We start from the raw sequence: 71,601 nt of genomic DNA, 5'->3' as shown, positions 1-71,601 counted from the left end.
AGGTGACAGTTTCCATTGAAGAGCCTGATTGATTTATTACCAGATCCATTTTCCTCAAGTGATCACAGTTTACATTATTATATCATTTTTATATTCATATTAGGCTATTTAACGAGGCTCGTCTGTGACTTTAGGATCGCAGAAGTGAACTGTAGCCTAACGATCGCGTGCAGCCGCAGCGTTACATGAATCCACCTGACATAAATCTGTTCAGTGACACAGACGTTAAAAAACATACAATACAAATAGGTTTATTAATCTGAACGTAGAGCATGTCACGATGTGTAAGGTGGCCGCCTATATGAACGGACCGAGGGCTGAGAACAAGGCTACTGATCAGATAAATGATTGGTCAAACGTAAAATCATCAGGAAATGATAAAAACATCCCGATGGAGATTTCTATAGAGTGATTTTGCTTCAAACTGTACAGGGACGCGTGTGACAGTGACACTCTTTCTTCAGTCGGAGCTGCAGCGTAAAGTGAAAACAAACTCGGGTAGGTCTAACCACCTACCGAGCAGGTTAGACCCACGGCGTATGTTGCCGCAGTAACTGACTCTCGGTTGCACTGAACCTGCTACCTGAAACGGAAAACCCAGAGTTTCCACCAACTCAGAGCGAACAAACTCCGGGTTGCCTCAAAACCAGCTACCTGAAACAGGCCCCGGGTATGGAAGTAACACGGGTAGAGTTGTAACACCACCAGTTCAACCAATCAGGGATCAGAAATGAGCCATCTGATGTGTCTCCTCAGAATTCCTCTATGATCACACATGGAAATGTTCCAGTCGTTGGTGCCATTTTTCCCAGACCTACGGGAGAGATTCAAATTCTGAGGTAAGAAAGTAACTTAATTTTTTTCTAGTACTTTTACCGTTGTAGATAAAGTTGTCTGAGTTATATCAGGTCAAACTATAGTTTCTCTAGTAAAGAATAGTGTATCTCTCCCTTGCTAAAGTTAAAGCACCATGCTAATACAGCTAGCTAAACATGCATGACAGTGGCGGGGTAGGTTGTAACACATTTTTTCAAAGTGTTGATTTTAATAATTCTACAGAATGCCTAGAACATGGGTGAGGAAAAAATAATCGTGGAGTGGATGCCAAGGTACTAAAAAGAGCAGCAGAGGAGGTTCAAAATGGAACATCTGTCAGGGCAGTGGCAAGAAAGCATGGTATCTGCCATGTTACCCTCCATAGATATTGGCAGAAGTTCAAATAACTTAAAGACCAGCCCAGGGATCGCGGGACCTTCCACAGGGAGGATACATCAGTCCGAACAGAGTCTTCATCAGGGAGCAGGAGGAGTTATTAGCAGAATATATTAGCCAGGCAGCTGATATATATGTAATTGGTCTAACTCCACGTGAAGTAAGCGTGATAGTTGAGAATAGGGATAGGCAAGAGTCAAGACCTCTTAATTCGTATTGGACCTTTCATGCAAACTCAATTTAATGTTTAATAAATACCAACATGTGAATTTAGACAATCAACAAAAATGTGTCTTCTCACTCAGACTCCCTGTTATGCTTTTGCTTAGGTCAGAAAGTTTGCTCATCAACTTGCAGTGAATTTCGAAATAAAGCATCCTAAAACCTGGGAAGAGAAGCTGATGGCGGGGCCTGACTGGTTCAGCACATTTCTGAAGCGGAACCCCGGACTATCCATTCGGAGTCCACAGGCAACAAGCCTTTCAAGGGCCACCTCCTTCAATAGGGCAAATGTCGGGGTCTTCTTCAGTCGCCTGGGGGAGGCAATAGAGAAGAACCACTTTGATGGTGCCGACATTTGGAATATGGATGAGACAGGCGTCACAACTGTGCAGGCACAATCCCGAGTGGTAGAGCGCCGGGGGTCAAGCAGGTTGGAGCCATGACGTCGGGTGAGAGAGGCACATTAAGAAAAATTCAGGCAGGCTTCTAGGTAGCCTGGTTCTACCAGACCATCGTAATACATTTCATTTGTACAGAAGGTCTGGAATCGCTCAATTGACACACGTTAATTCACTTGAAGGCGGGTGTCTGTTGAAGTTTAAAACTATTGTATCTGCCCAGTGCCACCAGTATTGTTACTTTTTCCACCTCTGCCAGTTCACCCCTTATACTGAAAGTCAGCACTTAATCTTTACGGCTTCATTCCACATGTAGATCAAACCTTGAATTAATTCTGAGAGATGTTTCACAAGAAAATGTTAATCGATAAATGTCCTATAACCTGTTTTTATGTGAATATTCAGTTTGAGTGGACACAATGAAAGGATTATACTTGTTCCAAATACAATCTGAGAATTTGGACAACAATTAAGCCACATTAGGATGGGAGCCCGGCTACTGTACAAAAACAGAGCAAATAGTATATCACTTACAAACACTCCCACTCACAATGTTCTGTTCCTACGGTTTGAACTATTAAAGAGATATCTGGAACCTTGTTGTATTGATGCTCTCTTTGTTCTCTTTGATCAACACCCCACATCCATTCAGCGGATTCCCTGGAGAAACATCTTCACTTTGAATCTATATGGAAAAAATAATTCGATATGTTTTCGTTTTTCTCTGTGTATGGTGGTTTAATAATGTATCTTCATGACCATCATAACCACCGTCATTCACATGCACTCACCAGTCAATTTTGTGGGGTTTTCAAAATTTGGTTTTCTCTGAAGAGATACAAAGAAGTGATAATTTGTTTATTTCAGTCATGCACCTACATGCCTCCCACCATCTGTTATTTCATGTCTGCCTCTCATTGTGAATATTGAAACATTTCCATGGCAACGCCACCAACATACAGGCAGGTAGCAGCGACTGGAGGGGGAGGACACTGCTTCATGATATTTCTGTAAGCACTCAGTTTACACAAATTATTGTATTTCATAAACCTACTTTCCTACTTTGTTGTGTCTGTGGTTTTCTTTCTATGCAGCTGTTGATGTGAGAGTGAAATTTGTAAGAGGGAAATGATTATTGTTTATTTGTTTGAGCTCTCCCCTCCAGTTCTTATTTCACCCACTCTAACTCTAGACATTCCATCCCATACACACTCATTATTAAAGCAGAAAAGTTGAATTTCACAACGCTTCACAACGTTAAATATTTTTGAAAAGTTGCAATGTGATTTTATAGTTGGACGATATATAGCATGAGATTTGCAACATTTGAAAGTTTGAAAGTCTATATTCTGGATATTTCTCCATTCATGTTGCATGCTGAAGATGTGTACGTTTACCACAACCTATCCTGTCTGGTGCATATGTCCGGAATTGAAACCACAAGTTATAGCTCATTGTAACAATTGCTTCACATTTTAACCATTGAGATCATGGTGTTAATATGCTTGTCTGTTAGCCAACAAAACAATTATCCTGTCGCCATCTTCAGATCAAAGCAAACCACCAAGACTTCCTGTTAGGTTTATTCCAGCTGAAGTTCACCATCGTCACGTAATTGCTAATTACTAAGAACAGTAAAATACACTAAACAATTCGCCTTCATTGCAGTTCCCTGTTTTAGAGAGACACAATGAGTCTCTCTCAGTGAGTTGTACTGTAATGTTTGGCTACTAATTAAAGAGCCAAGATGGTGACCGTCACTTTGCTCCAACAAACCATCCTTTGTAATTGTTTAGTTTGAGGTAAATGCAAAGAAACAGTCTGGTGGATAAACTTCATGCATCAGCCTACAAGTCCTCATATGAATGATAGGCTATAGCGCTATAACTGATTATCAAAGCAGGGTTACCTTTATAAGTTGTGATACAGCTATCTTTTTATCTTTCTTTCTTGTTTTTGTGTTTTTCTGAGCTTGTTTTGTCTCTGCTGTCACTGTCTATGTTATATGGAGGATCCATAAAATGGTACAATGGTGCCATATTGCAGAGCTTACACTCCAGTATGTCAAATACTATACATTTTTGTCAGATTTCTATATCATTTTTATTTAAAAAAAATGTAAGAACATAATAGTCAATTATACAAAAATATGAATTATTATTATTATTTTATTTTATTATTATTATTATTATTATTATTATTATTATTATTATTATTATTATTATTATGCCTACAATAAGTATATGTTTTTTGTTTTCAACTCTTTTATACAATTATATTTTTAAGTGGTCTTTTGATCGACTTATGATCAAGTAGAATAAGTAATAAAATAATAAGTAGCCTATGATCAAAGGCTTCATGTTGATTCACTGTAGGCCTACAAATCTTCAATCGTGTTAACCTTTTCACATCTATCGCGCATTACATTTGAAACATTTACTGGCATTAGGCTTTTTAAATCCCATGGAACTTTGACTTCGGCACATGCCGGCTGGGATAACTTTTGAATAATACATGGCGGTTGACCGAAGTTGCTGTGGAACTAGTTAGGTGCCTAAACAATTATAACATAATTCGTTTTCGTTAGAATAAGTGTGAATTCTCCCAGCGTTCGCATAATTTACAATGCAGGCTAATAGCCTAACAATAATAATACACACAATTTCCATTTATGTTTTACTAAAACAATAGGCCTATATTAAAGAGGTAGGCCTACGTAGCCAAAACATAATCTTCTAATTTTCTTATAATTTATTAGAGATTTGTATTCTTCATTATATTTATCCACGCCAATGATATGGAGAAAAGCAATTCGCTTTGCACTGCAGACACACTAATAATCAAAAGTCGGCGATATTTCCACTCCGATCATCAGGAGAGAGAGAGAGAGAAGTTGGGCCTACCTCAGCAAATAGGCTGTAGGATACTTCACTGTCCGTTAATTTAAACAACCGTCATTTTCCTCCGGTGCCTGAAATTTAGACAGAGGGAAAATATTTGGAAAATACATACATATCTCTGTTACTGAGCCAAGAACTCAGAGAAGAGAGAGAGAAAGAGAGAGAGAGAGAGAGAGAGAGAGAGAAAGACACAGAGAGAGAGAGACAGAGAGAGAGACATAGAGGGACAGAGAGAGAGAGAGAGAGAGCGAGCAGCGGTTAGAGGCCGCAGTCAGCAGCGGCAGGAACAGAACGGGACACCGGGGCGAGGAGCAGCTTCAACCCGCGGTGGATTTACAGCTCTGCGACCTTTTTATTGTGTAACAAACACGCTCCACACACACTGCTCCTCCTTACCCCAATCGAATATGTTTGTGTTTAATTGTAATACAATTATTATTTAAATTAATAAATTATTTATTTAGATAAATACAATTAATAAATATTAATTAACAATTTATAAAATAAATACAATTATTGTATTTAAAAAATACTGCGGTGCAGTTTGTTTGGCTTTGTCCAACTGTCTGAATTTGGTAATTAGGCCTTTAATGTAGAAAAACAGTTCAGTGAATTCAAAATGACGAAAGCATATATTTTCGGAAAGTGTCCCAAGATGCCTGTATTCACCCTATACAACAAACTGAATTAGACTACAAGAAGAATTATTTCAAATTTAAAAATAGCAATGTATCAGTCTTAGGGACACTGCTGTTTTGTTTGTTTGTTTAAAAATAAAATTGGTGACAAAGCAGGAACATATTTATTAATGGAAAGTTATGAACTGTTGTAACATATACTCTGTTGTCCTGTCAAAATATCAATGAGAAAAAAGCAATAAAAACATTTACATTTAATTATATTGAAATAAGGCAGCAATTATATCTCACCAAACAATGTTTTGTTTACAAACGTCCACATCAATAATCTGTTTCGAAAGTCATGTAAATTCAAAATCACAACACCTTTATCTTTGGATGTGATTTACAGTAAATGTTCCAACTTTTCGACAGATGAAGAGGAAAGGCGCAGCAGAGGGATCCCTCCTGCTCTTTCTTTTCTAACTCAACATCAGCAAATTTCCAACACAAAAAAACAAAACGTTAGATTTAATTTCATTTTATTTCATATTTTTTTCCAAATCCAAACAAAGGAAGTACAAAGCTTCTGTATTTTTTTCCCCTTTCTGAGAGGAAACAAGTTTTACAGTTAGTGCATTCGATCCTAAAACGATGAAAAAATAGATTTGACTAAGAAGAAGAAGAAGAAGAAGTGCTACATAAGGAGATGATGAGGTAAATCTTTCCAGGAAGAAGAAACAAACGGATGAACGGATGAGAGAAAAACAAAGAAACACACAAGGACATTCCACACATTATTATCAGTATCATTATATACACATAAGATGCATAGAATACTTTTTTCAAATCCATTTTTACATAAATACCTACTTTTCTTTTTTCGTTTCCAAAAAGACAACAAAAAAAAACTACTAGCATAATGCAAAGTGAAACTGCTCCAAACTGTTCCGGGGATTAGCTCATGTTGTGAATTCTCAGCTCTGCCGCAGTGCCTGTGAGCAGGGCACACACTACTAACCCCCCCCCCTCCCCCAGAGAAAACCAACTACAATATTATGAAAGTTTTTATTGTTGGGTTTTGTTGCAGTGTAATATAAAGAGAGATTCACTGTGGTGACTGCTAACTCTGTTCTAAAATGTTCTAACAGGAGAAAGTGTAGTTGTTTTTCATCCAGGGGGGGTTTCTAGCAAGCAGACATGTTGTTCAGACGAGCAGATTTCATGTGAGCCGGCGGCCGTCTGTTGCACACAGACGCTTAGGAACCTTCAAGCGTTCAGGAGCAGCTTCTCACCTTATTTCTCTCTTTTTTTTCAGGACGCTTGCTTTTTCGTTTGGCACCAAAATCCACCATCAAGTGTTCAGTCAACAGCTGTGATTACGTTTGGACTCTTGTCTTGTTTTTTTGTTTAGTTTTTTTGCCTCTATGAAGCATTGAATAGGTCCAACTCCAACAGAAAGTTACAGTTTTTTCAGTCCGCCCTGGAAGGCTGCTCTGAGTTATTTTTTTATTTTTCATTGTCAGGTACAGGAAAGGTTTTCCTGCTGTTTGCGTGATGCCTTCAGGGACTTCCATCAGTTCTTGGAGAAGGTAAGCTGTTGACATGTGTGTAAGTGTTGTGTGTTCAGGAGCGCACATGTTTGTGTGTTAATCTATAAATCCGTGTGGCAACAAAAGAATGTCTAAATGTCTGATCAAATATCAAGCTCCAGCCTTGGCATGTCTTACATAGCCTACATTTTTATTTATTTTTTATAGATTTAGGGGGACAATTTGAGAGAGTATTGCATCTTATAGAAATGTGGTCTGTATACAACAATGTGATCAAAGTGTAAATACATTTGAGAGGGGGGCTGAGGGTTTGAGGGGATGTGAGGGGGAACCTGCTGAATCATTTTAGGCAAACGTGCCTGAACAGGACACACCTCCACCTGACTGGTCTCTGCGGCTGCCGTTCAGACACTGAAGTTACTCAAAGTAACTTTTAGTCCATGAAATTCAAGGCTCTTTTTTACAAAAGAGATACGCAAGCTCTGCTTAAATGGAGGTCTAACTAACTGTTGATGTAAAAACATAACGTGAGAAAGGCACCTGAACGCACCTTAGATGTCTGACTGTGTGAGTGTGTGTGAGTGTGTGTGTGTGTGTGTGTGTGTGTGTGTGTGCGTGTGTGTGTGTGTGTCTGCAGTCTTAGTCGTCGCTGATGACGTCTACATCCTCCCCTCCCGGCTGCTGTGTGGCTGCTCTCCAGCGGTTGATGTGCTGCGTGCCCTTCCTCTTCTGCTGAGCTTCAGGAGACTCTTCCTCCAACTTCTGGCGCTTGTGCTTGGTCCTGCGGTTCTGAAACCACACCTTCACCTGCACACAAACAGACAGCGTGTCAGCATACAGGGAAAACGCACCAATAGGAGATGATAGGAGATAGGGTTTCATGGTTTGTATGCATGAAAGATAAATGCCATTTAGATTTCATTATCCTCACAGTTTTCCATTCTATTATATGGAAACATTTTGTGGCGAGGAACATTTTTTGAGGAGGAAGTTATTTTTTTTTTCACAATGCAATAGTTCAAGTTCAAGACTGTGGTAAACTGGGAAGGTTATTCACTGCTTCTAACTTCCGGGATCTATAACTCGTAATCAAAAGGGGAATACACTTTTTTCTTTGATATCTGTCTATGGCAGACAGTCTAAATCTTTGTCATATTTATAATTATGACATATTAAGAAGAAAATGCATTGTTCCCAGAGGGGAAATTCTTAAGCTGCGAAGCGTTATAGCCTGCATGCACTAATTAAATAAGCTCCACCTTTAACAGTTTCAACATAAGGGTGATGAAAACAATAATGCATAAATTATTATAATCCAGTGATACAACATATCATTCTGAATTGTACCATTCTGCATAATGATGCTCTTACTTTTAGTACTTTAATTATAATTTCATGCTAATGCTGTTGTACTTTTATTCTTCAATAACAATTTAAATGCAGGGCCTTTTCAAACCTAAGGGCCACAGATCCTTAATAATAATAAATCATTTTATTTGAAATGTTCCTTTTTTATGCAACATTTTCTATTATAACCAATTCTACTGCATGTGTTACTCCTGCGATTGCTACAATTGAGTACACTTTACTTGTGTATTTTCATCCTGGAGACGTTGTACTTCTACTACACATGAATACATACACACTCAAATGATTACCTTGTCATGCTGCGGATTAAACTAGATATTAGTATGTATATTTAATAAAAGATTTGTATTTTTCGTCTTGTTTTTTTTCCCACTGAAGTGCTGTTAAATCACTTCATGTGTTTCTTGCTGTTGAATTCAACTTTTAATTTAATAGAGAAAAAGTGTCCAAAGCCGACTGTCTCTAAAGGTGCAGGAGGAGCCACTCTGCATGATGGGTACTTCCCTTTTGATTGTCAAGGACAGACAGGACACTCGGCAAAAATATGTATTTAAGTACTTTTTCCCTTCTTGCAATCATGTATTTTACGACACGTACATGTTTTCCCACTTTTCCTTCTTACTTCTGGCAGTCATAATCATACATTTGAAAGAGCTTTCTCAATGATTTAATATCTGAATGCTGGTAGAACATGAGGCTGACATACAAAACTGTTCAGACACGTCCGGCCTGGGCCCTGCGTACGTGCTGAATGGGAGCTCAGGTTGCACAATCTGTCAGAGTGAACGGCCATTAAATCAGGATGACAGGATCCACACCGGAGCGTCTCCCTCAGGTGACATTTAAATATCAGATCTGCAGTGTGAGACGGGACGCTGTGTAATTATGATACCAACGTCTGACAAATCTGTCTATCATGTCAACGATGACGAGTGGCACTGAGAAATTAAACTCATAACTCTTAGCTGCCTCCTCTGACAATATGCAAATAATACTCATAAAATGATGTCGAATGCAACACTTAAGATGAGAGAGACACGATCTAAACTTGTAAACGAGTGAGACACTGTTACATGGACATTAGTAACAGAAGGGAAAGTATCGATACCACACTGTCAACATACTCCATTACAAGGACTAGTCCTGAATTTAAAACCGCACTGAATTAAAAGTAAAAAATAGGTGTTGCTAAGAAAAAGGACATATAATGCAAAATGGCCCCACTCAGATTCATGTAAATGGAATATTACTTATTGATTTATGTATTAAATACTTTATATACCGTTGACTCATTTGACACTTTTTATTCCATAATTGGATCATCAGTTGTATGTACTGTTTAATATTGTAAGTAACTATAGCTGTCATACATTCACCCACTCATTCAATAATAATTTTCTGGAATACATTGTCATATTTCATTTAGATAATGTCCTCCAACAAACGTGCATTTTATAATTTGTTTATTCAGTCCTTTTTTCAGGAAGAAATCTGAATTTGTATTATTTTTAACTATTCTGGACAGCTTCTGTTCATTTACTCATCATTCACTAAAGTTGGAGTCAGCGATTTTGGCACCAGCTTTTGAGTTCTTTAAAAAAAAAATATTTAGCTTGTTTTGACGAGGGGGCAAATCTGCCCATTATGAATCATTACATTTTTTTATTTTTTTTTGTCATTATTAGTTGTATTTTGAGTTATTTCAGATTATTGGTATATTTTGTCTATTTTTTTATTGCTTCCCAACATTGTAAATTCATGTATCTAATTACTTTCCCACCACTGATGAAACATATTGCAGGCTGCAGTCTTTATCGAAACTGTGGGGAAGGATTTTTGGATGAAAGCCCTGAAAGCAACAGCAGTTCTTTGGATCATTATTGTCTATAGAGGTGCAACGATTGCAAAAGTTCTAATTTATGTCAGATTAATAACCGCTGATGTCAGAGATGCTGCACTGATTGATGGATCGCTCCCCTTCTCTCTCTCTCTCTCTCTCTCTCTCTCTCTCTCTCTCTCTCTCTCTCTCTCTCGCTTCCTGTTCTCTGTTGTGAAAGTAGCTCATAAATAATGATTCACGTCATTTCACTGGCGTCAGGGCTCGTATCGCCGTGCCGACCTGATGACAAACGCTGTCAATCACTCCTGAAAGAAAAAGGAGGAGGGCGCTGACTAACCGTCGACTCATCCCCCCCACCATTCCTCTGATGTGGATCACAGCCAGTAATACAGCCTGACGAAATATAACCGAGAAACACCCATGAGGCCAATAAAAACAACTTAGCTGGAAATGTAGGCTAATAACTGATCTGAGACCAGTCAGGAGAAGTCCCCCAAAGTTGAATATTGAGCAAGGCACTAACTCTGGAGATGTATGTTCAATTCCTGTGTGGGGTCGATGTTTTAAATGAACACAAACTCTAGTAGTGACATTAGGGTGATTTATATGAAGGCTTTTTGTTAGTTTAGTTTTTTCCAAGTGTGAGAAAATAAGCTGTTTTCAGGTTAAATTCCTATGAAATATGTCAGCATCTCGGAATGTATCATTCATTTATTCATATTTATTGTATTGCTTTTACTTTGCCTTTTCTTAGACCTTTTTTAATCTTTGATCGATCAAATATTAATTCATTTCCATACTGTACTTCTGGGATTAAAAAAAATATTAATTAATATAATCTATTCTGGGAGAATTTACTTAACTTTAATTTTTCTAGTAAATAATTTATTCATATTCATTATTTTCCAGGAGATACCTATTGTTATTCAACCTAATAATAACTTGTTGGTCCTTGTCATTATGAAAACAAGTCATTTTAGCTGCATATTAAACTATTTGTATAGCCACAAAGCTGGTAATAAAACATTGCCTGTCCTCTTTTCCCATGATGCTTACCTGCGTCTCGGTCAGACATAGAGTGTTGGCCAGCTGTTTCCTCTCGGCTCCCACCACGTAGTGATTCTTCTCAAAGGCTCGTTCCAGACGCAGCAGCTGAGAGGGAGAGAATGCCGTGCGGATCCTTTTGGGTTTCCTGGAGAAAGGACCATGTAGCAGCAGGTTCTCCGGACTGCTGTCGTCACCTGAACACAAACACACATATACACACACACACACACTGTCAACACGCTGAAGAACACACACAAGCCTGCAGTTAAGCATGGTGTGTGTGGAAATTATGATCCTATCTGAAATCTAAAATTGGCCACCATTTTTGTAGTCAAAATCCATTTTAACATGGTGTTTAAATGTATTGTTAATAGTTGTTTAAAGCAAGTTGATACTGTAAAGAATAAGGGACAAAGTAAAGTGTTCAGAGTGTGTGGCTGTTGTTGTGTAGCTGCCGTCTTGAACATTAGAGCGTCTGCTCAGCCTATGATACAACACTGACATCACTGCTGTTTGCAAGATTTGATTGGCTGTATCCAGAAGAGGTCCTCAGGTTGGCATTCAGTCAAATTAATGCAAGATGTATCTTGTTTGGTTTATGATTTTTTTTTCTCTCAAAGTTGATCATAAGATGTAGATGTGAAAGAACACAAAAAGTCATCACTGTCTAAAAAACTGTCCTGACTGGCATGGTCCTAAACTCATAATGAGCTCACAGAGAGACAGATTAAAGCACACAATCACTGACAGAAATTGATTTGAAGAAGACAAAAAAGGAAGATAAGTGTGTGTAGGTGTGTGTGTGTGTGTGTGTGTGTGTGATTGTGTGTGTGTGTGTGTGTGTGTGTGTGTGTGTGTGTGTGTGTGTGTGTGTGTGTGTGTGTGTGTGTGTGTGTGTGTGTGTCTACTCTATGATTTATGGTTAATCCGATCAATCACCGTGTGTCTGTTGCAGTAGATATTTGCGTTTGGCAGTCATGTGCAGTCAAAACCGCAAACGTAAATCTGACTCAGCGTCCCACTGCTGCTGCTGCTGAAAACCATGACTGTAATTCTCACTGAGAGAAAACAATAGTGTCATTCACAGAAAATATGAATGTTATTTACATCTACGTTCATATTAACACTTTATGAGTCACAACACAATCAACACAACTGGCACTTTGAATGTGTCATTGGATTGATGTCTCTGCAAAGTTAAAGTGTGAAACTATCTATGACTAAACTGTCTTTCATATTATGTGTTATGTCTACATATGAATAGGGAAAAAATAAAAGGAACAAATAACCCAGCTGGTGCAGACTAGGTACAACAGATAATAATATATTAAAACAATGACGTTCACTCGTAATAAAACATTGTGCTGTTGTGTTTCATTTAATAGGAGATCATTGTATTGTATTTTATTAATCAATGTTTATTGTACATCTAGAGTTATTTAGCATAGTTATGTTTAAAATGATAGGCAAAGAAAAATAATACAACTATATATATTGTATATAGCATCGCTGTGGTTCAAACTACTCAAGTCCACTTGAAACAACTCAATATTATTCTACATGAATACATCATTTACATACAATTTCCTGCTAAAAACCAAACGAAAATATTGGCTGCAGATCTTTGTAGAAAGGTGGTGGTACAACTCATTTTACTTAAGTGGTTAAGGGATTGGATTTTTTTGTTATCGCAGAGGTTAGCAAAGCAGAAACTCATTTGTTTGTCTGACACGCTTGGCTTGTGGTCCAGTACATCCATCTGATCTGAGCGAGACAATGGTCGGTTAAAGATGGACGTTGTGTTACTCTTTGTGTCGGGCACTTTCGCTCCAAAACCCACAAGCGAGCGTCGGCTTTTATTTTTCGGAACGTTTATTGAAATAACACGTAAATGTTTCAATATATTTTACATACATACAAATCCATGCACGACATAATGCTAACCGCTGCAGCTCGGCTGAAAGGAGTCGCAGCTGCCCGACACGCCGTACGCAAAGAAGTCGGTTGATTGGCGGCTTTCGAGGGGTGCGAGTGGGACAATGATGGCGTGCAGTATAGGCAGACACGTGCTCCTGCCTTTTAGCCAACGATAGCGTCCATAAAGTGATATTCATATGCAAAACTCAGAGCTAGGAGCCGTGACTGATCAGAGGAGCTCAGTTTGCAAATGTAACGGTCGATTTTTTTCGGTTGATTGTCAAATAATGTGAGAAGGTGCTTTCATGTGACAATGGCAGCTAGTGTTCAGGGAGGTCAAAGGTCAGAGAAGAAGCACTCCTACTTTTTTGCTGCACAAAACCAGTGTAAAGAGATGAAGACCTCACAGATCTGTCAATGACAAAGTTATCAATCTATATTGTTTTAAAGATATGAATTGCAAAATGCTGCAAAAACAAAAAGGTCTGCAGAAAGACAAGAGCATACTTCTTGTCACAGGGCTCTTCACTGGCAAACTGCTTCAGCTGCGGTGATGACAGCAAGAAGAAGAAGAAATAAAGAATGTAAACAGAAGCAAGTGAACCGTCACCTGCCAATCAAACTAGTTGATCTGCACGTTTTTCCTTTTCTTTATCTGCCAAGCCGGAGTGGCTACTGTTGCTAATGCTAACGACCCATTTCTTCTACTGTCTGTTACAAACATTGGAAACGTGAACATGAAACGCATCAGTTCCTGTGCAAGAGGATTGACAGAGCTCCAATACGACACAGAGAATGACTCCAACATGGACGCCTTCACAGGAGAAGTTTCTCTATGAGAGAATCCCCTTTTGTTTGTCTTGATAACACGCAAAGACACAACTATATGTGTGCTCGAAACATGGCCGTGCAACATGGCAGCGCAATGGCTCCTATGTAGATATAATAGAACCCTCATTATAAGGTATTTAAAACACTTAATTTTTTTTAGCAATTATACACAAATGAATATTATATTCTACCAAGTTTACACTCAAAACTGCCAATTGCCTTTACACACTGGACCTCAATTTAGTAAAGGTACCATTATCATCAACATTGGATTATATGTATTGATGCATTCATTTGCTCATCACTTTAATGTTGCAGCTGATCATTGTAGCTCATTGTAATGCAGCTGGGAAGCTTAATGTTAATTATTACATGTATTCATTGATTTATATTTTATAATAATTATTTAAATCTGTGAAGTAAAAAGTACAATATCTCCATCCGAAAATTACCTGAGAAGTGTAAAGTATCAAAGTGGAAATACTGGAGTACAAGTGCCTCAAATTGTTCTTCATTTCCACCACTGGAAAATCCTGAGAAGATTTAACTGTCAGTGAAGAGGGGAAGAGGAGGCAAATAAGCCAAGACTAAATGATTGTGTCAGTGTGACATTAACAAAACAAACCATGAGAACATTTTCACTGTCAGAGGAGGAATTAAAGGGTGGTTGGGCCAGATGGCACATCAGGCTCCCCTGGCACTGACTACAAGTCCGGACTTGTCTGTGTGTGTGTGTGTGTGTGTGTGTGTGTGTGTGTGTGTGTGTGTGTGTGTGTGTGTGTGTGTGTGTGTGTGTGTGTGTGTGTGTGTGTGACATTATACCTAATCGACACACACCTCTCTCCATAGAGTTTAATGAATCACAGCGTAGAGGTTAAATTACAGGGAAGACGAGAAAAAGAGGCAAAGAATCAAACAAAGACATGATGCTGTGAGGTGAAAAAAAAATGAATAAAAACTTTAAAGCATGGGGTTTTTGTCAGGCGGCCATATTTAAATCATCAGTTCACAGTCGCCATTCATGTCTCCCTGATTCTACCAGTAGTTAAAAGTGATCTTTGGTCATTCGACAGGGGGAATTAAATCTTTTTTAATTACTGTTCATTATTGAAGTGATTTTTTTTTCTGAATAAACATTTGATGGTTTGACGGATGAAGCTTCGCCCGTCTGAAGTTTTGCTATATAGGCTACTTTTACTTTGAATGATGTGAAGAAGTTGAATATTTAATATCAACATACTTTCTTCTCCATCTTCTCTTCAGCTAACCTACGCAGTTATAAGTGCACACACTTCTCATTAGCATACAAGCTAACCTTGCTAACTGTGTTGCCAGATTTGATTAACAACAGACAACGTTTATCGGTGCTCAAGGCTGCAGCCAACTAGGCATAACAACACAACACAACATGAAAAATGGAGACACCTCCCTCCCTGAAAGTTGAAAATATTTCACCTGAGAGAAAACAAACAATCAGAGAGACGCAGAGTGAAGGATTTCTGACACAACTTAATTTTCCTTCAGGGTGATACTCCAGCTAAGCACAGGTGCCTTGCACTTAAAGGTGCAGTCAGTGATTCTGGAGAACGCTTGTTGTCTAAATCACTTTTAGTAAAAATCTGTGAATATCTCCTCACGATCCACTGCCTGCCTGTACTGTGTGTGTGCTGAAAAAAAATCTGGTGTTAATAATACACAGCCTATAGGCTCTGTGAACTGGTATGTAAACAAAGGGTATGTTTGCAAAGGGGGCCCACAGTAGCTAACAACATGCCCGTTTACAAAGGCTGTGTATTGTACACTGGATTTTTTTCCAGCGCACACACATTACGGACAGGTAGATCATGAGGAGATATTGACTGATTTTGACAAAAAGTGAATTGACAACACACTTTATCCAGAATCACTGACTCTACCTTCAAAGGAGCTGTTGCCTATGTAGCATGTTGGACGAATATTTGAACCTCAGCTGCTTGGAGAACTCCCTGGTGTCCCATTCAAGGATTCCTAATTGTCCCCCACACCCTTCCTCTGATGCCCCCCCTCCCCCAGTGAGGTGAGTGGAGGCTGTCAGATGCTTCCAGCTAATGAATAAAAATGCGTCTGAGTAAATCAAGGAGCTGCAGGAGAAGGAGTTAATGGGATCACCTGTGTGGGAGCAGCGGCAGGTAACTCGACTCTGTTTACACTGTTTCTGCTTTGACGCACCGCAGAGTCTACCGCAGCAAAGACAATCTTTTATCTTGAGTATCACAGCCTGATACATCTTCTTCCTCTGAGCAATTAAGCTCCATTGTTGTCCAAAAACTATTAAACACATTAATGAGGAAGCATGTTACACTGGGTGACATATTCCCTCATCACCATGAACTCACACATACACACACTGTAGTTTATTATGACTCAGTCCGCCACAACTACTCACTATACGTATACACCAAATGTGGATTCATCCGCCACTTAAAATAGTCCCCAACAAATGACCTATTCTTTGTTTGATTGAAATCTGAAGCAAGCAGCTGTTTTAGTAAATTACTGAGCCTTTTTCAACATGAAACTATAGTTTGGTGATGTGTCTTCAAGGATTAACGTCTTTGGCAGGAACCAGTGGGCTCAGCGCTGAGAGACATTCAAATTGTTGAGAGACGCGTTAATACATTGTGGGTTTATATAAAGGAGTATTGCAGCCAAAAACATACATGTGATTTACATATTGTTCAACTTTTGGAAATCAATAGCTATGTATTCAATCTCTGAGTTTCACACGGGGGAGAAGGATGCGTCAGTTCAAAAGTTAAGTATACAGTTATTGAACACAACGTATTGTTCAGAGCAGATTTTTTTTGTTCCCAGTAGGGACACCTTCTTGCTACCAATAGTATTTTGCACTCTTAGCAGAGAACAGAAAATATATAAGAGTTATGTGCAGTTTAGTCCAAACGTTAGAGTTGGATTTTATCATTTCAGTCAGTTTGTCTCCTGCTGCTGGGATGACATACAGCCATAATTCTTCTTGTATTTTGCTTACAGACTGCATGCTGATCCTGCAGACCATCTAACAAAGAGCCTGTGGCCCTGTTTGGTTTAGGCTTTGACAATAGTATAATAAGGTAATAAAATAATAATTCCGGTAATAAAAAGGCACAATGCAGTAAAGTATTTACAAGCTTTAAGAATATGCATATTAGTATTGATATTATTTCATGACATCACTGTGCTGTGTATACACAAACACACACACCCACCCACACACACACACACACACACACGTACATGGTTTGCATTGTACTGCAGCATGAGAAATATTCTTATTGAATATCCGTATAATTATTTTAATTAATGTATGTTCAATATTCCTAGAACCATGAAACACATAAAAAATAAAAAATAACCCTCACTCAAAAGATTCTAACTTAAAGAATGATCAAAGCTCTTAAAAAGGCTGGAACCCTTAATTCACAATACATTGTTTTCTTATAATTACATTGTAGATACTTTGAACAATTTAATATTGGAATGCAACTAAATATGTCAGATAACTGTAGTGAAGTATAAGATTAGACGCATGGAAAGAAAAAACAAAAGTAAAGTAAAATTGCCTCAAATGTTTAGGCCTACTTAATTATACAATACTTACACCACTGGCTGCAGATGGTGACTTGTGACCTTCGGATCTGATGTAAAAAAGTTTGCCAAATATGGTTCAAATATTTTAATTTAAAATTTAAAAAGTATAGGACGAAGATTAAGATACATTTTTGAATGAGAAAAAAAATAAGATTAAGTTCAAAATCTTATAGAAAAATGATTTTTAAAGAAACTGGATATGAATGCACTCAAATAAAAATTCAAGAGAACTGCATCGAAGTAAAGAAAAATAATTTATTATGCAGGAAAAACACAAAACCTGACCAAAGAAAGAAACTCCTCTCCCTGTTTGACTTCTACTCCTTAACCATCTCAGAGCTCAACTGGTATTTAAATATATTCAAATAATAATAGGCTATATAGTCTTGTTTTCATGAGAATGTAAATGTAAAATAGGTTTAATGACAAGTGAACATCTTAAAGTATATGTATTAAAAAAAAAATTATTTCATTCATTTTTCCCGATTGAATATCCCACTATCCCACGGTAGAAGTGTTTTTTTCATAATTATCATTTTTAAAAGTTTAGGCTATATTTGATCAAACCTTTCCCTGATCGTCTTCTTTTGAGAACACTCTTGATAAATTGTTTAGAACCAGGTTTATTTTCCTATATTATAATTGTGATTTTACTCATCTGTAAAAGTGATGTGACTTTGCCAAATGCTTTTACCGATCTAGCCTACTTTTAAAAGGTATAGTTGGACTGACTTCACAACATTACAACTACCGCTGTTTCGCTTTTCCATGTTGCGTGAAATGATGGAATAATAACAATAATAAGAAGAAGAAGAAGAATGATGGGCTAACAGAAAATAAATATAGCATTTTCTGTACAGCGTCATAAGGCTGAAAAATAAATAAAAGGTTTAATTGATCAAAAAAACGTAGGCTATGAGAAAAAGGAGAGAAAAAGCCTCAATTTGATCCCATTGAAAACCAACTCTCTCAATCCTGTGAGATCATCAGATACATTTTTCACTTCTAACTCTGAACAGCAAATGTGATTTATTCAAAGCTTTGTTTCACGTCATGTAAAAGAGGAAAATCTCACAAAAGAATAATTACGGTGTTTCTCCTAATTCAATTAAAGGTTAAAATTAAGTAAAAATCCCATGTGCGTCTCTTTTACGCTACTCTCAGTATTGAATAGGCCAACAGTAGGCTATTATTAGCTCATTATAAGTGTTAATTAATAATGATTATTATTGTTGTACAAGTTGGCTAGTGGTAGGCCTAGTAGCCTAGTCGTGGGCCTATTTGAATCACGTGTTAATAGGCCTACAATTCATTCCAGGCTGTAGGCTACAATCAAAAGTAATATTTGTCGTTTTGAGTCGTGCTGTTTAGAATGAGATTAAGTAAGGTTTAGGTTGAATAACACGATGGAGCAAACTTCTTGAAAATTATATAGAGATAAAAAAAATAATCAGATGGAAATGTAGCCTATGCTATTTATTTCCCGGCAGCTTCATAAACTATAGGCTACTTTCAATAGCCGATAGCTCCTTTAAACGTCCATTAAACACAGAGCGAACTATACATCAAAAAGAACACTTCACGAGTCACGACGTCTCTGTAAAATATATATATATATTTTTTAGTTTCGTGCATAGGCCTACTTAAGGTAGTTAGATTGTTTTCATAAGTAGGCTACTTTCTAATGGTTTGCGAGATCTGAAGTCAAAATGCAAGAAAGAAAGAAAGAAAGAAATAACATTGCATTGCATTTCCGAAATCGGCTATTATGGGAAATAATTAAATAAAACCTTTATATAACATGATTATTGTTTAAACTGAATCATGTGTTCAATGTGTAGTGGAGGTGTGTGTGTGTGTGTGTGTGTGTGTGTGTGTGTGTGTGTGTGTGTGTGTGTGTGTGTGTGTGTGTGTGTGTGTGTGTGTGTGTGTGTGTGTGTGTGTGTGTGTCATATCTATGGGAATCTCCTTGGAATAGAGGCTTAAATCAGGATGAACCGACTGCTGAGAGAGAAACGAGCCAGCAAACAAAGAGAGAGGAGAAATCACCTTCTAATGTATTGATTATATGATGTCAGAAATATAGGCTAACTGCACTGCACACACACAGGCTAAATAAAAATAAATAAATAAACACCAAGATGAAAACACAATTGTATATCCTTCCATAAATCAAATTAATATGTTTTTGTATCCACAGACACTGCGTGACAACTCTCAATTAACAGACCAATAAATGAATAGCCTACTATCGATTATAAATCATAATTCACTCTGTAAAAACTGCAAAGCTGTCTACTATTTCTACTGTAATTTCTACTGCTACTACTTGCACTCTTCATCACATTATTATTTGTAATAATGATACGAATGTAGGCTATTACCTTTAGTACAATAATAATACAATAATAATAATCTGTGAAGAAAGAAAACAAATACAAGTTTAGATTAATACAAATGTGTTGTTGTAAGATTATTTATGGTTGCTGGTTGTTGATTACTGGTTCTGATAGATTGTATTGGCGCACATAAATACGGTAAGATAAAGAATAGGCTAGAATAAAACACTTTTTAACAGAAAATGCACACATTTACTGGGGGGGGGGGGGGGAACACTAGCCAATACAACAACAAAAAAACACACAACTTGTGATTCTAAGAACTGCGTAACCCCCTTCCTCCCGTCTCACCTTGGAAGCGGTGTCCCAGGTACCGGTTCCGTAGCACCCAGGGGTAGAAGCTGAGCGCGTCCCGGTGCTGCGCGCTGAAGAAGCTTTGCGCGGGGATCTGCAGCGGGTGCAGCGGGAGCCCACCGCCGTGGCTTTGCGTGTGAGTCCCGGGCTCCTGCAGCACCATGTCGGGCCCGGCCGAGTACAAAGTCCTGCCACCGTTTCCCTGGAAGCACGAGCCAAACACTCCAGCAGCTGCGGCGGCGGCGGCGGCGGCTGAGGAGTGAAGGGAGTCCGGGAACCTGAGCGCCGTGGGCCGGATGGGCTCATGATCCCCCGGGCCGCCACCGCTGCTAACTCTGTGATGGTGGATCGCCTCCTTCCCGACTAGAGACTCTATGGTGAAGCATTTCTTGTTATTGCTGTGCTGAAACATTGTAAAGCACCTGGAAGCTGAGCGGGGCTGGGGAAAGATGATGAAGATAGTAACAACTTCGGCGTCCAGTTGGTCCAGATCCTACATGGGACTCGGGGAGCTCAGATTCCAAGCTTCCCCCGGAGATCCATAACTCTCCAAACAAGTCTCCTGTGCGTAAAAGCCGCCGTGCACAAAATCCCGATTTATTGAGTTTTCTTTGCACCTGGAGGTTGGTGAAGTTTCCTCTCACCTGTGTCCGGGGCGGCGTCTCTCTCTCTCTCTCTCTCTCTCTCTCTCTCTCTGCCAGCTCTTCGTTCCACTATACCGCGTGCAGGATAATTAACAATAAAATCACAAACTCCTTTCAAAAGTGTCCGGTCAAAGTGCAGCGCAGATCCTTCGATTAGAAGCTGGGATTTGATCAGACGGTATCTCTCTCCTCACGCCTCCTGCCGCCGCATGCCGGAGTCTGGAGCAGAGCCGGGAGTGTCTGTCAGTCAACAGGCTGCACAGAGAGATACCTGCCCTGCCCTCCCTGACAGAGGTGCGCTGAGCATGCGCAGAGGCAACCTTTGCGACAACCATTTTGTTGTTCGAGTGGATGACGGTGAGGAGAGTGATGATGTTAGAGATGATGATGATGATGATGATGATGATGATGATGATGATGACTGACAGTGATTTAGAGCAGTGATTCCCAAATGAGATACGCCTAATTTGGTCTAGGCTACGTGAGGTTAACAAAGTATATACAGGTATATTTTTACAAGCATGTTTGTAAACGTGTGTGTGTGTGTGTGTGTGTGTGTGTGTGTGTGTGTGTGTGTGTGTGTGTGTGTGTGTGTGTGTGTGTGTGTGTGTGCATTTAAAATGCTTAATCTTTAATATCTTTGTCTGAGATGTGACATAATGAATGATTAAGTGAGTTCAGGCACAACTGAGTGTGTGTGTGTGTGTGTGTGTGTGTGTGTGTGTGTGTGTGTGTGTCACTCTGAGCGACAGGTCAATTGACACAGAACAAGAGAATTGACCTAGGGGGTCATAGGTCAGAGGAAACCTCCCTCCTTTATCTGGTTTTCAGCGTGTTAATCACAGTGACAAGTTTCCAGCTCTCATTACTTGACAGACATCAGACTGAAGTGACTGAACAAGTCACAAAATCAATCTTCCACCTGACAAAATGACCATAATTCACTCTTTTTACCTTTTTACTTATTTCTCAGACACCAGTCGGTTGGTCTTATTCTGTTGCTTGTTCGGATTGATGTGTGATTTCCTGAGAAATATCTTGCTGTCTTATAGGATGGCATCCTAAGATTTGTTGCCTTGCTCAAGGGCAGCTTCTAGTACCAACCTTCAAGTGACTGTCAAAGCCAAGTCCCCATTGACAGAGTACTGCTGCCCAAAGGAGTTCCCTGACAGGGATTTGACTCGCGCCACCAGGGATTGGTGCAATTTTATTGTTAGTGGTATAAAACCATCATGTTGCATTTCTTCACCAGTTAAGCTGGAGCTGGGGGTCCTGAAGACTAGATATTATAACACCAAAAAACAGGTCTCAAAACCAGCGTTTCCAAAAACAGACACAGATTGTTCAATGACCTTGGTGTGATTACAGTCACCTTGCTTTAATCTGAACCGAAAGTGAAGACTCTGTCTAACACACATTTAAAGGTGGAGTCAGCTATTCTACACACTTGTTTTTAAAATCACTTTTTGTCAAAATCAGTGAATATCTCCTCACGATCTGCTACCTGTCCATGCGGTGTGCAAGCTAAAAAAAAGGAAAAAAAATTTGTGTTAATACACAGCCTAGCCTCTATAAACAGGTTTGTATAAAGAAAGGGTATGTTAACAAAAGAGGCCCACCGTAGCAAGCATCATACCAGGTTACAGAGCATATGGCTGGAATTTAACAATGGAATTTTGTACATTTCAGACAGGTAGTGTATTGTAAGGAGATATTTTGACAAAAAGTTATTTTGACAACAAGAGTTTAACAGAATTGCTGATTCCACTTTTAAAATTCAAAAGCCAGAAATGTTACAGATCTCAGACTCTGTTTCAGTGAAGGATTTTTTTTTTTTTTAATCCTTAATCATTTTTGACTGGTGTCCTAGTCACCTCTCAGTCTTGTCTCTCTGCCTTTCAAACACCATTTGGACGTCTGATTCGACCCACCAGCCCCGGACTGGGCCCTTCCTGTGCAGCTTTTGGACCTGGAGGACAAATGCCAGCTCATTCAGGAGCCTCTAATTGTGGCCCTGGAAGCTCCACAAAGGCCCCCTACCACTGCCTTCAATGGACTGCCCCGCGGACGCCCGTGTGAACCAGCGAGCCCCTTTTCCCTTCCCATCCTGCCCCAGTGTGTAGGCTAGGCCCCCCCTCACCCCCCTCCACATGTTAATTAATAGGCCTTACTGGCAGAGTTAGATCCTGCTCGGCTTTGATTGAAGGCGGCCATTAGCATCTATTAATTCTGCCTCTGGCGTTTTATCACCGGCCCTGAAAGGAGGAATTAAGTGGTGTGAGTTATTGTGAGGGCTCAGGGTGTGAGGCTGAGTTAAAATGTGATTATTGTCCCCACGGCCTGGAGCCAGCTAACTGCTGCTAAGCCCTCTTGAAAGTGAAGGGGCGACTCCTCTCATTAGAGCCCAACAAGGGGGAAAGATGTTAACAGGAAATAACTGCAAAATTTCCCTTTTTCCACTTCTAATCTCTCCTCTTTATGTCCCACGTGAAAAGGGCACGAAAAAACACTTTAAAAATGTATAAGGGGGAAAGTGGAGCGTGAGCAATGCAATGGTGATACAGTAGTCCAGCCACTGGACGTCACCTCAGAGATTTAATTTTTTTTTTTCATAAAGATCAGATTGAATTGGGGTGCAGGAGGAGCAGCTGCAGAAAGGAAACATGGCCGCAATTCTTGTTCATGTTGAGCAAGTTGTTTTAGTTGTTGCTTTACGAAATTCAGAACAGCAACAACAGGAACGGTGGAGAAATACAGATAAACCGGCAGTGAACCCTTTGTTTTACTTGTCTTAAATATTCTAAACTAATTTGCATTAAACGTTATTTTAACATGACAACCTTAACAACACTCATGTTGAATATGGAATCTCTCTTTCATTCCCTAACTGCTGCAGCCCCTCCTGCTGGCCATGGTTAAACACAAATATAATTTGAACTTTTTAAATAATTTCTGATAAAAACTGTTGTCTCCCTGTGCCTTATGGAGGCATTATTCAGTTGTGATGAAGCATGTCAAACATGCTAAATCCGAATATCTGAATGTATATGTGGTGTTGTACCTCCTGACATCAAGTGATGTCACCTCAGTTTAGTTGGGCATATGAACCAACCCATGAACATAACTGGACTTAAAAAAATTAATGTTGCAAAGAAAAGGATTATAAAATATCATTGTTAAATAATCCAAAACCAATACAAATGTGAAAGATAAGGAGAAAAAAGTCTGTATAACATTTCCACAGGTGTTTCCAAGTGTCAGATTTGATAGATTTTTTTGTTTTCCATGATCTGTCTGAGACTGTCTCACAACCATCCAAATTCTATTTCAAGTTTTTCCAGCTGTGAGTCGCTCCTCCATTTCCATTGTTCATTGCATTGTGGGAGATCAGCACACTCAAAAATCTGAGATGCGCCCTGACAGTTTTTAGTTTGCTTTGGGTCCATCCCAATATCAACTTGACGTGTGACATATGTATTACCCGTGACTCACACATTATACAAATGCCGGGTAAGAGCCACAGTGGAGCTCAGATGATTTGTTGCAAGAACAAAATCACATCACACATGCAGAATAATAGTTAACAGAGCAAAAACACACACCCAAGAGAGAAATTATACTTATATGATATATATTTTATAATTATTAGAACACGCTGAACAGCAGTATTTTGCAAAGTGTGCCTCAAGTGCGAGTTAAGTGGTGTCCTGTGTATTGGTATTTTTACGTCACACACCTTCTGCCTGGTCAGTTAAGAGTCGCACTCCAGGGAAACTAAAACCCTGGTTGTATCGATTTATCAAGGTTTTTTCTTCTCCCATCAACAATGCAGGACATTTCTATCGATAACCGAGATGTTTTATTTGATTTAATAGTTTTATTTTAAAATGTTTATTTAGCTGAAGAAGGAGGATCCTTTCTCACTTTATTACAAACATGTATAATCACCAAATGTATAGACACATGGTTTTCACTGGACGTTAGTGATATCAAAATGTGTAATCTGAAAAATAACTATTGTCAGACTTATATAGCGTAGTAAAAAGTAGCACATACCCTCTGAGAAAAAAGATGCATAAATGGGAAGAACTTGAGGAAAGCAAGTACCTCAAATGTGTACTTGTACAGTGCTTGACTTAATGTACTTTGCATTCCACCACTGGGCCCCATCCTGGAGGAAGGCGTTGTATAAAGCAGAGTGGTGTACTGTTTAACGTGGTTGTGTTTGGTCACCCGAAAGATCTAACATGAAGTCTCTTCCATGGATCAAGTCTTTGATCGACACTTCTTTATCTGCCGTCTTTCATCTTTTCACTAACTGTCGTCCATTCACCTATTCCTCTTCCTCTCTATTCACACACTCACACTCTCCTCTCTGCTTCAGGTGGTTCCAGGTGGCTGTGAAGTGCCATGGGAACACTGTGACATGACAGCAGAGGCTGTGACCCATGGCTAACACACACACACACACACACACACACACACACACACACACACACACACACACACACACACACAGCAGGAGCTGACCTGCAGGTTTTAGGTATTGTCTCAGCTTGTCAAATAGCCACTGACACACTGATCCCTTTACATCCGCTCAACACTGCACAGACAGACGTCTACACACACACACACACACATTGAGCAGTGCTTCTACACTGCAGGCAGGGCCGCCTTAAGGAGAATAAGGATGATTATAAATGTCATTAAAAAAAAATATATATAGGCCTGTATATTTATTTTTATTTTTTTTATATATGTATTTTTAAAGTATTAACTAATTTCATAGGTTTAGGTATAGGTCTTCTATTATATGGGCGGATGGGCTTCTGGAGGTGTTGTTACAATAGGCTAAATGCAAAGGGTTAGAGTGGGCGACCTGTTGTGGTGGGGCCCAATATGAGATATTTTCATGAGGCCCGAAACTAATCCTTTAGATAGGCTACTAATTACAGTTTAAAGGTGAGAACACACCGGGCGCGTTGGGTGTGGTGGGCGCGTTGAAAAATCCTATTTTTGCATAGGGAACCATTGGTTGGGGCGCGAGGATCCGTTGGCCGCGGCAAAGCGTTGCTTTGGGCACTTTGGGCGCGTTGCCAAAGCGTCACCGCGCCGGCAAAGCGTCAAAAAGCGTCACCGCGCCGGCAAAGCTTCAAAAAAAAGATGAAAATATTGAACTTTCAACGCTCCGGTGCGTGACGTTTAGCCGCGTTGGCCAATCAGCGGTGAGCTTGACCCTACGTCACTGGCAGAGAGCCGGAGGACAGAAAAATCTGAGACACAATGGAGGCGCAAATAATCACCGCTGTGTGTGCGAGACCGTGACAACACAGAGGCAAACACCGAGTAGGAAATGTATTTACGGCTGGCTGCCTGGTGCTGTATGAAGCAGCTCGGGGTTACAAGACGTGGGGAAAGTGAACCAGGAGCAAATAATCACCGCTGTGTGTGCGAGACTGTATAAACACCGTGGAGGAAATGCGGCTGGCTGGTGATATGAAGCCGCTCGGGTGGGGAAAGTGAGCCAGGAGAATGGGCTTCCTGGTTAATTCAGTGAATATGTGTGGCTGTGCTTAAGCCGATAAACCAAGTTAGCACCGGTCGGATAGCGTTAGCTAACTCACCCGGCTGTGTGCGGCCACCACCTCCATATAATGAACCCAAACATAACGGCTAAATCCGGGGAACTTTCACAACGAGTACAGCGAAGCACCGGTGTTTATGCCTGCCCTATAGGCTATCTACGCCAGCCACGGTCCCGTCACAGCCAGGTAATGTAGGCTACTTGCCTTTTATTTTCTACTGCCCTGTGCACAATGCTGCTGTAAATGTGTTTGGTATGGTGCTGCCTTGCTGTTTGTGTTCATTTCCGAGTGGCGTGAATCTGCAATGCTGTTTTAAGGCTATTTGTTCCGTTCACTTGCTGTTTATTTGTTTTTTGGCTCAATTGTTGGCCGTGTAGGTGTTGTTTTTGTGTGGACATGAACGCTGTTGTGTCGGGTCGGATCTGATCGCAGCCATGGTTGATTAGGGGAATAAATATATCGGGGGAGACTATACTGCGTAGCTCCGTTCCTCGGACTCCCACAAAAGATAGAGCGCAGCGATGGGGATTATCTCAGCCATGGTTGATCAGCAATAGAAAAAGCGGGGGGAAATAAGTTTCGTGCGGGCTCATCTACGTAGGCCATGACGTAGGCGCGTTGCTTTTGGGCGCGTTGGACCATTTTTTGACACAAAATGACCACGCGCCAGATCGGGCGCGTTGGTCGCTTTGGCCCAAAGCGCCAACGCGCCCGGTGTGTTCTCAGCTTAACACTATTACTGGGGAAAATACATTGTTAGAGTTCAATGTTCCGACACCGGCAGAGTGGAGAAGCAGTGTGTAGGTTTTTCACAGGTTCAATCAAAGCAGCAGCTACTAGTGCAAATTGGCCTGGGACAAACCCTATTAACTGTGAACTGTCCCATGCTGCTCTCTATCGGTCATACAGGTGTGTTACACAGCCGATCTCAATTTAATATAAGTTGCATGGCATAAACAGCAGGTGGCGGTAATGTGTCATTAACCCGAAATAAACGAAGAAGAAGAACAACAACCATAGCAACGGTTAAACAAAGATGGCCGCTGTTCTCTGGTCCACTTCAAATATCTTCTACTTATTTCTCCTGTTAGCTGTTACTGCCGTCACGTCAAATGAAACTACAACTAGCTACAACTTGAATGTGACCGACCAGAACGTCACATACGACGGGTTTGACAATTATACATTTACACAGCCTACAGAGTTTGACTCTACAACGACCGAGCTAACCCCGACACTGAGCAACAGCGGCCCGGACGAGCCCGCGAAGCCCGGAGAGCCGCTGCCTGTCTCCGGCCGCTTGCTCGATCCTGTCACCGACGGTAATCCATCGTTATACCGCACTCAATTCTCAATATTATATTAAAGCTTTGGTCTAACCTGAACTCTACAAAGCTATTGTGACAGGAGCATAGCGAGCCAGTTAGTTGTTTCTCACTCATCAGCAGATAGGTTATTAATAACTTCAAGGTAGCTAGCCTACTGTTATACGGTAGGCCTACATAAAGTTGGGGCTTTAAAATTAAGCCTGCAATCACTGATTGGAAATATAAGGTGGGGATAGAATAGAGGTGGGGAAAACCCATATGTAAACATTACAACTTTGTACACAAACACATGCAAGAGTATTGAAAAATAACTGTACACAAACATGCTCATTCCGATATCCATGTGTACACATAAACATATAGTATAAGTGCATGCAGATACACTAGACACTAGATGTCCTGTGTATAGCATTGTAAAATGCATACACATGCAGAAACAATGTCCATGTGTATACAGCCTATAACCAGACTGAGCTCATATCTCCATGAGGCAGCCTAGCAGCTGTAGGGAGCTTGTGTAGTACATTTTCTATAGAATGACCATCTAACCTGAGAATTACTGTGTGTGTATGTGTGTGTGTGTGTGTGTGTGTGTGTGTGTGTGTGTGTGTGTGTGTGTGTGTGTGTGTGTGTGTGTGTGTGTGTGTGTGTTTGCGTGTGTGCGTGCGTGCGTGTGTGTGTGTGTGTCTTTCTGTGTGTGTCTGTGTGTCAGTTGACAGGTTGTGTCCCTGTGACGAGCACAAGGATGTGTGTGACATCAACTGCTGCTGTGACAGAGAGTGCAATGAGGAGGTGGCTCTGTTCACCAGCTGCTCAGTGGACTCTGTCAGGCAAGTCTCCTAGCAACAACTACACACCGCACTACTATTAGAAAAACTTCTGAATGAATAGTACTCTTCTAGGTTTCTGACAGCATTAGACGTGGAGGTGACCTCTGTCTATATAAAGCATAGCCTATGTAAAGGCTCATCCATTGTGTTTATTCTTTTTTTGTCTGCAGTGGCAACAAGCAGATGTGCAGCCGTGATGTAGTGTCCTACTCTTTAAGCCCTACAATAGATGGCTACTCAGAGCTACAGTCGTCTGTCCAGAGGAAGACTAATTATGACATTTTCTGCATTCAGTCACAGAACCGTAAGTCATTAATGGTGTTCATTAGCATCAAAAATGACCTATTAATAAAGTATTTTTTTCTAAAAAATATGTTTTAGAAAATAAGTTCAATTAGTAGATTTCAATTATTACTAAAGCTTTTTGACAGCTCTGTCTCCAAGTGGGTCTCACTCTTTGCTCTGTCTAGGTGTCGATGGATTATCTCATCCATCGCCTGCTCTTCCAACTGACAGCAACTTCGACTCGCTTTTTGAACAATTTACCAGCTTTGTATTTGGCTCAGAGGAGAGCAGCGGTCAGACTGCAGAGCTACCGGCCTTCTCTGGATACCAGGTGAGTCTGTTTGGAAGAGTAACATGAATGTTTTAAAATGATTTATGTTTACTCTTCATCATATGAATGTGTTTATTTATCTCTATGGTTTCAGTATGGGGATGTGATGGAGACAGCAGGAGAGAGTGGACAGAGAGGGATGTTCAGGCTGCCAGCTCCTGGTGTGACTAAAGATTGTGTGGACTCCAGTGCTGCTGGTAACTAGCTACTACTCACTGCTCGACTGTGGCTGATGTAGCTGAGACATATTAAAGAAGGCTCAATGTAGCAATCTTACCCGTTAAAGTCAGTTTCACGGAGATATGTGTCTAAAATAAGAGCAAGGGACAGCTTTTTTTGTATTATCAATTCAACTTTCAATTTGTGAGAGGAAGGATGTGGAATGCCTTGCATGACTCTTTAATAAGTTTATGCTGTACTGAGATGATTAAAAAAGTGATTCTAAAAACAACACTAAGCTAGCTGAATTCCTACCTACATCTTTGATTTGTTCAGAGATCCAACTGGGTAAAATGTTAAATCTTAGATAGATCGTTTGAAAGATGTTATCCTCCAAAGATAACAGCCAACCAGCATGAGGTAACGTTCATAGAAATAATCGAAATAATCGCGGAGAAATAATCGTTTTAAAATAAGTTAGTAAAAGCTGCTTCGAATAAAGTCAGATGAACGATAAACACTGGACTTTTTCATGTCAACACTGTCCTTACAGCACAGGTCACAGATTCAGTATTTATGATTGGACCTTCAGCGGTTACTTATGAACATGTTCAGTCATGACTGCTGCCTACAGCAAACGTGGTGCAAAGTGCAACACAAATAAAAAGTGAAACCCAGTAAAGACAAATTAGACTGTATTACACCCTGTAATATCCAGGAGAATGGTGTTGTTATGTTCACTCCATTATACGCCTTTACTTTATAATGCAGCAGTTAAACATTTCTGTCACAGCTTTCTAAGAGTGATTATTTCTTATCTGTTAAAGGAATAGTTCGCGGACAGAAAAGAGAGGAGCCTCTGTATCGTCTTGTTTCATTGGATTTTTCTTTATTTCAAACATTCTTTAAAAAACCTGCAGCGTGTAGAATTTTGGGTTTTATTTCCTAGCAGATTTTGTAGAAAGTAATTATAATATCCATGAGTACGTTTTAATTTAGTGCATAATAGCTGAAAAAAATGTTTTGAATTATTTATTTTTCCCTTAGAAAGGGTCTCATATATGTCCATATTTCTGCATATTTTGGACCAAGGCCTTGTGCCGCCATCTTGAAAGTGTCATAGTTGGAATGTCATCAGGTGCATTGTTTAAAATTTAGAATTGTTCTTGTCCTTGAAGGCCACTGTAGCTTCTGTTATTATTCGAAAGGGTTGGGGTTACCCAGGGAGCGTTGCATTCTAGAACTTTGTAGAACTTTCTCGATGATGTCATATTACACACTGCACCTTTAAAGAGATTTAGTTGGTTTATCTTGAGTCTTCCCTTTGTGTCTCCCCAGCGTTCCTAAATGATCAGAGCAGTCAGTGTTTACGGCGTGTGTTACTGGAGCAGGACTGCAGCACTCTGCCGGCCCTCAGCATGGACACCTACACTAACATCCGGCTCCTTTCTGTGAGTCACACACATACTCTGCTCCCCTTAAGGCACCATGCACCCTCAAACACTATTGTACTGTATATTATACTCTCCCAGGTATTATCAATGAGTGGTGTTTTCTGCACTGAAGCAGATGTACTGTGATTAAACGGGCCCTCTAACTAAACTGACATACAATTTTTATTTTAATAGTTCCCTAACTCTATGCTATACTGAAATATTAATTGAAGTGTTGTAGTTTACTTTTTGATAAGTGCAATTTTCTGTCAACCTTCATTTCTAAATCTACTTCAACTATATTTCGCTACCTGCTCCAGGCGTTGACATTATTGCACTATTAATATGACTTTTCCTGTACTATTGGAAATGCTTAAAACACAGAAACTCTTCAAAAAATGGAATCAGCTGATTTAAAAATGTTAACCCAAATCTTTGTTCTACTTTTACAGGGGAAGAATAAAAATGCAACCGTAAGTATGCCAGCTGTTTGTGTTTTCTGTTACTCTAATAGAAAATTAAAAGCTTTCACATGAAATTCAGACAGACACTACAAATCCCTTTGTCTCTCTTGTGGCAACATGTCACATAGTGCAACAAGTTAGCACAGACAAAAAGTTGAAGTAAACTGCTGCAATGCAGGAAAGATACATTTTTCTCACAACGTAATGCTTGAAGAAGGAAGTCATTGGTTATTACACCACACTGCCCTTAAGCTTTACATTCAAACCACAATGGTGAGATATGGTCTGGAAATCAGCCAGCAGGAACTTGAATCCTGATTGATCCTGATGTCAAAAAAACATTACTATAATGCATTTGATATCATGTAATGACTCTGTGCCTTAATTAATCGATATTAACAACATATCTTTAAAAATTAAAACCATTGGCCGCGTAGAATATTGAAAACGCGACTAATTCATACACCAGTTATTGTATTATTAGCTTATTCTTAGGCCAATTTTTGTCATACAAAATTAAGTTCATTCCTGAGGTGAACATGATTGTCTCTGCCACATTTCATCACAGTCCATATATACTTTAATAGTTGTTGAGATTTTTCAGTCTGGACCAAAGTGGTGGACTAGCTGATCCTTAACCATGTACAAACTGTTTCTCTTTATACCGATCTAAATGAGAGCAAAGGGTGAATCTGAAAACTCTTTGGATTAACCTTTAATAAACGTTGTTGACTAATGTGAGTGTGTGTGATGTTGTTTGAGGTTGTTCCTGTGGAAGTGGCTTCAGTCATCCTGCAGTCTGTAGATGGGACTCAGACTGAGCTTCTGATCAGTGGTGGAGAAAAGCTCAACCCTTTTCTCCTGAACCCAACCCTCTGTGCTAATGTGGTGCTGAAGGTTAGTCAACCAGACCCCAACACATGACTGTCTGAAGGGACGTACCTATGTACTGTACATTACAATGATTTGGTATTTGCCCTTAAGTACTGTGTTCTTTTCATACCGAATATAGATATTACATTACAAATGACAAAATCACTGAAAATATAGTTTGGAATTGTGGACATGGAATAAGAAATCTTTCAAATAAAATAAGTTATTGTCTGCGAGACTAATTAGTAATGTTCTGTCTCTTTAGGTTGTTTATACTATGAAGTACAACCGGTCTGGTGAGGTAGTGAATGTGTCTGTGTCTCTGGTTCTTGGATTTGTCGGTGAAGCGGCGTTGCCCCTGGAACAGGAGTTTCATATCACATTTGTCCAGGTAATGTCTCAGCAAGACCTTCATTCTTCTATGTATCAGAGTCTTAAAAGCTAGTTTGTTTCTAGTTGAGGAAAATATTATTTAGTAGTGCTATGGTAAAGCCAAAATGCTTACTGTTGAGGTGTTGAAATAATCCAGTTGTCTTGACTGATTAGTACATAAATAAATAACTTTGCAAACTATAAATCTCATTTCATCTTCAACCGCTTATCCGGGGTCGGGCCATCAGCTCGAGCCAACAATAAATGAAAACAGTTATTGTTGAGAATAAATGAGTCATGTACTTGTGTGTGTATAACAGGAGGATGGGGAGGAGATTGATGTCCACTCCAGTGGAAATCCAGGCTACGTGGTTGGATTGCCTCTTGTGTCTGGAACAAGAACAGCAGAATATCCTTTACAAAGCTTTGGGCGGGCTTCGGAATTTTAAAATGTTGTTGTTAAGCAGAAGTAAGGTGTTGAGGGGCACTTTGAGAGTGTTTGAGAGGGGGGGGGGGATGCTGTTGTGATGTGGTCCAAGGCTCAGGGTTTTATCCCTTAACAGTTGTTCACTGGGATTTCTAGAAGCATCAACCCCGCAGACACTGTGACTCTTCTCCACAGTACAGAGGAGCAGGACTGTCTGCAGGGACAGCACCAGCGCTCCCCTGTGCTGTTTGGTGTGGACTCTGTGTCCGGCTGCACATTAAGGCAGGATATTCTCACACTCAACACATCTGATTGCTGTGTACCAAGCTCATTGTTTCATCATGTCCATACATACAGTATAATAGTGGCTTGTCTTTTGCATGCAGACTGGAGGAAGCTGCCAACTGCTCGCTGCTCTTTCAGGTTCTTCTGGAGGTTCTGAGAGGACCAAACTATCCAGAGTACGTGGCTTCCTTTGGAAACTCCCCGTTAGACTTTCCACTGGACTGGGTGCCAATCAAGACCAATGTCAATCCCGGGGTACATGTTTTTTTTTGTTTTTTTTTTAAACTTACTGTATATTGTTTCCTTTTTTTCATATTTCCTTAACTTTTTCCCTTTTTTTGGACCATTTAATATTCCTCTTATTTATTTTATGTATTTAATTTCCCTTGTTTAATTGATATTTCCTATGTGTCTAATTAGACTGATATTGTTGTATGTATGTGTTTAGATCTTTAAAATCATAATCCATATGCTTTAGAGCTTTGAGACCATAATCCCGCAGTATGTTTTTAATTTGCAGGAAGCACAGGGCTGCAGCATCCCGTTGTCACTTCATTTAGAGATAGAATGGACTAAATATGGATCCTTAGTGAACCCCCAGGCTCAGATTGTGAGCGTCAAAGAAGTGATCCAAACCAACACCACCAGTTTGGTAAGATGTAATAAATGCAAATACTAGGCACTGCCCAAAAGTCAAATGGCACAATGTAATCATTGCAACTGTGTGTGACTGTCCTGTCCTCCCACAGGCCGTGCTATCTGGAGGCAGCAGCAGCATCCTGTCCATTAGCAGCTCAGTGGCTTTCATACCAGTTTCTGCTGCTGCACTTCCTGGTTACAGAGCCACGCCCACCCTCGACGCCAAACTGCCCTTTGACTTCTTCTTCCCCTTTGTCTGAAGCGTCCATCCGCGTTCAACCCAACACTGCACGGCAACATTTACCACACACACACACACACACACACACACACTGGTCCGCGCTATTCATGACAACAGGCCCTGTCTGTACCATCAGTGTGTCATCTGTATATTGTGTGAATAATGTAAATAAGAGATGTTTGAGCTTATATTTTTTTAATAAATGAAATCACTTCATTTACCTCAATCTCACAACATATACATTTCACATTTGTTTTTCAATATTTACAGCAATTCAAGGCCATGGCATTAAAGCTTCATGGCGTGATACCCAGTAGCATATGATTATCTTGACATTCATTAGATATATGCAGACTTTCAACTGGTTTCCATCACTACTATGACTGAAGACCTTGACATGGATCAGCTGATAGTTATTCAGAAAGAAGGATTTCACCATGTGACATGTAGCAACAGTTAAAATACTGAAATCAGGTCTTACGTAAAAGTTCATCATGGAATGTATAGTTTGAAATAAAAAAGGTGCATGATACTGAACAGTTGGGCCACAACAGTTAGCTTGATGAGTTAGAAGTCTATGCCGTGCTGCTTCAGTAGGGCTTGAAGTTTCTGGTTCTCTTGTTCCTAGGACAGATTGAGACAGACAGAGAGAAGAGTCAGGCTCATTCAAAGCTTACACACCACACTGTCTGTTGTTACCCACCCTGTGTAAGTTCTTCAGTTGGATATTGAGTCTTCCATGTCTGCCAAATGACCTCAGTATCAACAATTGTCGCTATTGCTCTGAGGACATCATGTACATACAACTTTGCTTACATATGTGGAGCAATAGAAACCCTGATAATGGAACATTCTATTCTTTACAACCTTGCTGAATCTGGGCCTTTTCAATATCTGATTTGATATGAAGCAGTTGTGTGGAATCACCATTTTATCAGTGCGCTCCTGCAGCTCTGTGACTCTTAGAACCAGGTGGTCGTAGCTCTCCTTCAGCTTGTGGATCTGGTGGTGTGCACGGGTCTTCACTGACAACAGGATACCTGCAACACATTAAAACAGTCAGCTCCATGCGTAGCAAATACGCTGGCTTCCTATGCAAAGTGCAAAACATATAGAGCGCAACATAACATGGTAAATAAACCAGTCCCAACAAGCACGCACACTGGATAGTTTAGTGATGTTGTAACGTGTATCTTCTGACTGTCAGCGGAGGGAGGCTGATGTTACCTTGGCCAATGTCTTCTTAGAAAATGTATGCGCAATTAAAGGAATGCTTTATGTCGCCTTGCCTTGAACCCGAGAGTGAAGGAACAAGTTAAAAAAAAGTTTTTGAACTATTCCTTTAAAGAGGAACTTTTTTTGGACACTATCACATAGAAAAATCACTAGTATTAACAAAACACAGTACATACTACTAGCCAAAAATACATGTACGATATGAGTAGAATAGATTATTGTACCAGTTATAAAGTATAAAAAAACAGGTTGCATTTAACCCTAACCCTTGGTTATACAAGTTCATTTCAGCTGGATTATGTGGTTTTCAATATCCATTTGCTATTTCAGCTGTCACAGCTAGTATAAAAAGCAGAACACTGGCTGACTAGCCCCGGTCCGTGTCCCACAGTATTAGACAGCCTGACAAACGCCAAAGGGTAACACAAACACAATTTATGTCTCTTAAGTAGCAGTTAACACAACCCAAGCCAACTCTCTGGTATTTAAGGCTGGCAAGAAGTAACGTTAACCCTAATAACAGGGATGTGCTGACACTAGTTTCAGATATGACCTCCATGTGCTTTTACAGGCAAAAGTGTTACTGACCGTTGATAATTCTGGCCACCCTCCAGAGTCGCAGCAGGATGAGTAGACCCATCCCATTGAAGGCGTCCTCATGGAAGATGTAAACAATGTCCAACACAAAAGAGACCAACACCACCAGGCCATCAAACACCTCAAACTTGTGCGAAAAGAACTCCAGGCGGTAAGCAAACAGCTTCCCAGCCAGCTCCACCACGAAGAATGTGAGCAGGGCCACGCTCAGGTAGTGAAACACCTGCAACAAAAAAAAAACGAGTACCGGTAAATCATAATCCATAAAGAACTTGATAAGAACTGTGAGGTTGAGGACAAAAAATATGTGTCTCACCTCAGGTGCAATGTTTTCATGTTCCACGTTGATAACAGACAGATCTATAAGCAGTGACACCAGGACAAAGATAGCATCCAGGATAACCAAACACACCACCAGTATCTAGAAGCAGTCAGACAATCAGTAAAGATGTGTGATGAGTGAAGAAACCAAAGAAATACATGCTTTCAAAAATGAGGGACTACTGACATTGCTGTACCAACACATGCATTGAACAACAAACAGAAACAAATTCAAATAAATACATTCATATCCGATCCTTTAACAAATTTAGACGTATTATATTAAATCTGCCAAACTCTACCTGTAACTGTTTCAATTAGGCTATAGTACTTTCACCATTTAATTTCAATTGCAGCCATTCTACATCGCTGTCTAAATATTTCAATTGTTTTCTCGCTTTATCAGCTTGTTTTGTATTTGAGGTATTTGCATTGTATATTGTGTACATGTATTGTTGTTTTTGCTTTGCATTTCTTTGACGACATCATTGCAAATGAGGGTCACCCCTCAATTGATCTCTCAAGTATAAATAAAGGTTAAATGAACAAAAAAAGAATGAATTGAATTGAAAAGACCAGAATGTAAGCTGGATACCTGGTAGCGGTCAGAGCTGTAGAGTCTCTTCAGTGAATCCCTGAAGGACAGATTTGTTGGAAAGAGGCCAGTGGCTGGACTCAGCTCCTCACTCTCATTGTGAAGCTCTTCAAACTCCAAAGCAGCCGGCTGCTCGTCTCCCACGGTGGTGAAATGCCTCAGGTACCGAGACATGACTGCAGGACGGTGCAGTGGACCACGTCCCACCTCAGCTCACCTAGGGGACGAATGGAAGAGAGCATTCTCATTAAAAGTTATGTCAGAAGCAGGACAGCCAGATCACACTGCTGTTTCTATAAACATAGGAAATTGCAGCTTACAAAAAATGTTTCTTTTTTCTAGTTATTTCGGGAAATGCCCCTGGTCAGCTGTGCTACTTGATAGGAGCTAAATAGATACAGACTGTCAGTGGAGGCAATCTGAGGCTCTATGATTCCGTCCCAAGATGTGGAAGTATAATGTCAGCATCTGGGCAGATTTCTCCACATGTGAGACAATCTGAGTTAACTTCTCCTTTTCGGGGTTTGCAACAGAGTATTGAGAAAGCAAACCATCTATGTCCTGAGGTCAGGAGGAAGCTGTCCCAACAGAGTCTTATGATCCATACAGCAATACACCAAAGGTAAATTCATCTTAATCCTAGCAGTGACTTGTTGAATATGCATTAGGCTACTCAACAAATAAATAGTAAAGAAAAGTCACGGAAAACCCGAATTCATGAGGATAGGTTTATTGTTTAAAAAGTATCATTTGAAAAGTGAATCAAACGTAAATGATCCATCCGTAGCACTCATAAACAAGGAGACAATAAAGTGGCTTCTATGAGGGTTTTATTCCTTATTTCCTCTGCAGAAGTTAGTGCACAAACTGTCTGTGTCTGTTTTAGCTGTTAGCTGCTGCTTCTTCAGCTGCAGAACAGAAGGCTACAACTCGTGATAAAAACATCCGCCGCACTTTTTGCCAAGCAAGCGTTTTCACTGAGAGTAGCCTATACTAGGATATAATACCGTTAAACTATCTGAGTTTGCCGACTGGGCGAAGATTCAGGCCGTGCAAGGCTGACTTCTGCTGATGACGACGATAGACTTTGTTTAGGTAGGCTACCGTTATGTCGGGAGAAATCTATTGGCCTACCTCTTTTCTCTCCACTTTTCCCTTGAAGAATTATAATACTCTGCTCTCAACTGAGGAAAAACGCTGGAGTTCACACACAGTAAACTTGAAGCAGAAAAACTCCGCCTTCAAACCAGCCCTCCCTCCTCCTCTGTCCATATAGCGTCCTGCCCAGTGCTTCTCAAACCTTTTTCTGTCATGTCCCCCTTTGGAGGAAAAAACAAAAAAGGCATAATACAATGGGCAAAGTTTAAATGTATTGAAATAACACCAAATTTAAGAACATTCATTTCAGTAGGCCTTACATTAGGCTATATGTATACATTGTTTTGGCAATTTTGCAAAAATAAACTTAATTCTACTTAAACTTATCCAACATCTGTCACTAGATTGTTTTAATTTATAATACTACTACTACTACTACTACTACTACTACTACTACTACTACTACTACTACTACTACTACTACTACTAATAATAATAATAATAATAATAATAATAATAATAATAATAATAATAATAATAATAATAATAAAGACCTATCACTTTGTTAGAATAGTTATAAAAAAAAGTCTGATTGCTCCATCAGTCTGTGTGCTTTCAAACGTTTTCAAATGTCCTTTGCTAGGACAATAACATTCAATTCAATAAAGTTCAGTAGACTGCTGCTACTCAATCTGTGTGCTTTTTCCTAAAATAGAGAAAGTTGTCTCAAAGCGTTGTGCATGACTTATGTCGCCCCCATATGGAACTTTGAGTAAGTAGGCTATACTACAAGAACATTGTTGGCGCAAACATTTCTTTTGATAGAAATGTAGGGGACTGTTTCTTCTCCTTTAAGCAGTCAATTTGGTCCCATGTTCCTTTGAATGGAGTCCACATTGGAAGACAAATGTAATCAACATCATGTCATCAATTTCCTACTATGTGGAATGTGTTTACATTTTCTATTGGGAGCCTGTTAGAGCTGGTGCAGTTACTCTTTACTTTACTGTTAATTGATCTGTAAAACTATTAAGGCCTAACTAGTGAAACTGCTCCACTCTACCTAAGTTACAGGAGTGGTTTCTAACCCGCATGTTTCTAACAGGGCATTTAGTTATGCCACTCCTTTTTTAATGGAACCAGCTGCAAAATGCACTAAAAACTTAAGGAGCTGGTTTCTCTAAACATATTTAAATCCCTTCTGAATGATGTTGAAGTTGGCTCATCTGTCTGTACATGCTTTGTTTGATGATGTTCTGACTCTGACTCTATTTATACAGTATGTTCTCTGTTGTTTTCAAATGCTTGTCTGTATCTGTGGAACTGTGCTGCTGCCTGTCTTGGCCAGGACTCTCTTGTAAAAGAGATTGTAATCTCAATGAGATTTCTGGTTAAATAAATAAAAATTCAAAAAAATGTATAGACCAGCCAGACTGCATAGTTTGAAGTCCATGTATCATGTCATATGTTCTAGGCCAGTCTGAGGTTGGAAAGACAGCTTTTAGCTTCAGTGCCCCTGCCTCCTGGAACAATTTACAGCAACACATTAAAATAAATACCTGCATATCCTCTAACAAATGTAGACATCTTAAATCCGCCTACCTGTAACTGTTTTAATAAGGCTACACTGTACCTTTACCCATTTAATTTTATTTTGCAGCCATCCCACATCGCTGTTTAATGTTTTAATTGTTTTGTGCCTTTATCAGCTTATTGTGTATTTGCATTGTATATTGTGTATGAATTGTTGCATTTGCTTTGCACTTGTTTGACTCAACATCATTGCAAATGAGCCCCCCCCCCCCCCCCCCATTGTTCTCAGTATAAATAAAGGTTAAATAATTAAAATAAATTTACACTGCACATAACTCCATATAGATTCCATGAAAGGTTTACAACTCTTCTTAAAACCCTTACATACAGGCCTGGTGAACACACGTGAGCAGCTGGATTGACAAGCATTCTCTTGAGTAAGTGCAACTAATCAAACCTGTTCACTGTTGTTGTTGCTTTCTGATATGATATAATATACTGGAAAATGACATGTTGTTTGTGCAAACCGCTCCGCCGCTCTTTCTCAGGAACAGGTGTGGTTTCTAACCTCCATGGCAGACCAATCAGACTGCATTCCTTGACAGTGTTTTGACCACACATCGTCATACACTGCAAATAACAATCAACTTGGAGGGCGTAGCCTTTATGTTCAGATTAACTGCAATGTGTGTAGAAGTCTTCTTACAGTTCTTTGTTGCAAACCATGGTGAACACAACTGAGCTGCTGGAGTGATGGACAATCTCTTGAGTAAGTGTAAAAAGTAAACTTCTCTCAGGTTGTTGGTGTGTTGACCTATGTGGTATAATATCAGCTTCATCATTTCATTATCGTTATATTTGAAAATGGTTGGATATTCCACAGGAGCATAAGCAAATTATTTGTTATTTGTATCATGTTTACCACAATGTGTTTAAACCTTTACCTCTCTTTTGTTGAACTTTCTCTTAACAGAGTGGTAACAAGTTATGTCCAACATGAAAAGGTATTGTAAACACTTGACTTGACATTACTTTCTATTTGGTTCAACCGAAATAAGACTATGTGAAGAATAAGCCACCATGAATGCACTGTTTATGCTGCTTTGTTCAATGTCAATGGTCCGAAAAGGCTATCTATGTCAAATACAGGCACTTCTGCCCCACATTAGAGTGGGGAAGAAGTGATCATTGAGAGGGATTATTTATGTGACTATTACTTTGTTTTATATGGAATAATCTACATATTCAACCTTTAAGTGCAATTTACACAGTAAAAAGTGCTGGGTTAAAAAACAACCCAACCATAACCCAGCTCCTGGGTCAATATTGGACAGAACACGTGCTGGGTTGAATTAACCCAAGTGCTGGGTTACAGTTTTTAACCCATAAACTGGGTTATTCATTTGACCCAACCTATTGGGTTAAATTAACCCTATGCTGGGCTATAACTACCCATACACTGGGTTATTCATTTGACCCAACCTATTGGGTTAAATTACCGGTAACCCTATGCTGGGCTATAACTACCCATAAACTGGGTTATTCATTTGACCCAACCTATTGGGTTCAATTAAAACTATGCTGGGTTAAATACTACCCATAAACTGGGTTATTTCTTATGTCAATCAATATATTATAAATATAAATTATACACTTAATATTTACAATAAAAACAGTACATTTCATAAAAACACAAAATAGGCGTTATATTAATGTGAATTTATTGATATTAAACACACTTTGTAATACATTTTACACTCCCCCAACAGAAACACTAAAGTAACCTCAACAGTAAAGTGAAAACATTTCATTGTTTGAAAACTCATCAATGATAAACATTCCTGCTGGATCTGCATATAAAGAAACTAGGTAAAACTAGTTAATAACAGCACATCATAAGATAAACTGTAATATACTTAAACTATTAACAAACATATGTAAATATCCTTAAACACATGTCTAAATAAACAAAAAACCCAGGCTTAATCTTTACGGGATAAAAAGCTGCTGTTGTCCTCAAAATGTTCACAAGTCAGGCCTCATGTCCATCAGTATGTTATACTGCAGAAACCTCAAGACAGGGCAGGAGGGGGTGGGGGGGGGCACACCTCTTTGTGTAATCAATGTCAAATACCATTCAAATCCTTGAAGTCAAGATGTACTCTCCAGCAAACAGTCTGTTTCAGTGGCGAGGCCTGAAACGATCGCATTGGCCTGGCACGTCTTCATGTCATCTCCGAGGCACAGAATGATGGGTCATTTGGTCTCTGCAGTTTGCAAATACTCCGCCACGATTGTCCCCACCTGTTGACCACACATCAGTGAATTAGTGTTGTGTTATAATCATAGACTGTTGAGTCTTATGGAGCTTAATTTGTGGAATAACCAAAATGCAAAAAAATAAAAAGTAGGATAACGAGAACATTTTTTATATTAAAAACATTGCAAAATATGACCAAATGCAAATATGCTTAAAAATTGTATTTACCAATATGAAATAGTGTTGGAACTCAAAAGGCGCTCTCCTCCTAGTCATTTGTACCGTGCCCAAGCTAAAGTTTATTGTGTTCTCCCAGTGCTCCCTACACATCCTTGGCCCTGGCCCGGTTGGAAGAGGTGAGCTTCAGCACAGTACGGAGCATTAACATAGACAGAGTCCTGACCTCACTTTATATCAGACTGCTCCCCTCCACCCGATATGTCCATGTGCTCAACGGAACCTAGGTTTGATTTGGAAATGGTATGTTTGCTGCAAAGTTGGCCGGATTAATATTTTCAAAATACGCTCCAAGACCCAAACTTGTGTGTTAAGACGTGGTGACGTATTGACAAGAAGCAATGGAGACTAGGCCGGATCTTTAGGAGCAGAGTGAGTGGGCCAGAGGAGGGGAGGAGGAGGGAGGGGGACAGTCACACTTAAGCACGGTACAGGGCAACTGGGACAAGTGGGAATACGCCCTAAATGACATTCTTATTACAGAAAAACTATACTAAAACAAAACTGTCCTTTAATAACATTTGTTAATGGATTGTGACATATTTCTATAAGAAATATCTTACCTTGTATTTTGTCATCCAGCCGTAGTTTTCTCTCTCGCTGGTCATTACCGAGAGCAGCCTGGTTTACAAGGGTCGCCTCAGGATGAAGCTGCTGGAAGTCTTGTGATATCTAATAAAATGTGAAAAAAACAGAAAACAAATGTAACTAAAACAACACTGTTTGAAGATATTATAATCAGAAGGCAGACAGTACACGAAGATATGTCCATTTGAAAGATCACTCAGACAAAAATCTAATAGTATAGAATGTGATGCAGATCAAAATACAGTAACAAACCCAACATGTACTTCGAACCTAGTTTATACTGAATAATATATGATATTAATAATAATAGTGATTTAGCAAGATAGTACATTTTGCTTTCTGTCCCTTCATAATAACATCTCAACGGTATATCTAGGCCTAAATGAAAATAAACATACCTTTTTAAGCTGCCATTCTGGTAACTCTGGTATCTCTGTCACAGAACTGTCCATCCGTATCAGTCCCAAACTCAGTCAAAAACCTAGAATGAAATTTCACATACAAATTGGAAATTCACAAAAATGTGCATTCATCTTAATTCAGCAACATTGATGTTTTCCACTATTCACAGTTCACATTCACATGATATTTACTTGTTTTAACCTAGGTTTACCTGCTGCTGTTTTTAGCTCCACTGATTTATCATAATTCCCACCTGGATACCTCTCCTTGGATTTAGATAGAACATGAGTCTTACATGAACAATGCCTGATTCAGTTCAATAAATCCCTTTAGTTTGTTTTTTTAGTAGCTCTCCGTTTAGCAGTCAGGATCAATTGTCACACTCACTCTGTAAAGGTGAGAACACACCGGGCGCGTTGGGTGTGGTGGGCGCGTTGAAAAATCCTATTTTTGCATAGGGAACCATTGGTTGGGGCGCGAGGATCCGTTGGCCGCGGCAAAGCGTTGCTTTGGGCACTTTGGGCGCGTTGCCAAAGCGTCACCGCGCCGGCAAAGCGTCAAAAAGCGTCACCGCGCCGGCAAAGCTTCAAAAAAAAGATGAAAATATTGAACTTTCAACGCTCCGGCGCGTGACGTTTAGCCGCGTTGGCCAATCAGCGGTGAGCTTGACCCTACGTCACTGGCAGAGAGCCGGAGGACAGAAAAATCTGAGACATAATGGAGGCGCAAATAATCACCGCTGTGTGTGCGAGACCGTGACAACACAGAGGCAAACACCGAGTAGGAAATGTATTTACGGCTGGCTGCCTGGTGCTGTATGAAGCCGCTCGGGGTTACAAGACGTGGGGAAAGTGAACCAGGAGCAAATAATCACCGCTGTGTGTGCGAGACTGTATAAACACCGTGGAGGAAATGCGGCTGGCTGGTGATATGAAGCCGCTCGGGTGGGGAAAGTGAGCCAGGAGAATGGGCTTCCTGGTTAATTCAGTGAATATGTGTGGCTGTGCTTAAGCCGATAAACCAAGTTAGCACCGGTCGGATAGCGTTAGCTAACTCACCCGGCTGTGTGCGGCCACCACCTCCATATAATGAACCCAAACATAACGGCTAAATCCGGGGAACTTTCACAACGAGTACAGCGAAGCACCGGTGTTTATGCCTGCCCTATAGGCTATCTACGCCAGCCACGGTCCCGTCACAGCCAAGTAATGTAGGCTACTTGCCTTTATTTTCTACTGCCCTGTGCACAATGCTGCTGTAAATGTGTTTGGTATGGTGCTGCCTTGCTGTTTGTGTTCATTTCCGAGTGGCGTGAATCTGCAATGCTGTTTTAAGGCTATTCGTTCCGTTCACTTGCTGTTTTTTTGTTTTTTGGCACAATTGTTGGCCGTGTAGAAGTTGTTTTTGTGTGGACATGAACGCTGTTGTGTCGGGTCGGATCTGATCGCAGCCATGGTTGATTAGGGGAATAAATATATTGGGGGAGACTAGCTGCGTAGCTCCGTTCCTCGGACTCCCACAAAAGATAGAGCGCAGCGATGGGGATTATCTCAGCCATGGTTGATCAGCAATAGAAAAAGCGGGGGGAAATAAGTTTTGTGCGGGCTCATCTACGTAGGCCATGACGTAGGCGCGTTGCTTTTGGGCGCTTTGGACCATTTTTTGACACAAAATGACCACGCGCCAGATCGGGCGCGTTGGTCGCTTTGGCCCAAAGCGCCAACGCGCCCGGTGTGTTCTCAGCTTCAGACAGAGCATCATCTTCCTGAGTCAAAGGTTAACCCCCGCGCTGCTTTCAAAACAAACCGGCGATGCTCACGGCAGCTCATGAACCTATTACAGCACCGCTATTGTTCAAACCACACATGTACTGTACTGCCCGGTACTGCCCCCTTTATAATAGGTCCATGGTTTACTGAAGCTAATGGTTAGCTAGTGTGCTGAACGTCAGAGTAAAGTAAAGACGTTAGTGCTACCAACGGCTAGCCGTTAGCTAGCGGATAGCTCGCGAGCTAACGGTTAGCTCGCGAGCTAACGGTTAATGTTAGGTTATGTAGCCAATACACTATTTGTGCAGAAGGACAAGAGGCCGCCACACATTAAATTGTCAAATTAAAAATAGCTTGTGATGTATTCGGCAGAGCCCTGAAAGTAGCTCTGGTAGTAGCTAATGAGCTAAAGTTAAATATGTAGTTAGCCTACATTCTCACAGACTAAACCACTGATTTCAGTTTCTATCTTTGCTTGTTTTTATTACTTACAATAAACTGGTCTCAAGAGCATGCTGTTAACACAACGTTACAAATATATATATGAAGGTAATTAACACAAATATAGGTATTTATATTCACAGTAACCTACCATAAAATCCTGTCATGTCGTGTCCGACCAAAAGATCCAGAAAGTTTGACGATGAGATGGAGGAGCGGGAAAATTAATGAACCAACAGCTGGGTCAAAATAACCCAACCAGATGTTCAACTGCGATTTAGCCCCTCACTGCCCCATTTACCCAGCAGAATAACCCAGCAGTGTGTTTAAAATGCCCCAAACAACCCAGCATTTTGACCCAACATAAATAACCCAGCAATGTGTTTACAAAAACAACCCAACCCAAGACAGCACTTTTTAGTGTCCTCTTCAAAATTAATGGTAATAACAGTGTTGATCCCATGACATTTTTATTAAGCAGCATTATCTCCTGACAATTGGTTTTATAACCAAATACCCACAAAACGTATGACACCACCCTTCATCCCAACTGTACGTCATGTTGAGGGCTCATGAACAATTGTTTGCATTCTGACATGCTTAACTACAACGGTGAACATTATACCTGGTTAACATCAGCATTGTCATTTGGAGCATGTTAGCATTTAGCCCACTGCGGTGCATGGCTGTAGTCATTCTATCTGAGTCTGCTGACTATAAACTAGTAGGAATGGTGAAATTGGAAAACTAAAAAATTATTAAATAGTAATGTACGTATCTGTCTTTCAGGATCCAGGGACCGGAGTCCCCGGAAACCAGCTGTGTGTCCATGATGAGTGAGCAGTCAAAGGAGCCTCCTCTAACATTCAAAGATGGAGGCTCTTTACCTGAAAAAAAGTAGGAATCACCAAACTGATACTGCAGACACTTGACATTACTTTCTGCTTGGTTTAACTGAAATAAGACTACGTGAAGAATAAGCCACCATGAATGCACTGTTTATGCTGCTTTGCTCAATGTCAACCAGCAAAGACTATCTATGTCAAATACGGGCACTTCTGCCCCACATTAGAGTGGGGAAGAAGTGATCATTGAGAGGGATTATTTATGTGACTATATACTTTGTTTAATATGGAATAGTCTACATAGTCAACCTTTAAGTGCAATTGAACTTGCTTGCACTCATCTATTTCTTGTAGATACATAGTTTGTGTAGTTAAATCAAGTTAAGTCTTCCCAACTGTGTGTCCTTGAGGAGTGATCAGTCAAAGGATCCACCTCTTACATTCAAAGATGGACACTGTCCTCCTGAAAACAAGTAAAGTGTTTTGTTATTTTTTCAATAACATTTTAGCTGTATTCTTAATTATTAAACTTGTCTTCTTTAATTACAATTTGTTCTCATAATATTAGTTGTGACACCACACTTCATCCCAACGTTACGTAATGTTGAGGGCTCATGAACAATTGTTTGCATTCTGACATGCTTAACTACAACGGTGAACATTATACCTGGTAAACATCAGCATTGTCATTTGGAGCATGTTAGCATTTAGCCTAAAGCACTGCGGTGCATGGCTGTAGTCATTCTATCTGAGTCTGCTGACTATAAACTAGTAGGAATGGTGAAATTGGAAAACTAAAAAATTATTAAATAGTAATGTACGTATCTGTTTTTCAGGATCCAGGGACCGGAGTCCCCGGAAACCAGCTGTGTGTCCATGATGAGTGAGCAGTCAAAGGAGCCTCCTCTAACATTCAAAGATGGAGGTTCTTTCCCTGAAAAAAAGTAGGAATCACCAAACTGATACTGCATTTATATTTGTTGTCCCATTAAGTGATGTTTAGTACGCATATGAAATTACAAAACTTTAAATACATATTTTTATCTGGCACATGGTTCTGACCAAAGACTTCCGTAACATTGTTGGACTCACATGGACAGTTTAAAAATAGGATCACCAACAATATCAGCGTTTAATTCTAATCACTCTTCTAAACTTACTTGTAAACACCTGCCACTTGCTTTACCCACAATGCAACTTGATTGCAGACAGTTCCGTCCGAGATTCAGGCATTTTAGGCTAATAGTGGTTAAAGCTGGGGTATGTGATTTCTGATTGGTCAAAATTAATATGAGCTGTACACTTTGACCAATCAGAGGCTCCGATTCTCTGTTCTTATTGGCTGTTGTGTGAACAAGTGGAGCGGTTGAGGTATTTGGATTCGAATCTCTATCCCAACTGCCATTTTCTCCTCAAATCCTCCACCCCAGCTTTAATGTAGACTGGAACCTGTATGTATGAGCAGTGGGCAAAACAAGGCATGGTAAGCTCTGCCCCAGATAATGCTGATCAAGCATTTAGTCTTTTATATTAATTCATATCACTTAACAAAATGCTTTATTTAGTGTTTTCACATTAGTACTCGCCAACACATAGAAACAGACTTTGATCTATCTGTAAAAATAACTTTACAGGGACAAGGATGAGGGCAGAAACCTTATAGCAGTAATGTTTTTACAAAGTCTGAAAGAGGCCATAATTTAGATAACTTAATTCATTATTGGGTAATGAACTGACCATGAGCAAGACTGATTTTTAATAAAGCATATGGTGAACTAATAATACATGTTTGACTTCATAGAGTTGACCAGAAGGGGTCTGAGGATACAACTGATCAGCCTGCCCAACGTCAAATAGACCTGGACTCCATATTTATGGTGGGTACATTTCAAGGTCAGGTGCAACACATTTTGAGCAAGGGGTATACATTGGGGACAGATTGTTCATTAAATAAAGTATTGTTTACCAGATGCTTGAGGAGAATATGATCACCTATTTGAAGAATGAGCTGAAGAGTTTCAAGAGGTTTCTGCGTACAGATGACCCACAATGTTCGGAGGAAAAGATGGAGGATGAAGACATGAACAATGCTGAAAAGAAGGAGCACAGGAGGAGCTGCAGAGAGGCTCTTCTGGATATCACACTGAGCTTTCTGAGGAACATGAAGCAAGATGAACTGGCTGAATCTCTGCAGAGCAGTAAGGGGCTTTGTACAAGTTTGAAATTCATCCAAAATTTAAAATGGCCAAACACTTTCCAAATATCCTTAAATTTGGTTTGGTTTGGAAAACTCTTTTTTAAAGGGAACTTCATATATGCTATGTGGTACTACAGCCATGAAGGGTACAAGTTCAATAGCACTGAAATCAAATTACTCAAAGCACTAAATCTTAATCCCTAAACAAAAGTCCTTCTCGATTTCCTTATGTTTTCAAATCTCTTAAAATCTAATTTAGTTTAGCTTTCGACGATGGCGAGGGACTTAAATTACTATAATAAATAAAAGTAAAATATTAAATCCAGATCTGTATTCACTGTCTGTTAACTGAGACGGAATAACACCACCGTTTTAAGCAGTAGCCCAGTTAATATTGATGACATGTTATAATCTGAACAGGACACTGGTAGCAGAAGACATGAAATTATTAATTTGAATTAATTAAATGTATCTGACATTTAAATATGAAGTACTTTCTTGGTCAAAAGTAACTAATTATTTCTGGACTAAAAAAACACAGTCTCAACACAATCACAGAATGGTGTGACGAGTGGTGTTTCTCTTTCCTTAAAAACAGTCTTTAGCAAAGTGAAGACACTGGATTGCTGGGAGCACCCTCACTAAACAACAGCTAATTTCCGGCTTTGTTAATGATTTTTTTTTTCTTTACAAAATTTGTAATTTTGACAAAAAATATAGTGAGTGCTTACAATGGTAAGCAGCCTGCAAACAATTCCAGGTTATTTCTACTTTATTTGTTAGTGAAAAAAAAAGTAAAATGTAAAAGATTTGAAAACACACTTTGACCCTTTTTTTAGATTAAAAGGGTTTAATGAATAATAATTAAGAATCTGAGATCCGATATCTAGTTACTTTGCCAATGTTCCAAAATGGAACCATCTATCATAACCAAACACGCAACCTAAAGAAGTGCACATTGCAACTCCTTATTCACTAAAAAGGTGAATGAGAATGTTCGTTCACGAAATACAATATATAGATTAACCTGAAAAAATATGTTGCTATCATTGAATGATTGTTCTTGTTTGTATTATTTCAGAGTCTCCTTCAGCTTGCCAGCATAAACTCAAATCTGTATTGAAGAACAGGTTTCAGTGTTTCTTTGAGGGCGTTGCCAAAGCAGGAAACCCAGCACTCCTTAATGAGATCTACACAGAGCTCTACATCACAGAGGGAGGGACTGGAGATATCAGTAATCAACATGAGGTCAGGCATATTGAAATGTCATTCAGGAAACCAGCAAGATCAGAAAAAGCAATCACATGTGACGAAATATTCAAACCTGGAAGAGATCCCCCCATCAGAACAGTGATGACTATGGGAGTGGCTGGCATTGGTAAGACAGTCTTGGCAAACAAGTTTGTGCTGGACTGGGCTGATGAAAAAGCATACCACAACATTCAGTTCATATTTCATGTCACTTTCCGAGAGCTGAATTTGCTGAAACTGAAAAAATGCAGTTTGGTAGAACTTATCCACCATCTCTTTAAAGAAACGGCAGAAATCTGCAGGTTTGAAGAGTTTCAGGTTATGTTCATATTTGACGGTCTCGATGAGTGTCGACTTCATCTGGATTTCCTCAACAATGAGATCCTAACTGATGTTACAGAGTCTACCTCAGTGGATGTGCTGCTGACAAACCTCATCAGGGGGAAACTGCTTCCCTCTGCTCACATCTGGATAACGACAAGACCTGCAGCAGCCAATCAGATCCCTCCTGAGTGTGTAGACCTGGTAACAGAAGTGAGAGGTTTCCCTGACCCACAGAAGGAGGAGTATTTTAAGAAGAGATTCAGAGATGAAGAGCAGGCCAAAAAAATAATCACCCACATCAAGACAACACAAAACCTCAACACCATGTGCCAAATACCGGTCTTCTGCTGGATCACTGCTACAGTTCTGGAGGATGTGATGAAAACAAGTGAGACATTAGAGCTGCCTAAGACTCAAACTGAGATGTATATCCACTTCATGGTGGTTCAAACTAAACAGAGCATTGTGAAGTATCACGGCGGAGCTGAGACAGACCCACACTGGAATTCAAACAGCAAAACAATGATTTTGACTCTGGGAAAATTAGCTTTTGAGCAGCTGCAGAAAGGCAACCTGATATTCTATGAGTCTGACCTTACAGAGTGTGGCATTGATATCAGAGCAGCCACAGTGTATTCAGGAGTGTTTACACAGATCTTTAAAGAAGAGCGAGGCCTGTACCAGGACAAGGTGTTCTGTTTTGTGCATCTGAGCATTCAAGAGTTCCTGGCTGCTCTTTATGTTGATTGGATGTTCTTCAACTCTGGGTTCAATCTTCTTGCAGAGGAAGAACCAACCTCCCAGTCATCGGAACTGATAAGCAACAAATCTAAACTCTTCTATCAGAGTGCTGTGGACAAGGCTTTACAGAGTCCAAATGGACACCTTGACCTGTTCCTCCGATTCCTTCTGGGTCTCTCTCTTGACACCAATCGGAATCTCCTACAAGGCTTGCTTTTAGACACAGGAAGACATTTTCAAACAAACCAGGAAACAGTTGAGTATGTCAAGGAGAGAATCAGGGAGAATCCCTCTCCAGAGAGAAGCATCAATCTCTTCCACTGTCTGAATGAGCTTCAGGATCATTCTCTTTTGGAGGAGATCCAACGCTACCTGAGTTCGGGAAGACTCTCCACAGAGGAAATGTCTCCTGCTCATTGGTCAGCTTTCATCTTCATCTTAATGTCATCTGGAGATGATCTGGACATGTTTGACCTGTCAAAATATGCTGCTTCAGAGGAGGCTCTCCTCGGACTCTTGCCAGTGGTCAAATCTTCCAAAAAATCTGTGTATGTAAACTCATAGATAAGAAATATTTTAAAACCGTTGTTAATTTTTCAGGGGAAATTTAACGCAATTCTATTTTATCGCATTTTCAGGCTAGGTGGCTGTAACCTGTCAGAGAGAAGCTGTGAAGCTCTGGCAGCAGTTCTCAGCTCTGAGTCCTCCTGTCTGAGAGAGCTGGACCTGAGAAACAATGACTTGCAGGACTCAGGGGTAAAACTGCTCTGTGTTGGACTGGAGAATCCAAACTGTAGACTGGAGACTCTCAGGTTAATCTTTAAATTTCAAATTTTATTCAGTGCAAAATCAGTAAACAAAAGAGTAACGTTTTGATGGATTTTCTGTGCTCTGGCAACAGATCCTAGCTGTAAATGTGCTCATTGCTTTTATATAATTTATTCAGTTGCTACCTCTTCTATTAAAACCGTACATACTAGAAAGGTACTTTAAATGTTATTCAAAGAAATAGATCCAATAGAAGACAAAATATATGATTTGATCAACTACTTTTGGTCAACGTTTGGTCAAAGACAGTTTGTCCTTTGTGTTTGCAGGCTATCAGGCTGTCTGATCACCGATAAGGGCTGTGTAACTCTGGCCTCAGCTCTGAGCTCCAACCCCTCCCACCTGAGAGAGCTGGACCTGAGGTACAATCATCCAGGAGACTTGGGAGTAAAACTGCTCTCCGATGGCCTTGGGAATCCAAAATGGAGACTTGACACTCTCAGGTAAGGAAAGACCAGCCGCTGGGTACAGCCACTGTTTGACAGCAGACCTTTAGTAGAAAGGTGAAAAGCTTGGACATACGGAAATATATCAGTCATACAAGGATGACCTCATTTGAGATTTTATGACATATAAGAGGGGGTTTGGAACATAATATATTGTTATATGCAGATACTTTGCTGCTATGTACTGTACAACTGATCCACAGAATACCTTGCCCCACATTATGACGTTACTAGGGAACTCCAGCAAAATGTCTGGGCATAAGATTAATGTTTCAGAAGTTGAGCTTTTTCTTGTAAACTTTCTCCTTTAATTCCTGTCATTTTAAGGAGAACACTGACAACTTCCCCTTCCTCTGTGTGGTCGTTGCACAGGGCTTCTTACCTCTTCAAGCTTAATTGTGTGCCCCTTCTGGGGAGTATTAAAGTAGCCTTTAATAGATGGTCCATGCCTCCTCTCTCATTAAAAAGCTGAATGAATCTAATTAAAATTAACACATTGCCAAAATTGCCTGTCACTCCAAACCACATTTTGAGCAACAGTACTTGGTACATCAGTCTTGGATTGTCTTGGTTATATCCTAACTCAAAACCGTGAACACAAACACTTTAGGTCTATGTATGTTTTTTAACTATTATTTTTGTTTATCCGTTTGTTCATGGGTGAAAAAAAGTTTACCTTTGTATAATTTACAGTTGTATAATGTTATTTTATATTGTGTAAAATCAATTAACAAAGTCATACTTTGATCACCTTCCTTCCAGGGTTGACCATGGAGGAGAACAATGGTTGAAACCAGGCCTGAGGAAACGTAAGTTAAGGTTTTGTTGGACCCCTGAAAACAAAGCGGCACACATAAAATACCTTTTTTGTAATTTTGTGGGCGACTTCAAATGAGCCAAGTTTTATAAAGTTCCTTTGAATTCATGAAATTCATTATTTTTGCCTTTTGACTTCACAACTCTAAACTAAAATCATCAGTGCTGTTTTCTTTTGTTCTGTCCATCAGATGCCTGTGAACTCACACTAGACCCAAACACAGCCAACAAACATGTGCTCCTCTCTGACGGCAACAGAAAGGCAACAGTAGTCGATGAGCAGCAGCCATATCCTAAACACCCTGAAAGATTTGACTTCTTGAAAGCGGTGCTGTGTGATAATGGTTTGACTAGTCGCTTTTACTGGGAGGTAGAGAGGGGAGGATGGGTTGCTATTGGAGTGACTTACAGAGGAATTAAACGGAGAGGATCTGATAATGAGTGCAGGCTTGGAAGGAATGACAAGTCCTGGGCTCTGTTTACATCCGATGATGTTTTCTCTGTCTGGCATGATGACATAGAAAACATTATCCATATCCCACCCTCCTCTCTCCCAGGGAAAGTAGCAGTGTATCTGGACTGGCATTCTGGCACTGTGTCCTTCTACAGCATAATCGCTGACACACTGATGCACATGCACACATTCCATTCCACTTTCACTGAACCCCTCTACCCTGCATTCATGTTTAGGGAAAGATCCACAGTGACTATGTCAGATTGCAGTGGAAGAGTGACCCTTTTGAAACACTAAGCTGCAAAGACAGCTGTAGTTCCACCTGAAGAGGGTCACTAACACACATGACAAATAAATGTGTGAATTATATATAATATAAAAAAATCCTGATACATGCCTGAAACTGATTACTTTGCTTCACTCATGCAATGATTTTAAAATGTTGTATTCCTACTTTCTACATTATGTTATGTACATTATGTATTCCAATATAAATGTGTTGTGTTAAATGCTGGTGTGAGTTGAGGGTGGATTTGAAAGTGAAGTGTAGTATGTCATTTCCAAGGAAATCCTGACTGATACGAACCCGTGAGGTTAATCCTAATGGAAGACATTCTGGGATCGGCTGGAATCTCATTTCGGTTAATGACATTTTCATAGACTAGAAGTGTATCTGTTAAGAGGCTCCGTTATGCTTGTAGTGTCAGAAATCTGAGGCCAAAACGCTGATTGTAGTTGTACTATGTGTAATAAAGGATTTTTAAGCATTCACTTGGTTTCATAGTTGGTGTAGTTTTACATAAAGAGCTTGTGCCATATTTGGTGTTTAATATGGTATTTGAAGCAATTAACTGGGTATAAAGAAATTAGTGAATGGAATACTTTTTCTAACATCAAGTTAATAATTACCTGCATGTTTGCAGATTGTGGCTGTCCCTAGTGACTCGTTTTGGCTTTGCTAAAGAGTCCATTGTCAAACTATTAAACACCAATGGGCCACACCATGAATTTTTAATATACCTGTATGTGGATTAACCCAATGCTAAAAACAGTCTGAATGAATGCACCATTTCCTATTTGACAGAAACAAGGTGTTAAAAGTAAAATCAAAATCGAACCATGACCAATATCTTAAATCTACATGCCTTCATAGATTGGACGTATGCCCCTTATAATCCTATTCTGAAGCAATAAGAGAGATTGGACATGAAGTTGCTGCAAGATCACATTTTATTCAAACATTGGCAAATGATTTAGGATACACAGTCATTACATTGTGTTATGGCTGATGTCCTGTAATGTTAAATAGGTGATGCCTTCAGGACATTATCCAACAAAACGTTGAAGTAGAAGTTTCATACAATCCCAATCTCCATCAAGACTGGCGAGACATGATTGAAAACACAGATGGGCCAGTCATCAGCCGCCCAGTTACAGCCCAGCTTGTTGACTGACAGAAACATCACTCCTCCAGACCGACAGGATTTCACTGAACCTACAAGAAACACACATTACTGGACTGTTCATATAAGTCAAGTGCAATACATAATTACAAGAAGCATGTTTCAGGTCTTAAGTCAGGTTCTGATAAAATAGTATTTACTGAATCTGTGCCAAGTCCCGAGGTTTATCTCCCAATACAAAAAATCCACAGCAGAGACGAGGGCTCTGCCATGGGAGTACTGATTGGGTTATTGTCCCTACACATCATACAGAGTTCACAGCGGTGCGCCGCTGCTGTGTGAACCTGGGGGAAACACTGTCAAGTCTACAAAAAATAAAACGCATGGACAACTTTTTCTAAATCCTGCTGAGACATTAGCCCTTTAATTCTTTTTAAGGTGGTAGTAGTCTGACTTTGTAATTGATTTAATGTGTTTTTGGAAATCAAGTCTGAGTCTATGACTACACCAATATTTCTGGCTTGGTGTGTGGTTTCTAACATAACAGATTTAAGCTGTGCGCTGAAGAATAATAATACAAAGTAAAGCACCATGACCACTTTTGTAATGCTTCAATTACAAGTTCTTGAATCCAAAGTGTCAATGGCAGAATTCAGTACATAGTATTCTGAATTTTGTTCTGTTATTTTCCTTACCAGTTGCCTGTGCAGGTTTGTCTCCTTCCCATGTCTCCTGGCGAGCTCCAGAATTAGCCGAGTAGTCAGCAGGATTGAAGGTGCTAAAAGACGTAAACAGTGGAAAAGAAAACGGCAGGAAAGGCAAGGAGACCAATTTAGAGGTGAGTAAACATAGGGGGAAATGCAGAATACTGTCTAGTCTTTTGTTGCTAATGAATAAAGAGTTTCAGAAACTTAAGTTTTTCTACACTTTTTTTAAGATATGTGCTTGTAATCAACATCACAAACTCCTCATCCAGCTTCAGGCAGGATTTCCAGGCTAACAGAATACTGCATTGCTTTTGTATCCACATGACAATGTCACATACCTGAGCCAATCAGCAGCCCAGTTACAGCCCAGCTTGTCCACTGACGGAACTGTCACTCCTCCAGAACAGACGGATTTCACTGAAAACACAAAACACATGTATTACTGAACTGTTCATATTAGTCAAATGCAATACATAATTACAAGAAGCATGTTTCAGGTCTTAAGTCAGGTTGTGATAAAATAGTATTTACTGAATCTGTGCCAAGTCCCGAGGTTTATCTCCCAATACAAAAATTCCACAGCAGAGAGGAGGGCTCTGCCATGGCAGTACTGATTGGGTCATTGTCCCTACAAATCATACAGAATACTGCATTGTTTTTGTATCCACATGCAATAAGCCACATACCAGGGTCAGTCACAGTTCCTCACAGCCGTTTGCTGCCCCCTGCAGGCCATCTGCTCCACATGCTGCTGTAGAGAAATGGAACAGTCAGTAAAACCAGAAACACACTACTGTTCACTGCTGACAGCTGCTATGCTCAGAATTTAAAAAGGTCACCATGGTTATGTCAGCATGATGTGTTATATTTGCCATCATCACAGCATGTAGCATGAAAAGGTTTATACTAGGACTGTCAAAATTAATCATGATTAATCCACAGAATCATGTGATTTATCTGATTAAAAATGTTAATCGTTTGACAGCCCTAGTTTATACTAAACACTACAAAGGTTTAGTCACTCACCTTCAGGCAGCCTGTAGCATTACTGTCAGCTCCACATTGTGCAGGTCCTTTCTGAATATACCTGCAACAAACAAGGAATGTTTAGTTTAGATATGTTTACACAACTTCTGAATTATTACTGCTTTAAAACTGGGGGATGTCATTTTAACCCAATTCCAGTCACTGTTCTTGTACCAACTCATTTTGATTATGTGTTAGTATACAGACTTCTTCAATACAGAAAAACATTATACCACTCTTAAGGGTATGCTCCACTTTTGCATGGACAGCATCTGAGGAGTCCCTGTGACGGTATATGAATGTGCGGCCCTACACTAGGCCCGTCCTGCGTGTGGTACAGGACAGGCCACTCTCGTTTGACCGTGCTCTGTAGCAGCCCAGAAGAACAGACTCTAAAACAGAGCCCGCTCAGCTGAGCCCATGTACAGAGCTTTCTCTACCAGCTCTGTAACACTGAACCAGGTACATCACCTGGTCAGCTGACTTAGAACTGGGGGGGGGGGGGCATCATGTAGGTTCTGATACAATTTTACAAGCTTTCCAGGAGTCCAAAGCGACCACATGCAATCTGTAAAACTTCACTTAATTCTGTTCATTTACCTTTAGCCCTTAAGGCAAGAAGTTAATGGCTCTATCCCATGGCTGCTGCTCTGCCTTCACTTTTCTTCAACAGGGCACACAGCATCTCTGAAAGGGACAACATGAATACATTAGTCAAATGATTATGCCTCAAACCGCCTTATTAGTGTTGACTGGAGACAGTCAACTGCTCCCCAAAAGGATGCAAATTGACTAATGCACGAGTAGTATATGGTGAGTGTTCTGTGACAGATTTCCTCAATCTAAGGTTTAAACTACAACGCTGCCCATCCTTGCCATGTAGTACCGTTTTGTCTACTGTTCAGCACACGTATACTTTGTTTAAGGGCCATGCGTACGAGTGGGGAACTACCACGATGCCCGCTCTATAAAACGTTCTGCAGGAAGGGGAACGTTGTTAAAATGCTGTAGCCTATATTAGCAGTAGCCTGGCCCTTGAAGCCACGTGCTTTCTGCTGCGACCGCATGCAGGTTCATCACCACTATATTTCAGAAGAATAACAGTAATTAGTATGTCAATTCTGCTGACTGAAACGTCTACTCACGTGGACACGAGTACATATACCGCCCCCCCCCCCCCCATATAGTCAAGCGTTTGTTCTAGGCCTACTGCGTGATAGCGGCACGTGGCAGCATCTAGCTAACTGCTTCACTCTCACGTAAAGTTAATATTTCCTCAAATTAAGTAATTTAGTAACATGTTAGCGCAAACAGTTTAAAACAGCTTAATTACTTACCAAATTAACAACCAGACGCCGACACATCCTTATCGTGTGGTTCCAAGCAAACCAAGAGACAGACCGGAAGCTACGCACGGAGTTATAAAGGGTATGTATCGCAATGTATTGTGGGAAAGGAAGCTCACTCGAAGATCGTTAAATATGAAGATGGACAATCATTTACAAAAGAACAAATGCGATTCTGTAAAGTTTTATTGAAATATTACATTTAATTTAGTTGATATGATCAAAACAACTCTCTTTTTTGACCCTTTGTCGAGGGTGTAGACTACTGCAATTTTCTAGATATTCTACCACAGCTAAGTAGCTTTAGATAGATTTGAGAACAGATTGTGTTGGGGCAGATTCATTATGGGAAGATGCTTGCAAAATATATTAGAAATGTCATTACAAATATAGGCTAATATAGACAGAGCAGATTGTATTCAAATATGTTTTTTTATTTGTTCTGAAGTAACGAGATCGATTATTCTTTAAAATAATTATGTATTGAGAAATTCCAAATTAAAAAAGGTTAATAAGCCTACTAAAACCTGAAGTTCAGCCAAAAACTATTTGAATATGGTACCATAATTAGGTGTGTTAAAAATAATGTTTTTTGGGTGATAGGTAATATGCAAATATTGAGAGGGAAGTCATATATGTCCTTGCTCCCTGCTGCTGTCAGACTTTTCAACCTGAAATGCTCCCAGTAAACCACAGACCAAAACTGAATAGGCCTAAACTAATGCAGCACACAGTGGGTAAAGCCAGGGTTGAAGCAATATGGATAATGTAGTTAGACGTTAATCACAGTTGGAATGGTTGAAGTGTAGTTTGAAGAATGCACGCTCCTGAAATAACAAGAAATACAACTGTTAGAAACACATTTACCATCACATTTCAAACATAATATATCAAAGATTGGATTAATTGAATCTCCTGAATGTTACTTTGTTCATTTTATTGTTATTTATTTACCAATTTCAAGATGAAAATTATCCACAGTGTTTAAAGAGTTGTTTCTGTTGCTTCCAGGTGGCCATATGTTATAGCCTATAGCTAAAACAGTCCTAATAATGCATGGAAATCTTCAATTTCTTATCTAAAAATGTCACCTAGTATGAATCTTTCTTCTACCTGGGATTTTTTTTCCTATAAATGATGTGTCATTATGACATCCAGTATCCAGAGATATGTGTCTCTGAAAAAGCCCTTCGAAAAGGTGAAGATCAGAAGTGAAGACAAACCTATTAACATTGATGGTGATGATACTCTTGACAGGTGTACTCTTAGGACCAGGAGCAGGACGGAAAATGGGCCCCTGATTGGTTGGTTTGGAGCGGCGGATTACGTATGGATCAGTAGAATGTGAGGGATACGTATCAAAGGTCCCTGCTTTCATTCCTCCATCCTAAAACAAGGTACATTTGCATTAAGCAGATTAAGTGATGTACATGTACAGTGCAATTTAACGGGGGACACAGCTGAGGTCAGTGTTAAGGGAATGTCTGCAATTGGAATTTTCATTTAGAGGGAGGAACCTTTTTGTTGGGCGACACAGGCTTGAAAGGGACGGGGGAGGCTTTCTTAGCAGGGGGCAGGGGCTTGTGTGCTGCTGGGAGTGGCCTGTCACTGCGGTATGGATTGCCTTGGAAAAATTCTCCTGGGTGGAGGTTGGTCTTGAAGGGGCCATCTCTTAACTTGGAGCGATGGATGGCTGCCTCCCTCTGTATAATACACACATACACAACTATTTATTTTTTAAACTTGTCAAGAAATGTCTATGAAAAATAGCTCCTCAGTTCCTTGCACAAATTAAAAGTTTTGTCCACCCGGTATAGTCTTAACATCTTGCTTAAGGGTAAAAAATGACCCGCTTTCACAGAACCCCTCAAATAAAACTGCTCAATTTAATTTTAAAGTAGTCATTCCTTACAATCTTTGTGAATCTGTATCTTTCCTGCATAAAAGCTTACTTCTTTTGAGAGATGTCACCATGTTTTCAGATTGCAGCATAGCCCATTAAGTTCTTAGATGAGTACAATGTTAGCATAACCATCAGAAATGATGACCAAAACTAAACAAGAAAATAAGAAACAAACGTGTCATAATCCAGAGTTTTACTTTACGTCTTTTAAACAACGTGTGTACCTTCAGTACTTCTTTGGCCCTGTCGAAGGGGTCTGAGGCATACAGCTCAATGTTGGACAGTGTCACATTGGGATAGCTGCAGAAGATAACAAGGAATTCACTTTGAGGAATAAATAATAATTTATTTAAATACAACACAAAATAGCATTTACTAGAGTCCTAAGTCCCGAAGTCTAATTTGCAATGTCCTCTGTTTTTTTTTGTTTCGTAACACTAATTAAGATGAGTATTGATGCACAAAACAATGTCCTTAACAGGATTCATCACATGAAAAATCATTAAATATTTCATTATGTGGCATTGTGGCTTATGTTTGTAAAATGCATTTGCACTCTAGTGTTCTGGCTGTTACAGAGGGATGGACAAAGTTAAATATGATATGTGTTGATGGTTGTGTGCTCTAGTACGAGTTCTTGCCATACACCTGTAACCACTGCCCTTCTTGGGAGGTGAGGTGACAACGTTGCGTCCAGGTGAGCGATGGGCTTTCCTGGCGGCTAACTGTGGACTCATAGCGTCAACTGGTCCTGACAGAGTCCCATAGTAACTACCTGAACCACAGCTGGAGACAAAGACAAATGATTATGTGTATGTGAAGGGAGTACAACAAATACAAAAAATCCTGAAGTTTACAGTCCCGAAATTCAGCCATAAGTTTAAACATGTATCTTCAGGAAGGTAATGTAGCCGACATTATTCATTTTAAATCTTAAATTAGAATTAAGATTGATTCGTATGTATCTGAATACAGAAACTAAATTTATAGCAGTTTAGCTTTCAATAATGGGGTGCATCGGGAGAGGTCCCTTTCCAAATGACGGGATATGTTGAAAAGCACTTCATTTTAGATCCAGAGGCTGTTTGTGGCCCATTGCTCTCTCCTAAAGGCCATATTGACACCAAGACTGTTTCTCCCCTGGACATTAGATTATATTGTTGTGTGTGTGTGTTCTCTCACGGCTCCTTGACCCCATCACATGGGAGGAAGGCCTTGCCCAGGTTCTTCTTGGTCTGCAGGATGCGGTTCTGTCGGGCCAGTCTCAGCGGGTCACTCAGTGCCTCACGTTCAAATATCCGTTGGAAGGACTTGTCGAAAAAGCCGCTCTGCAGAGCACAGCGCTGGTTAGCAGTGCCAGTCTGCATCTGCCGGCTACGGTAGGCTGACTCATTGAACGGACCTGGAGATGGAAGGAAGACATCACATGTTTAAATTGACCCTACTACAATATGTTTGACAATGACCTCTAAAGAATTAATTTAATCATTGTCTGGTGGAGTCATTGACATCGCTCCATGTCTGTACTGTAAGAGCTGGAGAAAACAATCCAGTATTAATACACAGCCTAGGCTCTGTAAACGGAAATGTTGCTATGGTGGACCTCCTTTGTTTAGGCTGTGTATTTACACCAGATTTAGTTTCTGTGCACATGCACTCAGGATGGACATTATTATTGGAATTATTAGGAGATATTCACTGATTTTGACAAAAAGAGATTTTGACAACAAACGTTCTCCAGAATCGCTGATTCCACCTTTAATTCTTCCTTATTCACCCTGGGAGACAGAGCTTTTGCCATTTCTGCCCCAACCCTCTGGAACTCCCTCCCCCCAAACATCCGAAACTCAGACTCCATAAACTCATTCAAAAGCCAACTCAAAACTCACCTCTTCAAGAAAACATACGACCCCTGACTCCACCCATACCACACCTGACTCTATTTTTGAATTTGTTTTCGTGTTTTTCTTTTTCTTTTCTTTTATGTATATTCTATGCAATGTAAAGCGTCTTTGAGTGACCTACAAAAAAGCGCTATATAAAACCTATCAATTATTATTATTATTATTATTCCTTAACTGTATTATTTATTTATCAGGCAGATACATAATAAATACATTCTACACTTACGGTTGGAGGGTGGAGTGTACTTGTCTCCTACAGAGATGTAGCTCATCTCTTTGAAGACACCCAGGCGCTCCATGTCACTCTTTCCCTCACCTGATGACATCTTCACACTAGAAGCACAAACACATAAGCTATACTATTATTAATGTTACACTTGACATTTCTGGGCACTGACAAATATTCAGTGTGTCAACCTTTAAGGTAAGGTAGGCTACTCACATTGAAATACATTTTAATATACCACCACTACGGAACTACATAAAGAAAAAATCCCCTAGAGTAAACACCAGGGCAATAACTAGAGGTGACTGTGAAATACAACGGCGCAGAACCAAATTTGGCCAAATGGTCCTGTCCATCAGAGGAACACAGTCCTGGAATAAATTACCAGCTCAAGTCAGAGACTGTACCACCTACACTACCTTTAAAAAGACCCTCAAAGAGTGGTTAGTAGCAAGCCAGACCTGTTCTCATGCATAACTTTCTCTTCTTTTCTTCCTGATGTTGTTTTGTTTCTTTTGTCTTTTCTAACCGCCTATACTGATTGGGTGTCAGTGTAAAACTGTATTTTAGCTAGTTGTGAATTAACTGTGTAAAATTGTTTCATGTAGTTGTATATTGATGTATTGTATTATGACTTGCTTTAGGACTACGGATGCGAATTAGCATTTATGCTAACTCCGGCATATTTACATTGATGCTTTGCTGACATGTTGATTAATATGCACTGTCCTAATCAAATAAAACTAAAAACTAAACTAAAAACTAAACTATAGTGTAGTGTAAAATGATCACTAATAATGAAATTACCTTAGCGTAATAAAACAAACTGAAAAACTGGTTAGCCAGTTTAAGATCAAAGTGTACAAAGCTGTACACTTGACATTGTAACTGACTATACGCATACATAGACTATACAGATATGGTATGGATATACAGTACATACCTTTGGTTGAGGTCTGGCAGTAAATAACTAATCTAAGGCTCCCCTATTGGATGTCAGTGCCAGAAATATATCTATCCATCTACCTATCCATCTATCCATCTATCTATCTATCTATCTATCTATCTATCTGACTATCCTTGTAGCTATACGACTAGCTAGGACTAATTACAACTCTAAATTCTGTGTATACAGGTTGGTTACCTTGGAGAAGGGGCTGTAAATAAATTATGTCAAGCTACAGTGATCCTTCCTGGAAGTAACTCAGTGTTGCCTTCAAAATAAAAGCATACAATTAGTTTAAATAAAAAAACAAAGAATTGCAATTACAGTTTCTCAGTCGCTTTGGTGCTTTTCTCACATCACCATTAACATTTGCACAGCAGTTAGTGCATTTCTCAAAACAATTAGTGCAAACTGCGAAACCTAGTGGATAACCTGCAAAAGTACGTCACTTTCTCAAAATGGATAGTCTATTCCTCAAAAACAAGTATTCATATCAATGAAACTGCAAGTGTCATCAAAATGAGAAGTCTTGACACCATCGTTTATGAACACGATAGTCAAATGGCTTTGTCATGTTTTCATTATGACAGTTTATTCTCAGTGTTTTCCAATGCAAAAAAAGGTCAGAACTCGGTGACACTACCTGAAAATGCTCAAGACAGCATATACACTACTTGTACAGCCATTTGAAAACTACAGTAAAGTTACACATTGCTGTAGTTAGGGGAGTAAGTACAAGACACTGAATACGTATGTTTCACATTTTTACTATATATGCTCTTTGCAATTCGCAATTTGCATTGTGCAAAAGAAAAATACACTTCAGTCACTTATTTAGAACAAACATAAAAAAACACCCTTTTGGTAGAGCTGTGCACAAATGTGAACAATATAACAGGACATATTGTAACTGAACATATATAGGTAAATCATTCTGGCACATCCAGACGTTCCTGTCTGTCTGGCCACATATTTTCATCTACATCACAATGGATATTATCCCTTGCAATGCAGCGAGGAAAGTATCTCCTGGAGTGGCGAATCCACCCTCTGCATGACTCTGCTGTAATGTCGTCACATGCTGCATCCATGGCTGCTAGCAGGGTCATTTGCGCATGTGGACGCCGGTCATAAACCTTCCACCTCCAGGCAGAGAAAAACGCCTCTATCGGATTAAGGAATGGGGAGCAGGGAGGGAGATATTCAACCAGCATTCTGTCATGTGCTGCAAACTGTGTGACCAGATGTGAGTGGTGAAAACGGACATTATCCCACACAACAACATATTTGTTGAATTGGCCTCCACCCCTCTCATTCTCAGGGAATATGTCTCTGTAAAGAGTGTCTAAAAAAAAGTCAGCAGATGTTGTGTATTATATGGACCAAGGGGGATATGGGTGATGACGCCATTGTCTGAGATGGCTGCACACATTGTAACATTCCCTCTGCATTGGCATGGGACATCAGTGGTTGCTCTCTGTCCAATGTGATTTCTTCCACGCCTTCTACCTTTGGCCAGATTGAAACCCGCCTCATCAACGTATATGAATGTGTGCAGTGGTTCCCTGGCTTCCAGCTCCAGTACATGCACACGAGAGAGAGAGAGAGAGAGAGAATTGACAACTTTTCCTGTGTAACATAATGCATTTTGGAAAACATATTGTACAGTATGTTCTGTGAATACATATACAGCATTGGTAGTGTACTGCATGGAACTATACAAAGTAAAACAGTTTGTGCTGAACATTAGAGTATACATAGAAGACATGTTTTACCTGTACATACTGGTGGCGGATCTCCTTCACTCTTTCACTGTTCCGTTCAAATGGCACTTTGTACGATTGTTTCATGCGCATTTCATTTCTCTTGAGCACTCTGTCAATTGTTGCAATTGACACCGATTCAATATTGCCAAATACATTGTTATCTTCTATGACAGCGCTTTGAATGTCTTTCAACCTTATTGCATTGTTTACAATCACCATTGCACTAATGACTTCCTCTTGTTGCGGGGTAAAAAGTGGCCCTCTTCCACCTCAGCGAGGTTGTCTTTCAATGTGGTGCAGAGTAAAATTACAGTAATGTACAGTAAACATGATATATTATGAGATGTTGGATTATACTATACATACCTGTTCTCCCTACGAAATGTTTGAATCATTGAATTCACGGTGGTTCTTCCAACATGTGGTTGCACCCTCCGACCAGAGTCAGCCATTGTGAGGCCATGATTGACAACATGGTCCACAATTGTAGCCCTAATTTCATTAGGAATCTGCCTATGTATTTGGCCTCTTCTCCCTCTTCCCCTGTTTTGTCCCCTTCCCCTTCCTCCCTGCATCCTCAATCCTCTTCCACGATGCCGACCTTCAATTTCTGTGTCACAGAATTGTAGAAATGGTACACACTATGTCCTGCTCGGTTCATGTATGCTTGCCAAGTGAGGGTTCATGGGATTCATCCCTGAGTGACTGTGAACAAGTGGCTTGTCATTGGTTACAACTAATACTTCACACACCTCCTCGTGAGTGAAAGCTGAAGTCCACCTGAGAGCAATTGTTCAATTTAGGAGAAATTTCCAGGAAAAAATGATAAAGAAATGTATAAAATTTGCCTGACAGAATTTGATAACTAGTTCAACAATTTTGTATGTAATGACTCAAGCAATGAAATGAAGACTATTAGTTGTATTGGGAACGACTATTCAGCATCCATAAGTATAGTTCATTTTGACTGACATGACATAAGCAAATGACAATGTTATAAAACAGCAGAGAATTGTATGAAAGCAACTGATACATGTTCAAAAGCATTTGCAATTTGTTCAGAGGAAGGAGAAATTGCTACTATGATGTGCTCAAATGACTAAATGTTGCGGAGGTTGAACTAATATGAGAATTTTCATTCTGATCTGAGAAAAGCACCAAAGCAACTGAGAAAAACTGTAAGTAAGACCAAGCTGCATTCAATTTACTTTAGATTAGGAATGCGCTCTTCATAGTTATTTATAAAACATTGTTAATGATGCTAAAGAAAGTATAAAATAAAATAAACTAATTTAATATACAGTAACTGCTTCATGTTCAGTCTCCTGCAGATGCTGGTCAATGTAAAACATTGTTTAACTGCAATTATGATAATGTATATAGCCAATGACAACCTATCCAAGAGTTGTTGAGACATTTCACCTAAAACTGTAAATGCCAAATGATGGTGCTATAGATAACAAGTCAGCATGAGGCTTTATCATGGAACAGTGAATGTCTAAAAAATAATTCATTGCAATCCATCAATATACTTGTTGAGACATTTCAATCTGGGCCAAAGTGGTGGGCACCGTGTTTTTCTGCCATAGTGGAAGCTACGATTTTGTTGTTATAGTAACAAAAGAAGAAAGTTTGTTCCAACTCATTTAAAAGACATGATTCAGCTGTTTGACCTGCCTCCTGCAGCATTATCACAGGGGAGTCAGTCCATTCTGTGGTCATGGTGCTGTCAACTATACTGCTGACTTGTAAGTTGACTAAAGTGCTTCTTGTCTATTTTCACACACACACACACACACACACACACACACACACACACACACACATACTCACACATACATACACACACACACACACACACACAGATTTTACATCTGCTGTCATTAACAAATACAATAGATACCGTGCAAGAGAGCATTAGGATACATTTGTACTGTACAGCTACTACATTTTCTTGCAAAAGACTCTTTTGTGTTTTGTTTTGTCACTTTCCAATGACAGCTCTCCAACTCTGGGTTGTGTCTACAAGCTATGTCCCCTCCATGTCTCGCCCTCGCTAAGTCATATGCCAAAACTACAATTATAGATGCTTTTGAATAATTGATTTCCTTTACCCTGAACATAATGCTGTCAGAAGCAGGCATACGTTCTCCTAGGAAATATCTCTATGGCCACCAGGTGGCAGGCCAGCCTTGGGAATCAGGGGAGATGGAGCTAAAGCGCTTTATAGTAAAAATCCAACATGTTTTTCATCAAGTTATTAAGGAGCACTGAGGTACATGGAGAAACAGTGATGTATTGCAGAAAATGGATGGGGAGATAACAGTGAAAGAGGCACCAAAAAGGAGTTGGTGAGAAAAAGAGAGAGAGACAGAGAGAGAGAAAGAGAGAGAGAGAGAGATGGAGACAAAGTAAGTCAGCGACAGACAGAGGAGGAGGCGGACAGATCTACAGAGGGACACTGAAATGAGGAAACAGGCAAACAAAGGGACATGAACGGACAAAGACATAGAATACATAGAGAGAGTGGCATAAAGGACCTCTGACAACACGTACAAAGTGAGAGAGGTAGAGAGACATTGACACAAAGGGACTGTCTCTCTGTTGGCAAAACGTCCTTGGAGAATTGGGAGGGCAGCTAGGCAGCAGCTGGGTGTCACACACACACACACACACACACACACACACACACACACACACACACACACACACACCAATGTGCAAACATGCAGACTGTATTGAGAGACATTCATGTAATAAAATACATGCAAACCAGTGTAGAGCATGAAGCAAACACACCGAAATGTGTAATAAGTCTACTGAATGATCCTGCTGTGTGTATCTTACTATGAGCATCAGTATGTATTTTTCATCTTTCAATTCTTGCTCTTTCGATGTATTGGAGAAAAAAAAACATTGCCTGTGTACTGTAGCTTTCTACACTGTTTGTGTGAAGGGAACAATGTTGAGTCGACTGTCCAGCCCACAGAGGGAATAGGAGGGTGTGGTTATCTGCAAAGTAACAGTGTGCCAGCACAGGTGGCCCCAGACAAGGGTGGAAATAGGAGAAGCCAGTTCTAAAAAATAAATGTAATAAATAAATAAAAACAGCAGGTAATTATAGCTGTAATTATTAGAGGGTTGGGGGTAGCAAATTACCCACAAACATTCTCTGGATGGGAAAAATCACTGGTGTAGATAAGATTAAAACTTCAGCGCATCAATTACTTTATTGCAAGCAGATAAAATGCATTCATTAAAAAACTTTTTTTTCAGAAGAAAAGCCTTGTAGATTCAGCATTATCTTCACCTACAAACTGGGTCTTACCATACACACACACAGCCATGAACGTGACCCCCCGCCCCCCCCCCCCCCATACCACCTGACCGAATGAATTCAATGCCCCACTCCCAGTGCATCTGATGGTTTTTGGTAATGTATTAGCTTCGGGAATGTTCTTAGAATGTCTTAAGTGTCTAAAGTGTCTTCAGTGAGTGGGTTGAAATGTGACGTTCTGTAGGCCAACTCTGCATGTAAGGCCACCACTGTTCAGTATTGTGAATAGTGGAGGCTCCACTGATGCTATTGTTTTTTCTTCCACTGGCAATCACATCATGACTGTCACAGTGTGCTAGAGAGGGGTGCCATTATGTTGGGAGGATTTGGGTTTTTGGTCAAAGACTCGTGACGAATATAAGTGAAACATCAATTTGCAAACTCAGTGACAAATTACTGAGCCGAGATGTAATTCAAAGTGAATGAAACATTAACACAAAGCCACATGTCAAATTATCATAGTGTGTGAAGTCCAGCTCCTGGCCTTCACACACTATGATCTGTGCTTATCAAGGGTTACTTAGAGTTGAATCAGTGATTTGAATCCCATTAATATGGATACTAGCCCTGTAATTATCGCCCTGTTCTTTCTTCCTGTTCCTGTAAACTTTAATGACACGCAGCACAATGGAGGAAATCAGTTACATGACCAAATCCAGGAGGAAAATTATTGAGAAATTTAGGTGAAAATTAATTTTATTTTGGAACCAAACTTTGCTTGTAAAGAGAAGTCTATTTTAGAAAGCCCAAACAGTCTCCCTCCCACTCTAAATTTGATTAGTGCACGGCCAATATGACAGGAGACAGTAAATGGTAAACACGGTCATAAACACAGAAAATAATGAGCGGACATGTATTAGATACCAAATCACCAGTGTGGATGGAAACTGTTCACAGCTGTTAGTTTTGCGTACAGTCTGAACATATGGTACTTGAACTATTTTGAACTGTGTCATCTTAAACTAGCACATGTCATTATTCCGAACAACAACAAAGAAAAACACCTAAAAGAACTAAAAGAAAAGAAGGTGACACTGTGTTGTTGTTACTGGATGAATTTGTCCCTCACAAATCATCATAATTCTCCCTTTAAAACACCTTAAAGATAAACCCCTACCCTTATATATATACATATATTCATATACCTGCTTGACACTGACTTTAAAGGATGAGACACTACTTTTATGAACATTTACCAGAGACCCCAATCCCGCATGAAAAATGCAGGACTCAGGATATAAATCCTGGTCTTCAATTTCAAAAGATGGTTTATAGTTATCTCGGTTTGGGGCTTTAGAATAAACATCTAAAACATAATACATGCATTGCAAACTGGGGTGTGAAGATTGAAATATATTAGCATTTAACAGGCAGGGAAAGCTTAGGAGATGCATTATTGGAAATGTATGATCCAGTGTTTTGAGGCTTGACTCTTACCACAGACTAAACCTCAGGATGGATACCTTGGACTGTGCTGCTTTGACATTGACCATGCATTCTTGTTTAGTGACACATCCGCAAATGCATTGTCACGCAATATCTCCAAAACGGTTGGATCGATTGCCATGACGACGTATGGTATGGATATTAAAAATCCCTGGAGGATTATCTCCAATAAATGTAGTGATCCCCTGACTTTTCATTTAACGCCCCCCTTTCAAGTCAACGTTATTTAATTACCAAGTGAAATACCCCCATATCTGCTTGACGGATAGGCTCAAATTTATGTTCCCCTCAGGATGAATTGTCATAACGTTGGTGATCCTTTGACTTTCCAGCTACCACCATCCATAACGACTTATTTGTCCAAATCTTTGGTTGGATGCAGCAGATCAAGAGAATGTTCCTCTTTGTAAACCTGGTACCAAATGCCACTTAATGGTCTGGTAAGCTCGCTTCACTTTCCTCTACATCAAAAGATTTTTTTGTCTTCAAACTTGCAGTCTTAAGCCCCTTATAACAGACGCGAACTCAATGTGACATCACTTATCAGGCTCTACACAGGTCCCTCTGGATACACTAAAGGCTTCATACAGCTTTTCCCCAATTGATTTTTAAATTCATAGATTCAATAACAAATGATTTCTACATCACAGCAAAATGTGAACGTGATTTATGTTGTAGATATAATTAAAAGGACACCACAAGGACACCGTCATTAAAGAGAGGGTCCTATGGCTGCTACATACTGAGGACATTGTGGTTCCGAGATGTACCTTATCCACCAGAATGCCCAAATCACTCTGGTTTTTATTTGACCCCCTCCCTCCCTCCCTTTACCCATTCATTTATCCATCCTCCATCTCTTTCTAAAGCCATTAAGCACTGAGACCCTAAGCAGTGTGTAGTGATGAGGAAAGATAGTGACATCTTTCTTTTCCTCCGCTCCGCACCGTCTTTTTTACTTCCCAATAAATCAGGGAGAGATTTTCTTACTCTCTCCACGCGCCGTTGTAAAACTGAGGCAAACACTTCATTTTTTTACGATTTCATACTGTATGTTAGAGGTGATGTGCTTCATGTTCAGATGTTCCACAGCAACAGTGGACGGGATTAGATTTACAGCATAATGAAGGTAATAAAAATTTCAGACATGCTCCCCCAGCTATTTAAATATGAGCACAGGCAGTTTCAGCCAGCAGAGAATAACAGATTCAATTACATTGCTGGATGTAAGAGACAATAACTTCACGTGTATTGCTTTTTCACTAATATTGCATCTAGCCTACAGATTGCTGTTAATATAATGGTTCATTATAGCATTGTTGGCTTCAATGTTTTTTTTAGGTCCATTTTCTGTGAAAAGTTTTTTTCATTAGCACCTTTAGCTAAGATGTTCTTTGTAACAGTAATTTTATTTGAGTAAAATATTCTAGTATTCTCACCATCCTCAAGTTTGTTTGTGTACATGTTATGCTAGGCTAGGCATCTCTGCTTTTTTGTGTACTGACGTGCACATTTCAGATGGTGATCAACACTCAGATGCAACCCATACACCCAGTCAGTCCAGATGTTAGTGTGTGAGCTAAGTTTAGCTTAGTTGTACTAGTGTACGTTTAAAGTGCAGGTAAATGTAACAAGCATTTTTTTCAAATCTACGTCCATTTTGATTATATTTACTTTAGTTCACAATTCCATTTTTCCTTTCCCTGTTTGGACAGTGACAGAGTGTAGTGCTTTACATCATCGATCATCTTCAGTAGTGTCCCTCTTCTCCCCTGGAGATAGTAACTGGGGTTAACAGGAGTGTGAATTGTAAATATCACCACAATCAATGCTTGATGATAATGAGATGTTGACCCCATGCAGATGGTGTTGTTGTCCCTGTCCAGTACTTCTTTTTAAGACCCTCTGACCTTCACCCTTCTCTTTCTCCCACTTTCTGGTTCCCCCTCTCACAGGACAGTATGATGTCATGTCTCAGTGGCTCCCCCTCCCCATGGGACCATAACCAATCAGCCAAAGTGCTGTCCCCCTACTGAACCTCTTAACTCTCGAACCCTCCCTCAAGCTCCTGACCTGTCACCTCGCCATTATCTGCCCGGCGACACCTACCACTGACACTCTCATTGTATACGTGTGTGTGTGTGAAGAGAGTGAGAGAGAGACAAAAAAAAAAGAGAGAGAGAGAGAGAGAGAGAGAGAGAGAGAGAGAGAGAGAGAGAGAGAGAAATACTTTACATAGGTGGTTACAGAATCGTTGTCACTGCGTTCATGCGCTGGAGTGTATCAATCTGTTTTTGAGAATGTTAGCTAATGTACATGTGTGTCAGTGAGTGACGATCTTTTAGTCATAGTCGGAGGTTATAAGGCTCACCCATACCTTCTCCCCTATAGGAATAATCATTCAACAGTGACACACACACACACACACATACACACACATGACAGCTTCTATATTAGTAAATGGCAAAAGTCACTTCATCACACTTAAAGG

The 71,601-nt window shown here is 39.9% G+C and overlaps 5 protein-coding genes and 1 long non-coding RNA gene across 7 annotated transcripts; 2 read left to right on the top strand and 4 right to left on the bottom strand.

The window, feature by feature from the left end:
* Positions 1-5,661: 5,661 nt before the first annotated feature.
* On the bottom strand, positions 5,662-21,093 carry emx3 (empty spiracles homeobox 3). Its single transcript, XM_080035874.1, has 3 exons — positions 20,223-21,093; positions 11,167-11,351; positions 5,662-7,709 (listed from the first exon to the last, which is right to left on the bottom strand). The coding sequence occupies exons 1-3, from the start codon at positions 20,635-20,637 to the stop codon at positions 7,542-7,544; spliced, it is 768 nt and encodes a 255-aa protein (XP_079892000.1). The 5' UTR covers positions 20,638-21,093; the 3' UTR covers positions 5,662-7,541.
* Positions 21,094-27,490: 6,397 nt separating this feature from the next.
* Positions 27,491-34,240, top strand: tctn1 (tectonic family member 1; the record flags this gene model as incomplete). Its single annotated transcript, XM_080036096.1, has 14 exons — positions 27,491-27,776; positions 28,495-28,612; positions 28,783-28,916; positions 29,083-29,228; positions 29,323-29,425; positions 30,726-30,838; positions 31,273-31,293; positions 32,047-32,181; positions 32,423-32,548; positions 32,850-32,938; positions 33,101-33,238; positions 33,343-33,496; positions 33,762-33,893; positions 33,991-34,240. The coding sequence occupies 14 exons, from the start codon at positions 27,491-27,493 to the stop codon at positions 34,138-34,140; spliced, it is 1,845 nt and encodes a 614-aa protein (XP_079892222.1). The 3' UTR covers positions 34,141-34,240.
* A 107-nt stretch (positions 34,241-34,347) lies between these two features.
* hvcn1 (hydrogen voltage-gated channel 1) lies at positions 34,348-38,059 on the bottom strand. The gene is made up of 6 exons (XM_080035963.1): positions 38,005-38,059; positions 36,871-37,087; positions 36,271-36,375; positions 35,946-36,177; positions 35,049-35,161; positions 34,348-34,745 (listed from the first exon to the last, which is right to left on the bottom strand). Exons 2-6 carry the CDS (start codon positions 37,042-37,044, stop codon positions 34,689-34,691), a joined length of 681 nt encoding a protein of 226 aa, XP_079892089.1. The 5' UTR covers positions 37,045-37,087; positions 38,005-38,059; the 3' UTR covers positions 34,348-34,688.
* A 2,159-nt stretch (positions 38,060-40,218) lies between these two features.
* LOC307257064 (NLR family CARD domain-containing protein 3-like) lies at positions 40,219-53,810 on the top strand. 2 transcript variants are annotated; one of them, XM_080036186.1, is made up of 11 exons: positions 40,219-40,270; positions 40,475-40,505; positions 45,988-46,095; positions 46,880-46,987; positions 47,845-47,920; positions 48,013-48,241; positions 49,322-51,104; positions 51,195-51,368; positions 51,654-51,827; positions 52,593-52,639; positions 52,838-53,810. In XM_080036186.1, exons 2-11 carry the CDS (start codon positions 40,489-40,491, stop codon positions 53,395-53,397), a joined length of 3,276 nt encoding a protein of 1,091 aa, XP_079892312.1. In that variant the 5' UTR covers positions 40,219-40,270; positions 40,475-40,488; the 3' UTR covers positions 53,398-53,810. The 2 variants fall into 2 exon arrangements, with proteins under 2 accessions (XP_079892312.1, XP_079892313.1); XM_080036187.1 differs by lacking the exons at positions 40,219-40,270; positions 40,475-40,505; positions 45,988-46,095 and adding an exon at positions 46,470-46,516.
* Positions 53,811-54,322: 512 nt separating this feature from the next.
* On the bottom strand, positions 54,323-57,620 carry LOC307256695. The gene is made up of 7 exons (XR_013845066.1): positions 57,574-57,620; positions 56,837-56,923; positions 56,237-56,297; positions 55,897-55,961; positions 55,549-55,627; positions 55,199-55,281; positions 54,323-54,595 (listed from the first exon to the last, which is right to left on the bottom strand). It is a non-coding gene; the product is annotated as an uncharacterized lncRNA (long non-coding RNA).
* Positions 57,621-58,354: 734 nt separating this feature from the next.
* Positions 58,355-61,715, bottom strand: cfap96 (cilia and flagella associated protein 96; the record flags this gene model as incomplete). The annotated part of the gene is made up of 7 exons (XM_080036095.1): positions 58,355-58,409; positions 58,806-58,969; positions 59,100-59,285; positions 59,710-59,785; positions 60,134-60,271; positions 60,668-60,887; positions 61,616-61,715. 7 exons carry the CDS (start codon positions 61,713-61,715, stop codon positions 58,355-58,357), a joined length of 939 nt encoding a protein of 312 aa, XP_079892221.1.
* Positions 61,716-71,601: the final 9,886 nt, after the last annotated feature.

The sequence above is a fragment of the Ammodytes marinus genome, assembly GCF_949987685.1.
Source record: "Ammodytes marinus genome assembly, chromosome: 10".
Taxonomy (NCBI): Eukaryota; Metazoa; Chordata; class Actinopteri; order Uranoscopiformes; family Ammodytidae; genus Ammodytes; species Ammodytes marinus.
Note: the sequence above shows the minus strand (reverse complement) of the source record. Positions and strands in the feature narration are given on the sequence as shown.

Bases quoted from the DNA above. Each gene is read 5' to 3' on its own strand.
- emx3 (XM_080035874.1), bottom strand. From the start codon at position 20,637: ATGTTTCAGCACAGCAATAACAAGAAATGCTTCACCATAGAGTCTCTA. The intron at 11,352-20,222 runs GTGAGACGGGAG...GTTTGTGTTCAG, and splicing joins CCTGGGACACCGCTTCCAAG to GTGACGACAGCAGTCCGGAG. The intron at 7,710-11,166 runs GTAAGCATCATG...GTTTGTGTGCAG, and splicing joins TATGTCTGACCGAGACGCAG to GTGAAGGTGTGGTTTCAGAA.
- hvcn1 (XM_080035963.1), bottom strand. From the start codon at position 37,044: ATGTCTCGGTACCTGAGGCATTTCACCACCGTGGGAGACGAGCAGCCG. The intron at 36,376-36,870 runs GTATCCAGCTTA...GACTGCTTCTAG, and splicing joins ACAGCTCTGACCGCTACCAG to ATACTGGTGGTGTGTTTGGT. The intron at 36,178-36,270 runs GTGAGACACATA...TTTTTGTTGCAG, and splicing joins ATGAAAACATTGCACCTGAG to GTGTTTCACTACCTGAGCGT.
- LOC307257064 (XM_080036186.1), top strand. The intron at 48,242-49,321 runs GTAAGGGGCTTT...GTATTATTTCAG, and splicing joins GGCTGAATCTCTGCAGAGCA to AGTCTCCTTCAGCTTGCCAG. The intron at 51,828-52,592 runs GTAAGGAAAGAC...CCTTCCTTCCAG, and splicing joins TGGAGACTTGACACTCTCAG to GGTTGACCATGGAGGAGAAC.